Raw genomic sequence first — 72,089 nt, forward strand, 5'->3', positions numbered from 1 at the left:
CCCACAAACCTCAACTTTGTGCCAATGAGACTATGAATACTCCAGCTGAGAATACTTTCAGCTCAAGGCAACATTATTACACCACCCACTTCTTAATTCGTTTGTGTCAACTGTAGGCGTCTCGAGAATTTGGTGTTGCCACAGCACTAAAGTGGACTTTTCTGTCTTGTGAGTTTAAATGCCAACACACTTGTTCATATCCTACATGTGTGGCTCTGATTCGCCCACTAGTTATCTACGACTATGAATAATCCAGTCTGCTGACGACCAGCTTGACAGCTTCTCGTTTACAAGGTAAAAGACACGTTGATAGGCCGTTTTTCGAGAACAGCCTCGAGCGAGAGTCTAATGAAAGCTTTTGAAAAGTAAATTATAATTCTCACAAGGCTTTTGTTGTTTTTAACCGCTGCTATTTTGACATAGCATTACATTGACATGGATTTTATCCCCAAAGAGGATTATAATGGTTATCCATACAGACGTGCATTACACTTCACATTAAAATATTAATATCTCACATCCACGTAGCGTGTTATAGTTGAATTTCATAGAAAATAACTATCTCAACCAGACCAATCGGTTAATTCTTACACATATGTGTAGACTACGCGCATACTAGACTTCCCCCTCATTATAACAAAGGAACATAGAGAGAACATACACTGGTATGTAACCAACCAAGTCAAGAGAAAACTGGACTGCCAACTGCCTTCACTTTGATCTCTTCAGACGAGAAATAAATGAAGTCTTATTCCGATACACCTCCAAAAATAAACAGACAGCGAAACGGAGTGGTTCTTGCTACTGGAGTCTGTCATCTGCCATCTTGCGTCCCTCTTTAAAAATGAAAAAGAAAACGTCTCTGTTTGGCCCCCATCAAGCCTCTCTCGCTTTAGTGCTTAAAAGAAATTAAAAGTGGATTACAGACGTGCGTTTCTTCGCTGGTTCCGAATCCTATCGTGGCTGATCCCTGAGAACGTGCATCCATGGGTCGATCCTCAAAACGAGCCGATCTCACCATGGTATTATTTATGGTTTTTCCTCTTCTCTCGTCCAGGCTTTGATGAGGGTTGGAATGCAAGGACAGAAAAGAGAGTTTCAATACACACAGAGCTTCACACTCGCTCCTCCTCTCCCAACGACCACTCCGCCAATCACGTGACTGATCACTGCTTTGACATACAAAAAGGAGGTGCTTCGAGCCACTAGGCGGGGCTTTGTTTAAAAGGGCAACTACGTCGCGAAGATTATAGGGGAATATTGATTGAGCCCAGTGACTCGAATCTTTTGAACACATTCTCTAAAAAGAATCATCCACTTTCAGTATCAGTGTTTTTATGCAAGTTTTACCAGAAGTCGGCGACCAGCTGCGAGTGTCTTTTTGTGTATTATGATTTATGAAGCAAATTGTTCACAAGTCTTATCATTTATTACCAGCTCTAGACACGCAATGGTAATAATTTATTACCATTGAGTGTCTAGAGCAGGTGTGAGACTTCAAAGAAGAGAAAATGTGAGACGGTGCTTGGAAGTGAATGAGAACGAATAATTCAAAAGATTCGATTCAAAAACAATGATTCGTTCACGAACAAAAAACATCCCTGGCTAACTCTGTTCTGAGCTTGATGTGAAAATAGTTGTATATGTAACTCTGTTCTGAGTGTGATGTGAAAATAGTTTTATATGCAGGCTATTTGCCTACCAGTTATATGGCGGGCTGACAGTCATTGTCTGGGTTTATTTATCAGAAAACCTGCATGCCTATCAATAATTTTGCTGATATCATCAGTAGCCTACGGATTATTTTATTCTTGAATCTTGAGACCTTAATTATCACAGAAAATATTGATATTTTCGACCCATACCCAGCTTTACATTTCCATTATTGAATAGCTTTCATTGACTGGGTTTCCCTTTTAAGAGGATATTCGTCATAACCAAAAACATGATCAGTTCAGGGAATTATGTGATTGGGGGGGGGGGGGGGGGGGGGGGGGGGGGTTGTAACGGGGATTTCTTACTCGAGCTGTAATGACATGAACTTGTTAAATTCGCTGACATAATCCAGTCCTTCCCACATAGGAAACTACTCAGACATCCGACAGGTGACGTACACACAGTGAGCTACAGGAAGAAGAAAAAAGTCACATTCATAATCTCTGAGTCTAAAGTGTTTTTGTGGGGAGGACGACTTGCTACTACTGTAGCCTATAGTACATGTGATCAACATAATCACAATTTGCAATTAATGTTATATCTCACAGTCTTCTAGACAAAGGGACAGAAAGCTGAAATCTCTAGAGGCTTCTTTTTATGTAGTGTTCTCATGGGAACCAATTATACAAAAGTAATTTGAAACCTGCCCCTACCTAGTCATGAGGTGCCTCATTTTGGTGGATCGTTCAGACAATTATATAGTAATATATATACACCAGGTGTAGGCCTATGCACATTGGTTTTGCTATTATAATTTATAATGTATGTAAAATGTGTTAAATGGCTAAATCAGGGTAACAATGTATGAACTGAATCTTTTAAAAGGTTTGGTTGTAGGCCTGTACAAATGATTAAATTTTAGAGTTTAAATGTGTCTTGCTGAATCAGTAACCACTTAAAGACAAGAACATCACATAAAGACCTTGTTATAAAACATTTATTTGCAAGTAAAATTATTTGAACAGTGGGCAAAAGCACTAAAACCCATATCCTAATAACTCACGTTTCCTAAAATAAATAACCATAAAATACAACAAAAATATCAGATGTGCCTGCTGTGCACCAACCAGTAGTTGATAAACAGAAAATGTAACCAACTAAGGACTAAAATAGTAAGACGTGTCTTCTTGTTTACATTTTTTTTGTTTTGCAAAAATCATACAGTTAAAATTATGAAATGCAATTTCACAAACATTTCATCTTTACTAAAAGTTAAGAATATAAATTTGTCAATAAAAATGTAATTTGGAAAACCCTTGTACAAAACTATTTTGGTGACTTAAATTTTAACGTCAAATTGGCCAAGGAATGAATTGCTTCTCATCAGTCAAATTGACAACTCTGCTTGTAAAACACAAAAATAAAGTGAATTTGGACATTTGGTACAAAAATAAGTTAGTTATACATGCTAGTACAACACATTTACGTTCATGTGAACTATAATATACATACTTTTTCAGTAATGATAATCATCGATAGCAATGAGTAACTGAATGAATTTAAAAAAAAGTCATATAAAACAGATGTTACTAGCCACAAAACAACTTTAACAGCTGGCCGAATTACAAAGACAATGTATTTTTGTTTCAAAGTCCTAAAAGTAATAAAAACACCACAGATATCCATACAATTCCATATCATGTCTCCCTGGAATGCCGCTGAACACTTAGTGTAAACATGCCCCTTCTCAGAACACAGTGTTTTCTTTTTCTTTTACATATAGTTAAAACATACAGTCAAAGGAGATGTGATTAGATTTGGCTTGATTATCAACCCCAATAACTATACACTGAAACTTCAGAACAGATGGTTTGGGTGGCAGTACTGTTCAATATGGTCCCAAATCACTAGATTGTTCGAACTGTCCTTTTATATTTGGTCATATACTCAATATAAATACCTAATCGTTAGCAAACATAGCAAATTAAGGCAAGTTTCAATAAGATGGGACCTACATTCTCTCTCAAGTGTCTTTTGCAGTATTTGGCGTCACCATTCTCCATTCAGGGCCTGTTGGCTGAATGCCTGGACTTGGGGAATGTCCACGACTCATCTCTCCTTCCTCTTCCCCTCCCTATAGGAGTATTAGATAGCCTTGACATCAATGAGGTGGCTGTGTTGGGCACCTTGCCTCAGGGACTTGATGTTTTGTAGCCTTCGCCCATGCAGAGTGAAGCGAGACCACGCCAGCAGCTGCAGAAGGGCACAGGAAATGGGCACAAACACCAGCAGGTAAAAGCAACCCTGACGCAGTGGCACAGGGAAAGAAGGAGCTGCAATCGGTGCTTCTGCCACGGAGTTCCTCTCGAAGATGTCATATCCTGGAAAAAGATAGGGGAAATTATGAGACTTGAAGATACATTTCCAAAGTTTGAGTATTGTAATCTTAGAAATGTATTTTATTCAGGATGCATTAAATTGATCAAATCAGTAAAGACATTTACAATGTTACAAAAGATTTCAAATAAATTCTGTTCTTACAAAAAATTTTATCCGTGAAAAATTATTATCATGGTTTCCACAAAAAAATTAAGCAGCACAACTGATTTCAACATTGATAATAATAAGAAATTATATTAGAATGATTTCTAAAGGATCATCTAACACTGAAGACAGGAGTAATGATGCTGATAATTCAGCTTTATCATCACAGGAATAAATTACATTATAAAATATATTCAAAAATAAGTTATTTTGAATCGCAATAATGTTATTGTTATTTTTAATCAAATAAATGCAGCCTGGGTTAGTCACTTGGTTTAATATTTTGCCATTTAATTTAAAATGTACTGGGTCAAACAAGTGCAATGCATGAGAGAGATTCTTTGTTGTCGGCTCCAATTTATTAATTTGGACATAATCTTCCCGCTTAATTACTTGTTTTCCCAAATTTGTCATTCACTTTAGTTAAAAACATCAGCTAAATGATTCAATGTGAATTATTAAACGTGATTGTTGCTTGCAATGCAGGTTTATCACAGCACACACACACACACCTGTGTAGAGACACAGCAGCCAGGTACCAATGAGAGGGGCAAAGGTCTGACCAGGCTTGGTTACCAAGGCAACCATACCAAAAAGCAGGGCAGAAGCTGCTTGTTGCCGGTGGTTTAACACAAAGTCCTCATCCACTAGGTCTGTGATCACCAGGTTCAGAAGTTTACAAGTTCCCTCGGTGAAGACGCGATTACTACGGAGAGAAAAACAACGCGATTACTACGGTTCAAACAACACAATAAAATAATAAAAATAGATAAAAGACAATGCTGATGAAATATTATTTGAATCTGTTCTCAGAGGCTAATGTGCATCTTTTTATCAATTAATCAGTGTTAATCTTGTCAACTTAATAAATAGAGAAAATGGTTGTTATTTGTCAAGGATAAAGAATAGCAAAAAAAAAGAAAAGAAAGAGAAATGCACATTATCACAAATGACAATAGACAAATTCCATGTTTTTGGTCTTTCTGGAAATTCAGTTATGTGTTTTAATTCATACCTGCATAATAGAAAACAATGTGTAGTATTAAAGGGAATAAATCAGATTTTCTGGTTCAACCAAGAGGTGTACCCCAAGGCTCAATATTGGGGCTACTTCCTTTTTCCATTTATGTCAATAATTTACCTTTAATAAAAAGAAAAAACTGTAATGTTCAACTTTATGCTGATGACACCATTATAGATGTATGTAATTCTGACTATCTTTGTAATTCAATCATCTCTTCAGATGATTTTAATATTTTACAAGATTGGCTTTTGGATTAACGAGTGCTTAATAATAGACTTATATTATGATGTTTGGTTATAGACAGAAACTTAAATCCAAAATTTGTTCTTGTGTAGTATCATGTAAAGATGGTACTCCTTTGCATAAAGTTGATATTTTTAAATACCTTGGTATATGACCTGATTCTGAACTTTCCTTTAAATTACATATTAATCATATTTTACAATATATATTTCAAAATATTTTTCAAATTAGTATTTTAAATAGATCTCGAAATAGTTTTTCATATGGTGTTCATAAGAAACTTGTTTCTCAACTTGTATGTCCAATCATTGATTATTGTGATGATGTTTATCAAACTGCATCAAAATTAGATCTTATTCCACTTAATACAGTATAGACTTCACAGATTTGTTTTGGGATTATCTTTTTATACTCATCACTGTACAATGTATGATGCACTTCAGTGGCCATCTCTGCATTTAAGATATTCATTGGAATTTATAATCAAATGTATTTATTTTAAATATCCTAGTTATTTACAACAATATTTTGTACCTTTCTCTTTAAATTATTAAGTTAGACACACTGTCCAGACTTTTGTTCCTCATTTAAAAGATTTTTTTTTGGTGAATATTCAATCTATTAGATCATTTAGGATGTTTAAACAAACTTTGTTATCTCATTTTGCGTTGGACTGTACATGCTATCGTTATTTTTCAATTAGTGTTTGTGTTCTGCTGTTTGGTTTATTGTTTGTTTATGTATTGTTAATTTGTATTTTGTTTTGTTTTTGTTATGTAGTGAATGTGTTACGCTGTATGTTGGGACCCCCTCGAAAATCTCATGGGGGTTAATCCTAATAAATACATTTAAAATATAAAAGTAATTTCTAGGTCTATGCTCAAAAAGAGGGACAGTTAACAGGTTAAACAAAAACAATTAAACCCACACATTTAGGCCGTGTGTCCACCAAAGCGTTTTTAGCCAGCTGAAAACGCTAGGCGCTCTGCTGAAAACGCCGAGCTGCGGGCGCTTGAGAGCGTTTTGGCAGCGCAGTTTTTTTTTCAGTTGAGACGCATCTTTGCTATGATACAGAATATCCGTTGGTCCGTGTGGTATTAGTCCCGCCCCTTCTCCACTGTGATTGGACGGTTGGCTAAAAAGAGACAGTGATGAGCGCTGCGTTTTACCCAAAGTTGAACATTCTTCAACTCTCGGCGACCTGTAAAAAACGGCGAGCGCTCAGCACTTGAGCGTTAAATACTCGCTCAGCGCCTTGTTACGCTCCTGCCGTTCTAAAAACGCAGCGTTCCCATTGAAAACAATTGAAAAATAAAGCCAGCCGCGTGAAAAAACGCTTTGGTGGACACACGGCCTTAGAACCTTTGGAACTTCTAAAAAAAAGTAAGGGGTTGTGGGAAGCTCATTTCTCACCTAGCAATAAAGATGCAGAGCAAGTACACCTGGTCCGCCCCTGCTAGAAGCATGGCTACGCTGAGGCCCAGCTTTAAGAAGAAGAGCCAGCGGACAACCTGGTAGACACCCAGTCTTTGGCACAGCGTCAAGAAGTAGAGATTGTTTAGATGAGGTGCAATGTAAGAAAAGCCTGTGTCACAGGAAAATAGAGAATTAGTCAAATACAAATTTTACCACACACATGCACGCACGCACGCACGCACGCACGCACGCACGCACGCACACACGCACAACCTCATGATAGGTTCCCACAAGCAGGTCTACATACACTGTTGATGTGCTGTGGCCATGTGAATAATTTCTTTCTCTCTTACCCAGCAGGAAGGAACCGGTGGAGGCAGAGATACGGTCTGACAGGAGGTGCTCCAAAAACAGAGGAAAGAAATTGTTGTTGAAATGGCAGTGGAATACCTGCGGATGGTAGAGGAATATATATATATATAAAAATCGGTTCTCTAATTGGATGATTTTAGACAATACCACTTTAACTTTTAAGTTTTTACATTTACCTGTACAAGGTTCATAGAGACAAACCACATAAAGTTCTTGTGACATGACAGCTGCTTTAGATATTCTCCAAGAGTGACTGGCTTCCCAGGTGAGGTAAAAGGAGCTTGACCGACACTCAGTCTATAAGAACGTCAAGGAGGATGGGCAATCCAACGGGAGGAAACAAAAGAAAAAAGAGAAATTCATACAATAAAAAAATACATAAACAGATGACAAATTCTGATTGGATGAGCATGAGCGTCTATGTTAAAGTTGCAGTAAGCGATTTTTGAAAAACGCTGTTAAAAATGTGGATCGGACCAAGCACCAAAACACACGTGTAGCCAATCAGCAGTAAGGGGCGTATACACTCATGATGGGGGAGGAGAGAGAGCTCAGTGCACATGACAGACATTAGCAGTACGACTATAGAAAGAGAGATGGCAGAGAAAATACAAAAAAGTAAAAGGCCAGATGAATGTAACTTTAAAAAGAAGGGTTACAATCAGGCAAGTCCCACATGTAATATCAGAGAAGCTTTCCAGCGCTGGAGAGACCTAAGCGGGAAGGCCTGAAAACGGACGCCGAGGTTGCTTTATTGCTTCTCGATACATGAGTAATGTTGGTTTTGCTGTGTTTCACAGAATTAAGATATGCTGTCTTTGGCTTGAATATACTCGCATGTCATTTTCACTCTTTTGTTCATTTGCATTATTAATAAACCTGGAACGTTTAAACCACCTCCATCGCCCATTTCAAGCATCGGCTACCAAAGTGTGTCCGAAAAGTGAGATAGTATACTCCGAATATGTTTTTTCTTTTGGTTCCCCATTTAGTGATCGCTATAACCCCGTAATCTTGTCACATTTGTAATATATATTAGTTACCTGGAGTCATGGACAATCGTTTTATGTAGGGACCTGTTTATCATGAACACAGTGTTTGTTTTTTGGGGTGGAAGGGATGACTTTGCCATCATAGAGGAGCTAAATAACAATTAGACATTCAAACTGAATTATCATAGTAACAAAAATTGCTTTCACTTATTGATGACATACCCTCGGGCGCCAGGCACATCAGCAGATTCCGCCGTAGTCGTTGCCTGTGTGTGTTGCATGCATAGCTTGTTCATGAACGTGGGGGGTGGATGCATCAAAATAGGGATGCGATCCTTTTGGATTGGGGCGTGTTTGTTTTAATGATTTCAAATACCAGATATCGCTTACTGCACCTTTAAATAAATAAAACTCTCTACCCGCAACCATAAATAGCCTACAGCTAAGCTAATTGTCTATCTATAAACTTTGTTACAATGTTAGGCATTTCACAAGGCTGAAATTTATAGTCCAGCACCTCTAAGTTTTGATATTCTGTAAAATAACTCCTTTTATGTTTCATCAAAGAAAATGATTGGTTGAAAAAAATTGTGGTTGAGTAAATGATGCCAAAAATTATATTTTTAAAGACTCAAGTATTCCTTGAATAAAGAAGCTGGTAACAAATACTGCATGTTCATATCAATCGCTATCAACATCCCTTCCATGAGCGAGGCAGTTAACCCCAGGTTGCTCCACAGGGACCGGCTCTGCAATTAGTGTGTTGTAAATTGCCTCAGATGAAAAGTAACTGCTAAACAACAAGTAATATTTAGCACTGAAAAACAATAACTCTTACTCAGCAAGTGCTTGGCTCTCGTCCTTGCGTAGAAGGACTTCGTTCTGAAACCGGTGCTGCAGGAGACGTGAAACAATGTAAAAGCCTAGCATTGAGAGAGCGGCTAGAGTCACACAGAAGAGCCTGAAGTAGTAAAAGTCTTCCTTGTTCCAGAAGGAGTAAGATAGGAAAACGGACAGCGAGCCCATCGCACTGAACAAGGAACTGTGAAAGTTGAGGCGCGTGCGGTCATGTGCAGACACGGCCAGATCAGCCAGGAGGGCGTTGTGGTTGAGGTCGACCACCGTGAGGAAGCCATCGTAAAGGCACAGGCAGATGAGGAACTGCAGTCCAGGCCAGGTCCAGGACACCCAGAAGGCCAGGAAGGAGAGGGCAAAGAGAGGCCCGCTACGAGAGAGTGCCTGCAGACGCTTCAAAACCACCTCAGGGGATGTGATCTGGGACCCAGACCTGAGCAATCAAACACAGAGAGAGATTCATTAGATATGTACTCATCCTATCGAACTGTGGACTTCCAGTTCCAGTGAATAGTCTTACTGTGGAGAGCTCAGGAACGAGCGGTCACTCAGCCAGCCAAAGAGAGGGTCGTTCAGGCTATTCCATATCAGAAACACAGTCTATGGAAAAAGAAACAACAAAATGAACAAAACAAAAACATAACTGGTCTCATATTCAGTTTACAAATAAAGATTATATAAAGTATAAGTAACATATATAATATGTCAAAGGCTTCCGACAAATTAATTATTAAATGCTTTTTAGACAAATAATTAAAAAGTAATTAAAATAGGTTTTTTTTTTTTTTTTAAATAAGTCTCTTATGCTCACCAAGAATGCATTTTTTTTATCAAATACAGTAAAAACAGTAATATTTTGAAACATTATTAATTTTAAATAACATTGTTTTCTATTTTAATACACTTTAAAATGTAATTTATTTCTGTGATGGGAAAGCTGCATTTTCAGCATTATTACTCCAGTCTTCAGTGTCACATGATCCATCAGAAATCATTCTATTATGCTGATTTGGTACTAAAGAAACATTTCTTATAATTATCATCAAGGTTGAAAAAAGTTGTGCAGCTGCTTAATATTTTTGTGAAAAACATGATACATTATCTTCAGGATTTTTGATGAATAGAAAGTATTTATGTAAGGGATAAGCCATGGCTAGCTGTGCATTAAACGATTTTAATGCATGACGTGGAAGCAAAGAAGCACCCAATGTGAAGCGGAGTGCATTCAAATCTTTTAATGCACAGCTAGTCATGGATTATCCCGCTTATTCCATGGTCATTTGCCAGCATTGACAAGTTAAAGCTGTCATGTTTGCAGAGCAATATTTGACCGGAAGGATAGAAATGATGGTTATTTTCATTAATTATGGCTCGTTAGATCTAGCATTCTGCCCACTTTAAACCAGACAGAGATATAATAGTAGGGCAATAAGATTACATTTATTTGAATTAATGAATTATAGCATTTATTTGAATTATCAAGAGAGAAAGATGCATGAATTACCTGCATTTGTGCATCATCTCTCTCTACTAACAATGAAGCTGTGAGTTTAATTCCTTCAAAAACAGCAATGCTACTAGTTGCTGATAAATATAATGTAGGGATTCAGTAGCAAAAAAAAAAAAAATTCTCTCACTGACACCAAACCTTTGAACTGTTTTATAATTATTTAGACAACTATGTTATGCTTTTTTTTTTTTAATTCAAGAATCTTAAATAATTTACAGATACTATATAAAATAAACCTACCTCTCCCACCCAAAACGATAACTTGTCGATCTTGTAAACAGACACAAAGGTCTCCACGTAATACAGTAAGAAGACATTGTGGAGAATGGAGACGAACAGAGCCAGGGAGCCGTAGAGCACAGCGGTTGAGACGCCCTGGCAGAGGCCCCATACCCTCCTTCCCATCCTTTGCTTCTTCTCTCCCACGCAGCACTCTACACGTCCCACAGGCCGAGCAGGGTGGGGTCATCGCTCTATCCGCCCCTGCAAACAGACAGACACCAACACAAACCAACTAGTTCAAAACCATGCAGTCTATTATCCAGTAAAATATGAGGCTGGGTAATGTCTGTCGGCTGTTTTTAGTTTGGAAATTACCATTATTTGAATTAGATTCAGAGAGCGTAATTGGACAATGGCAAAGCCAATGAGAAAACTGAGCATCTGTACTACATTATCAAGTGGTTTTGGCTTCATTTGAATGATTCAGCACTTTGCTTGATATGAATCTGGAAAAACAAGCTAACACGAAACCTTCTTCTGAGCTAAATTATTGGGGGAAAGCTGAGAGAAAAACAGGACCAAAGATGGATCACAGCTTTAACAAAGTTAGTCATGGAAATTGTGGTTATTTTTGTATGAAATTATAAATGTATTTGTTTCAATACAAGTTCATTCTCAAATCCAAAAAGAATGGGAAAATACCACAGTGAAAAGATCTCTTGAAAAAGAGCTTCCGTTATGTTTCCATGGAGAGTGTTATGGGGAATTAGCTATGAAAGCAGCCAATTTTCCATAATAACAAAAACAGCCTGGACTTCTTCACAGAGTGCCGTGTGAGCAGTTCTTCAGTACTTTCCGGTCACACCTCCATATTGTGCCTGTAAAACGATTTCTAGCAGGAACAATGACGATAAATCCCAGTGTGAAGTGTAATTGCTCATGAACCTTAGATTTTAATGAGCTGGATGATCTCATCCCAGCTTCAAAGCTGACAATAACAAACACTGCTATTTAGTCCAGAGATTTCTCAGGGGTGAATGAGAGATGTAACCTGAGCACCATTAATGTAGGCTGAGGCCTGTGTTTTCTATCAAATATTGAACAGTTTCCAATAGTGAGGAGGAGTCATGGGAATTTCCTTACACACAGAATCCCTCATTGCTTTAAGCCAGACATCCGTGACAACCTTTTGCAAATAACCTTACTTTGGGACACATGGCATATCAAAAGGCAAATTAAATAGCTTTCTGGCTTCGTTCTGGTAGGCAGCACACCTGATGTTCACATACTGTGCAAACTCACACAAGTCCTGGAATTCTTTGAAAACCCCTGTTCTTATAGTTAAAGCAGCATAAAAAATAATGCCCCCCCAGCTCTTTGAGAGAACAATGAATTACAGTTCTGGGCGGTTAAACTACCCTAAACATGATTTCTCAGCAGTGAAGCAAAACGCACCTCACTGGATCGAATTGCACAGTGATTCTCATCTCATCTCTGAAGGACAGGTGGCTGCTTCCCAGCAGATACGATTCAGCAATCTTTGATCCAATAAGAGATCAAGTGCCATGGAGCAAAACACCAACATTTTGGCAGTGCTGTGTTACAGTGACAGGTTGCCCACCTGTGTCTGTTCTCCAGAGCAACAGGATGCGTGGGAACTATTCTCATTTACAGACAGAAGAATCTTTTATTTGACCGTAGCATTCACAGTTCACACTCTTTTTACACAAATGCTTTGACACACACATAAAACCAACAGTCAAACAGCTAGGCTACTTTTCACAGAACTCTCTTTCTTGTATTCAGACAGCACAAAGATGTTAATAAGACATCTTACAAAACCCTAAAAGTGATGTATAATTAGTATGGGCACAATAATTAATATGGAATGTAGGCAGAAAATCTTTATTAAAGTATAGTTAGTTAGACAATTTAAAGACGATTAAAGACAAACTTAAAATAGATATTGTTTAACAAATTAAAGACGTAACAATGACTAAATTCAGATGGCCCCATTCTACTCAATTATAGGTTGACAATACAAATATTTTGATACATGGATATACCGGTAAGCCTACTTATCAATTTATATATGAAGACTTCAGATGCAAAAGCCTCTAAGTGCCATCTGAACATTTATTAGAATTATCATATTTATCAAATTTGTATGTTTATGTTCAGTTATTTCACTTTAATGGCAATGAAAATGACATGTGAAATGACTGAACTTAAATATACGGGCTTGATAAAAATGCAATTGAAAAAAGAAAAATTCAGATGGCACTTAGAGGCTTTTGCATCTGAAGTCTTCATAATCACTTTTTTTGTATTTTTAATAGTAGCCTATGTGTTCTATAACCATATATGAATGCAACTCATAGTAACATTAATTAGCTCTTTTAAAAGAGACCACGATCACACTATCAGGTTCCTGACACCTGTAAGTAAATAATACATATCCATAAATATATCCAATATTAGTGACCAATTCAAAACACCGAAACACGGATACGTCAAAAGGGCAAATGAAAATGAAAGGGGGATGAAAATGCTGGAATGTTATGACAATGACTGCTTTAACTCGACGATTATGCTTTGATATTAGATTTAATATTTCTGAACATAATTGTTTAGAACACATTCCATAACCGAATGTTTTCGTCTTGATTGATACATTCTTACATTCTAATGGGTATAATGATACAGTGTTTCACTAGATTGGGCTAGCCGCTCACATTAGCGACTTCACTCATTGTAATTCTCCACGCTGAGTTGAGATTGTTTGAATTTTAGGAGCTGAAGGAAAATCACACATAGCCTACCTCGTCAAACTATGAGTTTGATCTGCGACGTCAAACTTTAAACCTAAAATAACCCTTTAAACTACTAATCCTGTTCTGAGTTAAGGTCGCTAGCAGGCTATCCGCTTTCATATCAAGCAATGCGACGAGTATAAAGTCACAGCCAGCAGACAGACACACTTAACCAGTCCAGTTATATCAGAGAGAACACAATAATATCAGTCGATCATATGATTTTAGATCGTTAGGCTGTTGGACACTTACCATGTGGAGTTGATGTCAAAACAGCAGTCACCTGATGATCAAAACAGACGTATAAACGTTTCTAGAGTTCACAGTTGTATCGAAACATGTCATGTGTTGGACGAGGAAGCCCGTGACGTCACGACAATCCCTCCTCCCCATCACTCCAGCTGCCATCTGTACACGTAGGCTACGTACACACAAACAGACAAGCACACACACATTTGGTAAATTTCACATTATTCTGACTAGCAGTAAAGTTTGTAACATAATTATGGAGGAAATGCATGATTGCAAAATTCCGACGCTCTAAAAGGCTGATACTGGCACGTTTTCTTCTAGTATGGACACGTGACGGCAACTAAAGCTGAGGTCTCAGGGAGCGAGGTCTATTTCAAACAAACCAAAATAAATGTAGATTATATATTGATGAATGACCATTCTCATAATATCCCTTCAAACAATAAGAATTCACTAGTCTTCAATCTGTATTGTAGAACAATGCGTATAGCTATATGCTCGACTATTTGTTTTTGTTATGGGAACCTTCTAACAATTATTTGAAAAGAAAAATGAAGATATCATGAAAAACAGATATCTTCCACAATTTAAATAAATATTTAAAATGTATTATATAGCAAACAGTTTAAACATTTCTGAAATGCCAATAGTGGAAATAATATTTACAAAAACATTGTTTTGGACAACAGCAATTGGAATTATTAATTAGGCCTACGACTTTTTGTTTAAAAATATAAACTTTTTGTTTAAAAACGTATATTGTGTTTATTTGTTTATATAACAGATATAGGCCGATTATAAATATGATTTTGGAATTTTATTTTGGCAGACAGAATTCACAAAAAAACTTTTAATTTCAGAGGGGTTTGAAACCAACATTCAGAAATCACTTCTAGAAAAAACAAGCATTTGTGTAAATGGAATTTTGATTCGTAACCTTATAGTTGCTGAAATACAGCTTTCTCACTTTCCATGTGACAACTAGCTCGTGTCCCCTACATGTTGTATTTTTAATACTAACCTCTAGGTGGCAACCAATACAAATGAATCGACTCTATCCGTGTCACAACGGTCGCACATTTAACCCTCCATCCCCCATAAATGCACAAATCCATTGCATTCTCAAAACACTGGAATAAATCTAAATTGCTGTAAATCTACCTATGCATTAGAGAAGTGACGCTGCGACACAAAGTAGAGGAGGCGTGGCCACTCATGAATATTACACAGAGAGGCGTGGCTTGGCTTCACCTGAGTCTTCTCTGAGGAACCGCATGTGCGTGCAACGCAGTACACAGTAGATCTCCAGAGCAGAGGCATCATTAGCAGCACAACGGGGAATCCTATGGAAACACAGGGTGACTGATGCTTACTTTTTCTGAAACAGCTGAGGTAATGTAACTACAGACTGTATGATTTTGCATGTGCTTTTTATTACATTTGTGCAGTTATTGGTATCTATCTTTGCGCATAATATGTTCCTCTAATGTATGCGGAGCCTGCTGGGAATCTCTACACGCAGGTGAAGGTGACTGAGAATGAGTGCCAGAAGTGTCCTTAAAAATACCGCAGTGGTGTGCATGATGTAGACCACACGCCGTAACAAACTAAAACACTTTTTTCATAATGATTTTAAAATCTATCTATCTATCTATCTATCTATCTATCTATCTATCTATCTATCTATCTATCTATCTATCTATCTATCTATCTATCTATCTATCTACTATGATACCTGATATGAGGTGCGACGTTTCTGAGTGATTTGTCTTGTCATATTTATCAGAGATGTCAGTTATTTTGGCAGATCTCCCTTTATTCTGAAAGTTGTATGTAAAATCAAAATTTGCTTCAATTTAGCATTTCAAGTCTATTCATAAATGTTAAATTAATTCTACCCTGCTCAAATAATATTAATTATTAATAAAACTTACCTACTAAATTGTTAGTATGCATTTGATCTGTGCAGTATTTATTTGGACCAGAGGTTGGAGTGTTTATGTCCTTCATTTTCCATGCTGGAATAAATGAACATTTTTAAAATTTGTTCAAATAATACAAGTAAAATTGCATCTCTGTGCCAGAGGAAGAAAGAGGAAGTCACTAATGAAATTTTAATCTTATTTAGTGAATTCAGTAAAACCAAACAACATTCCCCATTTTGATTGGTTTGTTCTCATGGGGAATGTCCTAACTCTTATGAGCTTTCACAGACCTCCTCTCCGTTCAGTTAATGGATGTTGGCACAAAACCTTCCTAAGCTGGTGCAAGACATTTCTTTGACAAGCAAGCCACGAAAACATCTTCAGAAACAGTGCCCTTGTCTTTTGATTTAATTAACTCATTAAGTAGACAAATAATGCACTCATTAATGTCATCAAAGTAACCATGTCTCTTAATCTTGTCTAGTGCATTCTTGAATAGTTCATTCTTTCCATTACGTCAAATCAAACATGTTATTTTGCATAACAGTATCTCAGCCTGAATGAGAACCTACTGCTTTTGCAGGGGGATTAGTGATAATGGAATGGATGTTTGAACTATTTTGACATGCATAATTATAAGTAACAATAAATTAGAAATTAAAACAAATGTAAGACATTTCGGCATGCAGTAATCAATATTTATGAGAGATATTGAAATTAGACTTGAAAATACTTCAAAATCTCACGACTCTCAGTGCAGTTAAACTAGATTAAGTGCAGATGGCGAATTAGTGAGAAACACCATAAAATCCTATTTGGGTGATTGGAGGTATTTCTTCACCATCTGTGGAAATGTCAGACTCGAAATATAGTATTTATATTGTTTGCCTGACAGATGGCTATATCAGAAATGATGATTCCTTATTTTATGACCTTCTATGGTTGATGCTTCTGTACTAACAGAATGTAGGCCCAGTTTCACACACACAGGGCTTATATTAAGCTAGGAATCTTAAAACCTTAGTTCATCTTAGACTAGCTTAAGCCTTGTCTGTGAAACCGGGGGATAGTGTGTACTAGATGCAGACAGGCGAATCAGGGTTGATTAGAAAACTGTAGCCAGTAATAGCCATGGGTTTAAGGGTTGACATTGCATAAATTATATTTTACTGAAATGCTTAATTATGCTAGATATTAAGTTTTGTGAAGGAGGGCCGTAGGGAGGCTTTGAGCTGTGTTTATGATCGCTACAATATAGTGCTTTACAATTTGCATAACAGTGGCTGTAAAATATGTATTTAGGCATATAAATGGCAAGTTTAGATTTTTGGGATGTGGTCATTGGACTACTTTTGGACTATTTTTGATTGGCCATTGGGCTAGTTTTGTTACGCATACCGGGCAATCCTGAGGCAAATGTACTTTTCCAGCATGTAATGTGTTTAGGGTGATGTCTCGCTTGTCCATGCTACCCTGAGCAAGGTGCTTATTGTAACAGGATAGGTGTTAACGCGTAATCGCGTATGTGTTGAATGTGTCGGAATAGAAGGAACCCACCAGCTTTCCAGCAAGGTACAATAAATTGGAGCAAAGCAAAGCCATTAATATGCACTTCAATGCGCTCTATACTGGCTGCATACATTGTATCTACTGTATATCCACTGTATCCATATCCATTTCCCTGCCACGTGATGGTGCTTCTAGATTTAAGCAATTCATCATGATATACAAAACTTTTTTGTGACTCGAAATGTTTTAAAATTAAGTTTACTCACTAGAAATTGAATCAAAAGCTACAAAATGTGCTTTTGAGGCAGTTCTCCAGAGCCAAAAATTGTGCATCCTCCACATCCAGAATCCCTGCCAGTAAAATATTTAAAAATTACTGCCTGGACACAGTGTGACCAAGAAAAAGATTTGTATTGTTTTTATTGTCGTTCCTTCAATAATAACCATATTGCCATCTGATATACATCATCTACTTGGGAAGTGAAGTAAATGGGTTTGTTGCTCTAAAGAGCATCGCATGCATCAGTTGCATGATGTTCTTTCAATCCATATTTGTAAGTATGCATTTAATCAGAATGTGTGTTCCCAGTTTTTTGCACATTTTTATGTGATTGCCTGAGACTTTTTCATATCTCTGTAGAGTTGGATAAAAGCATTTGATACAGTAGACGTACATTGCACTATGAAATGTTAAGTGGATGCATTTATGTATGATGTGTTTTCTCATCAACCCATCTGCTCTTTATATGTATAAATGAATGTATGTATGTATGAAAGGAAAAGACTTACTCATTTTTTTCTTGCCAATGCAGCAGGAAACCTTTGACAGAGCAAGGATGAGTTAGCAGCCCATGACTGCACTGCTGGAAGCGGGAGCCTGTTCTAGTGAATCAGCATCAATTACACAACATTATCTTCAGCAGAGTTGCTGGAAGGACCTGCCTGGATCTTAGCAGAACCTCAGTGCATCCTGTTGATCATGAAGCAGACCAAACCGCCGAACTTCATGCTGGTGGTGCTCGGATGCCTAATACCTGTCATTTGGGGTTTTCCATTTGGACCTGTCCTTGATATGGATGTCACCCCCAGGACAACTGTACATGTCAATGGTAAGGCTCTTGACATGTAATTCGGTATTGTGCATCATTCAGAACAGAATTGAGAATGCCTTTCAAAATGTTATTCAATTCCTGAGTTTGGATTGAGGCATTGCAATTCAGTAAATTCCTCTTCTTGTCCCTCCAAATTCCAACTCATGAATTGAAATGGAGCCAATTTGAATTTTGATCCGATTCAATTACCTTGATATCAGATTTTAGTGTTACACTGTGCACTTGGGGGTTTAATAGCTTATTTTCTTATTAAATAATATTTGTTTAAATATTACACATTATGATACATTTTACTTTAGTTTCCATAGTCAATAAAAGTAGCTGGTGTGTTTTACTTCATTCATGGGCTGTGCTGAATGTGTTTGACATTGTTTTGCCTGTAGTGCTGGAGGCAATGTCAGTTCTCTGGATATAATTAAACGGCCCTTCTCACTTGTCCTGGCCAGTTTATGAGATTCACACAGCAGATGCTGTGAGAATGTAAAGTGAGGTTAGGTCACACTAACTCCTGTGAGGTTAGTTATCATGTTGTGTGTGTACATACCCAATTGTGAATGTATCTCATTTGCAGTATACAATGGGGTCAGTAAGATTTTTTTTATTTTTTATAAATTAATATTTGTATTCCGCAAGGATGCATTAAATTGATCAAAAGAGAACTTAGTGGTACAAAAAATATACATTTTATACAAATGCTGTTCTTTTGAATTTTCTATTCATCAAAGAATCCTGACAAAAAAATGTTTCACGGTTTCCACAAAAATACTAGGCAGCACAACATTTCAACATTGATAATAAGAATAAATGTTTCTTGAGTGCCACATTATATTAGAATGATTTCTGAAGGATCATGTGACACTGAAGACTGGAGAGTAATGATGCTGAAAATTTCATCATAGGAATACGTTACATTGTAAATATATTTAAATAGATCGATTAATCGCGATTATATCGCATAAAAAATAAAAGTTTGTGTTTAAATAATATATGTATGGGTACTGTGTATAATTATTTTGTATATATAAATACACACACATGCATGTATATATTTAAGAAAAATTTGTTATTTATATATAAAATATTTATATTTATATAATATAAATTATGTATAAATATAGACATGCAAATAGTTCTTAAATATATATATGCATATGTGTGTATTTATATATACAAAATAATTATACACCGTACACATACATATATTATTTAAACACAAACTTTTATTTTGGATGTGATTACTCGCGATTAATCGTTGCTCATCCCTAAGTAAGATGTCACAATATCACTGTTTTTACTGTATTTTTGGTGGCAAGACTGCAAATTAATACATTTTTTCATAAACATTACAAAATTATTCCAGAACTAAACTAAAACTATAGTGAATCCTGGAGGCATAGTGGTCATTACATACCAAAGATGTGTGGTTTACCAAAGAGGTCAGTAACTAACTAAAATGGTCTGTGTGGAAGAACTAAGAGGCATAGACAAGTCATTGATCAGCGATTGTGAGCCAGGCCCCATCAGCGAAGGGCCTTAATCTGATGCTCCTAAATCTATCACAGATTGTTGTATTTTTGCTTAATGATAAATGTGTATTTATCACCACAGACTCACACCATTGTTTAAGCCAATTTAGCTATTTCTGGCCAGTCGGGGTGCTTGAACAAACAGATTGATGTTTTGATAGTGCTCACAGGGCCAGTGTTCACATTTTTAGGTGGAATCAATCAGCCTAGGAATGACTTCTAGTTCTGAATATAAAGCCATTTTAAAATGATGTACGTCACTTTTTTACTTCATTGCATGTAAGATAATTGACTGACTTGTAAAATGATTGAGCATGCATGTTATGACATTTCATATCTTTACCTACTCAGCTACTGTACGTCACTTTTTTACTTCATTGCATGGAATATAATTGACATACTTATAAAATGATTGAGCATGTTATGACATCTTTCATACATCTTTACCCACTCAGCTACTTAAACAGAAGTGTTGCTAAAGATTGCTGCTTCATAATAGCTTATACAATCCATTTGTGCTGATAATTTATGCTCAGACACTGCAGATCTCGTTCGTGTAATTTTGTCTCCATTATTGTATTTTTCTCCTTGCCCTGGTTGACTCTAGTCCTTGACCTATATTTGGGCTCTCTTGGGATGAGAAGGAGAGCTAGAGCATACAGAGAGAGAAGGGAGAGTAGACATAAATGTAGGAGCATTATTTCTCTGCTAAATCAAACTTGTGTTTCACGGTATGTCTATACAGGGAGAACGTTAACATTTGTAATTAAAAAGCACATTTTGAGGGTTTAACAAAAGGTGCTAACTTGCTTTAATGGTTTTTGCTGTAGTGGTTTTGTGGTTTCGAGTACATTGAGTGTTTTCTTTTTATCTTCAGGTCATTGAGTTCATGGTTGTCTGGTTTTTGTAGTGCTCAGCAGACCTGAAGTAATGCTGAAATGAAATATGTATACATATGTAATTCGTCTGGGGTAGCAGGACAAGGGGAAAAGTGCATCTGGGGTCTTTAGAGATAAAGTCTATCTCTGATTTTGTGTGTCTATTGCATGTCTAAAGACCTTGAGATGTTATAATTTTTATAGAAATCATTTTATGGAAATGCTATGCGTGTGTATAAATATATCCTTATCCGGCCATCACAAGAGACATGGAAAAAGTAATGGAAATTCGTTGGTCAAAAGGTGTGGGTAGTTTCTGCTGAACGTCTGATAAAAAGAATCACAGTATGAGAGTTATCGTGTAAGGTCAGGAAGCTTGTGGAAAAGAGCTATATCTGTATTTACTGTTCAGCAAGAAAGGTAACATTTCTTGAAAACACTGAGGATCACAGAAAAGTGATTTGAAATACACATTTAATGTTCACTTTTTGTTTTCGACATGCTATAAGAGTAATAGCTCTCCTCTGAGACCAATAAAAAGGGAGTCTTGATAATCCAAACCCACAGAATCCAGCCCTCTGATGGAGGGGGTTTTATCTGCGTGGGGGTTGCTGTTGTCTTGGTGACAGGATTTGAGCAGTGGCATCTACTTCCTTCTTTTAGTACAGAAATAATATCAATAATAAATGCAGATTTGTTTACATTGCATTATGCTACAAATTATATCTTACATTATGCAAAAATGGTTGGGTGTGTGTCTCAGATTAATTGGATTGTTCTAGTAGAGGATTGCTTGGGTTTGTTTCCCCCCACATATGCTTCCTCAGCATTGAGGCCATTTTTAAAACCAGTTTTGATTTCCTCTCCAACCAAAAACTAAATTTCCTTGCCTAGAAACAATATTTAAAACCCATCAAATTATTTTTGTATTTTAAATTGTCATAAAATAACACAGCTATTTTTATTGTTCCTATATTTTTTAGGTGAGTTCTGTTTATTTGCATGCTAACACCAAATGACAATGTCAAGTTATTTTTAAAACTCATCTCGAGAGTCGAGACCCCTGCATTCTGTTATTATTGTCTTATTTTTGTATGTCTGTTGCATCTCACTTGGTAGCTCCGCCCACTGTGAAAGCTCATTGGTCCAGAATTCCAGATTGCCTGTGATTGACAGCATTTTCACTTTCAGCACAGACAGTAATCATTGGGAACTTGGTTCATGTTTGGGAACTTGGTTCATGTTTGGGAACTTGGTTCATGTTTGGTTTGGACTCTGAACTCTCAGTGGTTGCCACATGGTTGATGATCAGTTCAATGCCAAGAACTGGAACCAATCAATGACGATTATTGATTTTTGGGAAAGATGTTTATCAAAAGGTTGCTGGAGCAGAACTGAAGTTAGGTCACTTTAAATTATTTGAAGTGAAAAAACGATTAAATGTCAAGTTACATTTAATCAATTTTGTATAGTTAACCGTAAAGTTTTTAAAAAATATATAAAACTCAAATTTGTTTTAATTAATGTCAATTTAACAGCCTGTGCAAAATTTCTCCGGGCTCATATTACATGGTTTTGGTACATAATACAATGCAGATCTCTATTAGTGTGAGTGTGTGCATTATTAAAGCAGTATTTTGTGGTTCTGTGAGATGTGCTGCTAATGGGATTGAATATATTTTGTAAACCTGGTGAAGCTTGACCGTGGCTATTTAATGTTGATCACGTCTGCAGCTGACTGTTCTCACCCGGCAGTGTCAGTATTTGTTTAGTCAGAGCTTGCCCCCTAGCAAACACGATTCCGATTGGACGCATGACCACCACAGCTGCCCGCCCAAGTTTGGGACCAGGGTTGGCGTGAGTCAACAGTCAAGTCACACACAAGAAAATGCTATGAAAATAGATTGGTTTGTAGCATGAGGTGAGAGCTACAATACTTACCTCTTGTAGTGTGTCCTTGGGCAATTTACACAGCCACCCACACACATATGTCATATATTCATACTTGCATAAAGCGGCGGCTCGTCTGTAAGGGCAGTTGAGACAGAGCCCCACCAAAGTATTCATCCAAGACAAAGACTGAATATATAAATCAATAATTGTAAATGTGTTCAGCATTCTGCAACAAATATTTTTTGGATTTTTTTATACAGTTTTTAGTCGTAAAGTGAGCTGGATGTATTAAAATGGAGCTGAATGGCTTTGGCAGGCAGCATGTATTATGATACTAAGCAGGGCAGAGGGTGCCTGAAGCCCTGAGCCCTCCCGAGCTCTACAGCTCCCCACAATTTCCCAATGTAAATCTGTGGTGAAAAATGGAACTGCAGCACGCTCTAATTCAGACTCATTCCAGTCCAGACCAAGACAATTTCAATCTTTCTATGTGGAGTATCTTATTAAATTAATGAAAGTATAAATTCATTAGTTTAAACGTTCTCATGTGAATACCCTATATTTAGTTCTGTTGTGTTGGTTTTATGTTTGTTATTATGACAATAGCATTTTTTTTTCTCACTGGAATTCCTCCACAACTTGAAATATTCTAAAACAACATTCGGAAGCAATAAATACTACATTAAGTCAATACTAAGAAAGCATTCTATGCGTGTGTCGTGTGTATTTAATGGGGTAGTTCACCCAAAATGACATTTCTGTTATCATTTACCCACCTTCAAGTTGTTCCAAACCTGAATGAATTTCTTTCTTCTGCTAAACACAAAAGAAGATATGTGTAACAAAACAGTTCATGGGCCCCATTGACTTCCGTAGTATGGAAATAAAAATACTATGGAAGTCAATGGGGTTTGGAACAAACAGGTTTGGAGCAATCTAAAGGGTGAATAAATGATGACAGAATTTTCATTTTTGGGTGAACTATCCCTTTAAAAACCTGTCAGTCAACGTTAGAGTGCCACCCTCAGGCTGAATAACACAGCCTCTGCCAAAAGTGTGTCTGCATGTGTTAGAGATTAGAATAAAAAAACATACAAAATGTTTATTATAAACTACTGCCCTACCTAAATTTACGGTCAGGAGCCGCTACTGCTCAAATATTCTCTAATATAAGAAGATCATGCTCTTAATTCATACAGACACACACACCCTGTGTGCACAATTTGCATATTACAGGCTTGGCACAAGGTTTGTAGGGTTGAAAAACTTGGTTCCAGTACTATAGGGAATTGTAAACCACACACACACACACACACACACACACACACACACACACACACACACACACACACACACACACACACACACACACACACACACACACACACTGCTAGAACACAACAGGAGGCCTTGGGCGCTGTGTTGACTCTTCTCATGGATTTGTTCCCTCAGTGAAGCAGTATGTTTTTATAGACTAGTGCGGTAGGGCAGTTAGTGCACGAATCTAGCAGCCAACGGGCTATTTTTCATTAGACCCATGATGCGATAATGTTGTTATTCCATAACAGTTCCAAAAGAAAGTGTTGATTAAAAATTGTGATCATTGAGTGTTTCAAATAATTTGATGAAAATTTATTTAATTGACGCACATGTCATGTTATTGTAATTTCTTTTGTTAAGCCTATGTGTGAACCCTCTTCCTGGTCCCCTGATTTTAAACAGAAATAAATGCAAATAGCCTAAAAATAATTATCATAAATGTATTGTTTATTTAAGTGTTGAGATTTACACTATACAGAAATGTATAGTTAAAGAAATGTCTTAGCACAAAATAATGACAGCAATAGCAAGCTGTTATTGTCATGGACACAATATAATATTTGCTGCAATGTCATTCCAATGATTTATTTTTAGCTTTAAACAGGGACTTTAGAACTTCTGGACATTTTTTATTATTAATTATAATAAAATACCATCATAAATGTAATATCAGATTAAATATGAAACCCACTATAATGATAATAAAAGAGTATACATTTAGCATACATGTGCATAACAAAAAATGGAAATGAACAAAACCAAGTAATAATACAAGAAAACATAATACAAATAATGCTAAAACATTTGCTAGTTAAAAGACAAAGACAATTTTTCTTCCTTACTATCTTTTGGTAATGTGCTCCATAACTTGTATTTAACAAATAATAAAATAATTACTACAAGGCCATTTTTACTACTATTCTATCTTGCATTGATATGAGAAAAAAAGAGATCATGACGTCAAACGAGAGACATGAAAGTAACAGCCTGTACTGGTTTAGCAGTCATTATTATACAAAATTATTTGACTACTCAGTGCCACAATTGACAATTGAGACAAACGTGTCAGATGCACATAGCATAAGTGCTTTCTGATAATTACCAGGCATGTACGTCTCAATTAATTCTCTGTTGGCCTTCACTTTTCCCATAAATCCTGATATGTTGTTATTAAAGACTAAAGAGCAATATTGGTATGGCTGCGGATGTGTGTGTATGAGTGTCTGTGTGCGTAAATGGTCCAAGGACACACAATGTGCTTTGAGCTCAAAGGCTTTTGTGTGATCTTTCAGTTTATCAGCTCGGCACTCATCACTGTTACAGTCACTATCTTTCTCTATCTACACAATGAGACACAAGGATTAGCTACACACACAGAATGTCGTCACTTTGCCTGAGATCTTAAATCGTGTTTACATAACTTAATATTTTCTTTCCTGTTATGAGTAATATTAGCCTCTGGCCCTCCCACGCGCACAGCAACCCGTAGGTCTGTTCCGACCTTTCTTTGATTGACAGTTTAGATCCTCATGGCCTTGACTTTTAGGGTTATACTGCCAATCATTCTCGCACTAGCTCAAACACTAGACCAGTATCGCTTGTTTTGCTCTGTTAACAGCTAATAGTTAAAGTACTACTGACACAACTTGTGTCAGTAGTACTTTATAACTATTAGCTGTTAACAACACAACTCATAATGTGTATCTCTAAGCATTGTCATATGATCAACCAGTCAGTAACTTAACTGATGTAACTCTCAGATGTACTTGTTTGATTTTCTAAAAAGAACCGGATCACAAGAGTCATTCGTTAGGAAAGCGGACTACACTTGTATGTTTTTAATTCACTAAAAATAATTGTTTCACAAGAGGCATTTGTTCTGGAATTGTATTATGCATTTAATTCACTAAAATGAACCAGCTCACAAGAGACACTTGTTTGGGAATTGGACTACACTGGTTGGACTGTATGCTTTTGATTCACCAAAAATAACCGACTCACAAGAGTCATTTATTCTGGAATCGGACTACACCGTTTGCTCTGTTTGCTTTTAGTTCTTTAAAAAGAACTGCTTCATAAGAGTCATTCTCTCAGGAATTGGGATAAACTGGTTGCTCTGTATGCTTTTGATTCACCAAAAAAAAACGTCTCACAAGAGTCAATCATTCTGTAATCAGACTACACAGGTAGCACTTTATGCTTTTGAATCACTAAAAAAGAATCACTCGCTTGGTAATCAGACCACACTGGTTGTGCTGTTTGCTTTAAATTCACAAAAACAAACGGCTTCATAAGAGTCATTCGCTCAGGAATTGGGATAAACTTTGCTTTGTATGCTTTTCATAAACCAAAAAAATAATTAAGAGACTCATAAGAGGCATTCATTTGGGAATCGGACTACACTGGTTGCTCGGCATGCTTTTGGTTCACCAAAAAGAACAGAGTCATTTGTTCTATAACCGGAATACAGTGGTCAAACTTTCTGTTTTGTGTTGAAAATGCACTAGTGGTGTATTATAGTCTGTGCTTCATCCGCATCGGCAAAACAATGCAGGTGTGAGAACCATAAACGGAAATAGCTCTCAGTTTCCAACACTAATGAGGCTAAGATGTTCTAAATGTTTTAGTGTGTGTGATTGCTTACTGACTTGATTGGATGGACCAATTCATGATTTCTTCCACAGCGTTTAACACTTTTAAACTACAATTTAATAAAAAAAATATAATTATTTTTTTACTTGTCTCAAAAATATGATGGGGTACAAATCGCTTTCAAATTCTGATTCCAGATCCTTTATAGTCCATGCTTGGATGCGGGATATACTGTATATTGTTGCTGATGTAGACTTTAGCACCGTGTATGGGGGGGGCTGGGTGTTTTGAGTGGTAGGGGAAGGGCATTTGAGGGGTACGATGGTTGATATGTGGCCTAATACTGCCAAGTCTCATCAGTATAGCCCACCCGTCTCTCTGTATGGGGCATGAAATCCCAGCATGCAGTGTTGTAGACGGGCAAAACAAATCCTTTTCTCTTCAGAATGTGCTTGGGTTTACTTTATAGCCTTAATTTGAAGAAGCAGAACACCCAAATAAGTCAATGGTGTTTTAATATTTTATAGGGACACTTAATCATTGTAAATAAAAACAGAAAGTGCTTAATCCACTACTCTTTTACAACACCAATTTGCTTTCTCTTTCCCTCACTCTTTTTATTGTGCCAACATTTCTTTTTTACAGTGAAGTTAGATCTTAGATTAATGTGACTAGGCATGTGACGGTATGACATTTTCATGTTGCGACAATTGCTGAAGCTTTTATCACGCTATATGGTATTATATCATGAAATTGAAATAAGTTGCCAAAAAGTGTTGTCATACTATATCAGGTTTAATAACTTTTTTTCTTATAATGCATAAAGTAAACAAATGTTTTAAACAGTTTAAAGCACAAAAGAATTATAGGTAACACTTAACAATAAGGTCTCATCAGTTAACGTTAGTTAATATCCATTAAATAATACAGTTATAGCTTCTGATTTTAATAAGGTGTTTTTAAATGTTTAAATTAACTAAAATTAATAAATGCTTTAAAAGTATTTTTCATTGTCAGTTTATGTTAAAGGGATAGGCTAGTTCACCCAAAAATATCTCGGTAGTAGGAAAAAAAAAATACTATGGTAGTCAATGGGGCCCGAGATCTGCTTGGTTACAAATATTCTCCCAAAAATCTTCCTTTGTGTACAGAAGAACTAAGATATTTATACAGGTTTGGAACAACTTGAGGGGGGAGTAAATGATAACAGAATTTTCATTTTTGGGTGAACTAGCTTTTTCAAACTTCATTAAAACTGGAACTAACGACGCGTTCGAACCAGACTGGGTATAGCTATGTAAAATATGTGAAAAATAATGTGTTTTTTGAACAATCAAGCATATTCAAGTATACACCCAAAATACAAAATCAAGACTTTGTAAAAGGGCATAATAAGACCCCTTTAAATACTGTTCAGAAATAGAAAGTAGCACAGCTGGTTTGTTTATTGGGGTTTATGGGTTTATCTGCTGTTGCATTTTCATTCATCGTCTTTTTCACTCGTTCCTTTCTTCTCATCCGTATTGAGCTTCTTTACACCAGAGTGTATACTGCGTACAGTATACTGCGTACACTACAGCATACTGCGGAGTTGAGCATTTTAACTAGTTGATGGGAAAAAATATTCTTAAAATGCATTGGAAACAATCTGAATAATTCATAATGAATAATTATTCACTGTGTTTTGAAGTGCCCACGATAACAATATCGTGCATGTTTATTATTATTATTAGTGATATATCGCATTACTGTGTACTACCGGCACATGTCTAAATGTGAAATAGTTTTGCCACATTAATGCAAATCATGACATATTCTCTTGCTCCTCTTCTTCTCTCACCCACAAAGATTTGTTTCATTATTCTATTTTCATGGTCATTTTTTCTTTGTTGCCTTTCAGTTTATTCATAGTTTATGTTGAGAATTCAACTCTCCATCCATTAATTTCAGTTAAAAAGTTTTCTCTAAAGAGTCTCTATGCTGTTGACACAATTTAGTCATGTTTGTCCCTGTTTTTCTAACTGGGTCTCTCTCTCTGTGTTTGCAGGGCTGCTGGGTTGTAATCATTTCCATGGAGCTGCAGTGAACTACAGCTCTCTGTTACTGGAGGATGGGCCTGGGTTGCTGTATGTTGGGGCCAGAGAGGCCATTTACAAACTGGACACCGCCAACATCTCTGACACCAATATCTCTTTTTCGGTGAGTTCTGTCTCCGTCACATTAAGTTGTGCTCCATGTTTCATGCACCTGGGGTCCTGATAGTTGTTGTCCATATCTGTATAACAGCTGGAATGGGCAGCATCTGCTGAACAGAAGAGGCAGTGCCTGAGCAAAGGAAAGAACAATCAGGTATTGCCATTCTTGATGTGTAGAATATCCTCCCATAGCTCAACTCAAGTTATGTGCTGATTCCCAGGGAACACACACAGGTAAAATGTAATGTTTGAGTTTCTTCCAAATGTATACAGTATAAAAATATATACTTTTTTTGTGATATACAGATATAAGCGTGTCGGAAACCACGCATCACATGTTCAAAAGTTGAGTGTTAATCCTTGTGTGCAGACAAAACTAAACAAGATGCACATTGATTTTCATGACAAAGTCCAAATTAATGGTGGTTCGGATGTAAAGAAGCGGGTGGCATTGATATAATAAAAAAATGCTGTTTAAGAATGTAAGCTGGAATGTAAGAGTTTTGCCCACAAAATATTTTTTATTGTAGTATTTCATTGACATTATAGTATTATTGAAATACAATTATTTCATTAATATTTTAAATTAGTTTTTATTTGTATACGTCTGCCTATGGTACTGCATAATGTACCTGTATTCTTAGAAAATTGTTTGTTTTTACAATAATTTCTTGCTTGTTCCGTCAAAGACTGAATGCTACAATCACGTGCGATTCCTGGACAGATACAACGACACTCACCTGTACACCTGCGGGACGCATGCCTTCAGACCACGCTGTGCTTACATAGTGAGATGTTTACTGCTCTCATTCTGTCCGTCATATTGCAAAGGAATTATTATTGTAAATGTTTTATGTTCTGTTATAAGACAGCAAATCTCCCTGTTTTTGACAGGACGTGGCACGCTTCACCTTTGTGCGTTTTGAGGAGGGAAAGGAGAAATGTCCTTATGACCCTACAAAGAGCTACACTGGATTTATAATAGGTACATCATTTGGATTCATAACCTTATTTCATAACGTTGCATGTTTCTTCTTCTGTTGTTTCTTTCAGTTGACTATAATTTGCCTTTACAGATGGTGAGATGTACTCTGCATCTCAGTATGAGTTTCGTGACATCCCTGATATACGACGCAACTTTCCTTTCCCAAATTTGCGGACAGACGATTCTCCAACAAGATGGCTGCTGGGTTAGTTGAAATTTTTTTTTACATGGAGATTTTCTTACCCTGTGTAATTTTAGATCGGGCTATTTTCGCTTTGGGTATGGGCATTTAGGGTTTAGTGACTAGGATTAGGTTTCGGGGTTGGGAAGGTCTTTTAAATTAGTTTCCGCTTAGGGTTTATTGGGTAGAATTAGGGTTTAGTGAGAAACTAATTGAAATTTATTGTATTATTTAACGAAAATCCTGACCTTTACCGCTGGTCTTCTGTGCACGACTACCCAACTTCCGCGTTCGTGAGACTCCATTAGCACTGCAGTTTACTCCGTATCACCCAGAACAAGCACACAAGTTATGAAAAATAAAGACTAATAAAAATGCGACATCAAATAAAGCGCCTATAAATCCCAAAATATCATTAGTGTATTTTCTTTGGGTCAAATATCTCCAGACCGGATCTCCGGTTGTAAGATGACAGTCAGGGTGACATTTGACAGAGGTCAAATACAATGGATAAATTCCCCTCAGAGAAGAAAGTACATGGATTGTACTTGCCCTATAATGGAAAAAGAAACTCACTGTATCATCTGCCAGAATCAAAAAGTCTTATTGCTTAGAGAGAAAGCATCACCAATAATTCAATATTTTTAGGCAAATATTTTCTATTAAATAAAAAAAGTTAGAAATATGATTAAAAGGAACAGTAGATCCCAAAAGATTCACTATTTTTTAATCAATAAAGACTGTACTTTGAAACTTCTCACTGAAACAATAAGATCTGTAAGGCTCATAATTGGTCCATTGTGGTGTGGGCAGCAGCTAATGCTGATGTTTTTTCTCGTAGAGTCGGATTTTGTCGGCTCAGCTTTACTCCGAGAGAGCATCAACAGCTCCATCGGGGATGATGACAAACTCTACTTCTTCTTCACGGAGAGGAACACAGAACCGACGGCTTACTCCAGCCAGACCAAAGTGGCCAGGGTGGCCCGTGTGTGTAAAGTAAGAGCTGGGTTCGGGATTTATCTTGAGTTGAGCTTAACTGTTGATCTGTGTGTTCAAATCTGGTTTTAAAACTTACATTAACAAAACATTTTCACTCCCATGTACAGACTTCTAAGTACAGTCCATGACAGCGCCAGCCTGACCTCATCTCTCCACACGTTTCTGGAGGTTCTATGGCTTTGCTACTGTTGCCGGGCAGATAAAGCCCCACTACCCAAACTATCTCTCTCACTCGCTTGCTTTCTCCCACACATGCTCTCCCACCTGCATTATTCTCATCTCATTTAGCATCTTCATTGAGCTTGGATAAACCGCCCAACAGTTTCCCCTCACTGTTATATCTTCATTTATTTCACGCCTGCATTCACTCTGCAGCTAACACCTCACAGCTCTGGGAAGCAGGTCAGGTCCCTTACTGTTTGACTTACTGAGTTAGGAGGGAAAGAAGCTCCAGTCCAAAGTAGGCCACACTACACACACACACACACACACACACACACACACACACGCTCATACGCACGATTAAACATGTACTTGTACACATACATGTTTATACACTACTGTTCAAAAGTTTGAGGTCGGAAATATTTTTTAAATATTTTTGAAAGTCTCTTATGCTCACCAAACTGCATTCATTTGATCACAAATACAGTAAAAAATAATAATATGAATATTGTGAAATATTATTACAATTCAAAATAACTGTTTTCTATTTACTAGTGTAATTTATTTCTGTGATGCAAAGCTGAATTTTAAGCATCATTCCTCCTGTCTTCAGTGTCACATGATCCTTCAGGAATCATTCTAATTTGCTGATTTGCTGCTCAAGAAACATTTCTTATTATTATCGACGTTGAAAACAGTTGTGCTGTTTAACATTTTTGTGGAAACCGTGATACATTTTTTCAGGATTCTTTGATGAATAGAAAGTTCAAAAGAACAGCATTTACTTAAAATAAAAATATTTTGTAACATTATACATGTCTTTACTGTCACTTTTACTGTTACTGAATAAAAGTATAATTTTTGTTTTTAAGTCTTACTGACCCCAAACTTTTAAACGGTATTTTATAAGAATATTCAAGATAACTTATTCAAAATGTTTTAGTAACTAGTTCCACAGTCTTTAAGTTAAGCAATATTCACGTTCTTACTCTAAACTTTAAATAGATGGGTTACTTTGAATAGATGCCTTACTTAAGACTTTAAAAAGATTGGGTTAAATACACAATAAGATGGATGTTGTTCAAAATTAGTCAAATTTGTCTTCTAAGTGTAGACAACTCTACTTATTAAACTATAAAAAAATCTTGTTGCGTTCAGTGGGTGAGAAATAATTTTAATTAAGCAGGGTCTAAGTTTACCAAGGGGACCACTAATCACCCTAACAGTGATTTTGCACAAAACAACAATACATGTTCATCAAAAGCACTAATTACTACTGCAACCTCTATTAATACTAAGTAGTGTCACCATGCTTTGAAAAAAAATACCACATTAAAATGTTAATTCACAAGGGATTATGGATGTTTCATCAGCCACAACCCACAGTAGCAGATACATGAAGTTTAAAGTGCTTAACCAGAGAAAATTAATATTTGCTGAAATACATGTCCACAATAGCACTTATGCATAAGATACCCTATAGTAAACGTTGCGTTACAGTGATTATACATCATAAATGCATTCCATATTAATTAAGAAAATATTTCCCTCCAAATTAACAAGCCATGCCTTTCTGTGATAATGGCAATAACGAGCAGGGGAACTATTCTGCTATTGGTGATCAAACTGAGCATGCTCAGGCGCCTTCATAAGCAAACTTAACGTTGTACATTTCTTTCTATTGTTTCTCTACATTTCAACTACAATTTAGTTTGTATACCAAATTGGAAGTTGAATTTTTTCTAGAGGGAGTGTACACAACTCCATTAGATGTAAAAAGAATAAAAGTCAAACATTTCAAAACCATGACTGTATTACTGTTTATTTGGATCTTAGGGGAAAAGGCTATTTTCAGTGACACAAATATCTGATACTTGTATCATGTATCATGCGACAGCATTGCTGATAGCTTTTATTATGGAGAAACCATACAAAAGTATACATTTTCTTTTCCTCTATGCCATTTATTTGAGCCATCTCAGTTCTGGTCTTTCTTCTTCTTGAATGAATGTGAACTGACACCACAATTAGCCTGAAGATCCTCGTGTTACTACTAGAGCCTGATGTAGCCTGTTTCTGAGCAGAATGCTGTTAGCACATTCAGGACAGCTTTTTGTACCTACAACTGTGTCATTTCAAACTAAATGTTTAATTCAGGAGTTTAACATTGCAGATCTTGGTGCATTTGACTGTGAACTACTCTCAAGGGTATTTGTGAATAATACAAAAAGCCATGGGCTAGGTTGGTAGAAATCTAGAAAAGATTATGAAAATACAATTTTCCCATTTCAATGTACCTCTGATTTGACATTTGCAGTGTGATGCAGAGCTACATAATCATCATTTGTCATTTAAACTCAATTGTCACATCCAATTAGATTGTAAGATGGGGTGATATTATGTTTGTTATTTGTTAATATTTTTACAGCTACTTTAGTGACTCATGCCCCTGAGGAAACTGTCTTCAAAGAACTACAGACTACTCATAATACATATGTATATTGTGTCATTCCTACTGCTCTGTTGAGTTAATAAAAATGAGCAATACGTTTGTGTCATTTATGATTTTCATATCAGTTGTTTTTTGTTTCTCGTTCACAGGGGGACATTGGAGGGCAGAGGACTCTTCAGAGGAAGTGGACGTCCTTTCTCAAGGCCAGGCTGGTGTGCGCCATCCCTGATTATGAGCTTCAATTCAACGTCCTGCGCAGCGTTTTTGTCGTTGAGGGAAGCAACGTACACGACAGCGTCTTCTATGGCATTTTTGGACTTGAGTGGTGAGAAAATTCACTTAGACAGAATGTAAGATTTGAAGTAGCAAACTAAAAAAAAAAAAAAAAAGGATGTAGAATTGTAAAACGCAAGGAAATACAATTTAAAATAAATTGTTCACATGCAATTTTATATAAGATAGATAGATGGGTGACAAATTCTACTCAATTGTATGCATTTCGTAGTTTCAACTTGTTTTTCATCCGTAACTTTGGCACCACATTGATTTTATATCAAATGTAAGACTGCAGTTAAACATAAGCCTTCAGTTTTAAAGGGTTGAAATGTTTTAGTCTGTGTGAGGAGTGCTGCAGTCTCATTAAATGTGATTTGAACAGAAGCAGCATTAATCTTCTAGCATGTGACCCTGTTATCTTCATTCTCAGAGTTTTTTTGACTTAAGGATTTTAGCAAGAGAGCCCATCTCTAAATATTCCCATGTGCTTTCCTCGCTATAGCAAGGATATTCACAATAGGACACAGGGCACTGGGCCAGTATTTCAATTGGCAGAATCGAAAGAGAGAGAGAGAGAGTGTATGCAGACAGAGACATGCTATATTAAATTGTCCTTTAAATGTCCACAGACTAGTTGGGGACAAAATTCTCCCATCACACCCATTTCCAGGTAGTAAACAGGACAGAGCAGTGAGTGGCAACCCTTTATCGTCCTAAAAGGATTAATAACATCAGTATTTCATTTTGAGGCTTTCTAGTATTATGTCCCACAGGTGGACAAAATCGCAACGGGTTTGTTTCTGTCCTTCTGCCTTTCTCCATAAAGCTGCAGGTTCAAGTCATTTGTAATTTTAGACAACACTGCTAGAAAAATGACAGGGCAATTCCTTCTTCATCTTTTACACACAAACAACTTAGTAAATAATTCACAAAATTTGCCCAACATCATTTAGAATGGGTCTTTCACCAATGTTTGCAATGATGGTGTCACTGGTAATCCACAAATCCTTCAAAGATTATAAATGCTGTGGAAAATATATTTACATTAAAATTACATGCTGTGATCAGTAAATTATTACACAAATCTGATGTATAAAATGTTAGAAAGAATATTGAAAATATATTTTTTTCTTACTATAATTTCCTTATTCGGGGATAATATAAGCACTTTAATAAATATATAAGCTTCACTTGGTTTTAACTCTTCGGAATGCCTTGCCCCATAGACTTGCATTATAAGTGTATGACTGTAAATATGATTTTTATAAATGAGGCACAAATCAAAATGATTGTCTCTGGTAATTTACATTTATACATTCAGCAGATGCTTTTAGTTTTATCCAAAGTGACTTACAAATGAGGAATACAATAAGTGATTCTTAAGCAGTAAGATGAGCAGTTGACCGATTCGCATTAAACCAAAATTACTTCAATCTCTCCCTCTTTCTTACTCTTTCTCATTGCCAGGAGAAATGTTAAGATGTCTGCAGTGTGTCAGTATTCACTCAGAGATGTCCAGACAGCTTTTGATGGGCCTTACATGGAACTACAGGACTCCAAATGGAGGGAGTACACTGGGAAAGTTCCGGATCCGAGGCCTGGCTCGGTGAGATGCACTAAATCAAAATAGTCCCATAAACTGCCCCCTTCTAGTATACTAGTTATACTAAATCAGTAGGACAGCTCTTTGGGTATATTGGAACACTTGTATCACTCTTATGTGAAATGTTATATAACAGTGCCCTTCTTTCGCTTTAGTGTATAACTGATCAGCATCGTGCCCTGCTCCTAAATTCCTCCCGGGATCTCCCCGACAACACACTGAATTTTGCTCGGAGACACCCTTTAATGTCTAAACAAATCCAGCCAGTGGGAGGACATCCTCTGTTGCTCCAGAGGAGCGCGGACTACACCAAGATCGCTGTACAACAGGTTGTGGGTTTGGATGGACTCATCTATGACATGCTCTTTATTGGAACAGGTGCCTAAGGGTTGATTTTTTATTATTATTGTTTTATTGTTGTGATATCAAGATTAAAAACGTTATTTTGATTTTGATATTAAGATTATCAAAGTTTGAGGTTGGTAAGATTTTTTTAATGTTTTTGAAAGGAGTCTCTTATGTTCACCGATGCATTTATGAAATGTATATATTTTTTTGTCTTTGCTGTCATGCTTGCTGAATAAAAACATTATTTATTTATTAAAACTAAATCTTACTGACCCCAAAACTCTGAAGGGTAGTGTATATTTGATTGACAGTTGTTTTGTGTGCTTCTTTCCAGATGAGGGCTGGATGCACAGGGCTGTAAAGATCAGAGACCGTGTGCATATCATTGAGGAGCTTCAGTTGTTCGAGGAGAAACAGCCAATCAATAACATGGTGATATCACAAAAACAGGTAGCCCGTTATACACCTAGCAACTGTTAAAAACCAGCATTAAATCCAAGCGTACAATACAAACACTTGTGTATCCCCCCAAAATCTCAGGATGTGCACTTTTGTTCAACAGAACAGTATCTATGTGAGCGCCCCCTCTGGACTGGTGCAAGTACCCCTGTCATCCTGTGAGCGCTACACATCCTGTTATGATTGTGTGTTTGCACGAGATCCACTCTGTGGTTGGGATGGAAGAACATGTGCTGAGATAACATCTTACGCTAACAGGTAAAGGCAGACATCTTGTGTTTTCAATAACACAATGTATTTTGCATTATTTTTATAAAAATATTTTTCTTTGTGAAAATGGATTTCGCTGTTATTGTGTTGCATATGTATGATAAACATTGCAGGTCATCCATCTCTTAATAAAAATTTTATTTGAGTCACATATGAGGAATATTTAGAAATAAGCAACTCTGGGTGTCTCAGATAAACCTCTGATGGTAAATTTTCCTCTAACGTAAAAGTTTTTAGAAGACGTGCATCAGCGAGGGTCAGATTATTGTTCTTACAATGTGATTTAAACCATGTAATGTTACAGTTCCTAATAAGTTACCAGCCAACTGGGGAGGAACTTGTTTTCTTTTCTGGCTAAAACCAATTTTAACTCCCATTTGGCTCTTGGGAAGTGTTCATTTTTGGACCCAGTGTCCAAAACACATTTACAGTATGTTCTGCATGCTTCGATTAATGGCTTTAATAAGTGCAACTGTGAATATGTTTTTTTTGTAGATCCAGTCTCGTCCAGGACGTCCAGATGGGAAGCAGAGGCTGTACTAATATTACAAATGATGGTGTGTTTGCATGGGAATTATTTCTGAGCAGCCTAGTCAGGTGACATTTAAGAATAGAGTAATAATGTATCTTACGTTTTGCCAGGTTTCGTCATGCACCGGACACGTGCAGTGATGGCCGGGGATGATGTGCTGTTACAGTGTGATATTCGTTCTAACCTGGCCACCCCTTACTGGACGCTGAACGGTCAGCAGCTGCAGGGTTACGGCGTAGAATTTGGCTACCGCACGGGCAACGACGGCCTCCTCATCATCGGCGCTCAGAACCAGCAAAGTGGACACTACCGCTGTTACGCAGTGGAGAACGGCGTCTGGGTTCCCGTTCGCAGTTACGTGGTTAGAGTGCAACCCGTTCTGCCTCCTGCATCACATCTCTCAGGAAGCCCGACAGCTCTACCTGAAAGTTTCTTCACCACCAAAACTGTGCCAACTCCGAGTCCTTCCAGTGGTCCTGTTGAGCAGATCCTGTCACCCCCACCGGCCCAGTTGCCTTCTGGGCCGGAGTTCCAGACCTACAGGCACATGGAGGCCATGTATATCTCTCTGGTGGCTGTACTCGGCGGACTTTGTCTGGTACTAACGGTGGTCCTGCTGTACGTTAGCTTCTGTGCACACAACTCTCCCAATGCCAGGAAGTACTCCCAGCAAGCTCTGTCTATAACCTCGGCAAGCGAAAGAAAGAGGAGCTCGCACTTTGAGCTCAAAACCATCTCCAGCCACTGCAATGGCCGAATGGAGGGGCGTAGCAGAGCAACGTCAAGAGACGGAGAGTTTCTACAGATCATTCAAATGGACATCCAGACCACGCCGAGTGAGGAGCCTCCGCCCGCGCCACCACTTCCTATGCCACCGCCCCTGCCCGCCTCGGAATACGCCAACGGACTGTCGGCCACGTTGCCCAGTGTGCTGAGAAAGATGAACGGGAACAGCTATGTGCTCTTGGGGCAATCGGACTCAGAAATGACGTCTCCACTTTACCACTCCTTCACCGAGGAGCTCAACAGGATTCTAGAAAAGAGGAAACACACACAGTTGGACATCCAACCAGATGAGAGCTCGGTGTAGCATGATCTCACACCATTACTATATCGCCTCTTGTGGTGTGGAGGCTTACATTTTGTATAAGACTTAAGAGAACTGCGTTGTGAAGGTCTTCATAGTATCTCCGATATACAACTTCAACTTATTTGGCTTGGCGCCTTTGTGAATCCTCTCATGATTTATTTGAAAATTTGTTAGTGAAAATATTTCTGAGTTTGGTCAACTTTACTTTTGGCCAATATTTACTTCTGTCAACTGTAGCTAAAGACTCCTAGACTGTGAACTTTGGAGTGTAAAAAACACAAAATGAGCTTCAATCAAGAACACGCAAGACTGAGTTTAGTTAAGTTTCATTTTAAAGGAGAATTAAGAGACTTCAAAACACTGTCCAAAGACTTTCTCAGCAAAGCAATGCATATTTGTACATAATCAACGTGGTATTATTGCTTAAATGCAGACGTTTACAGATTTTTGTTTTGTTTTTGCCTAATTGCACCTGATGTAAATAATAATCATTTTAATATCAAAGAACTAATAGTCACAGCATTTTCAAAACTACTTTGCTCAATCATTGAAAATTCAGAAGGAGTTTGGGTTTTGAGACTATTGGCAACAATTCATGGGTGTGAGGGCACATGTTCTTGAGCTTTGGACTTTTTAACAACACAATTTCACACTAGATTGCAGTCAGACTGCAGGAGCAGCGAGTGTTAGCACATGCATCATTGACATCTGCAGATACAGAGGTGGTCATTTTCAGATCCACTCAGCTGTAGAACTCAACGCCTCTTTCATGGATGAGTTGTGCTTTTCTTTGGCAGTGTGTCAGATGGAGTGAATGGATTTCAGAATGGAAGAATTACTGTCTGATACGTGATTTCCCTGTCAAATGCTGTCCAGCTTTGAGAGCATATGCTTTTTAACGTTTAAATGAAGCAAGAGATGCCTACACAAGAAATGCCAGGACCTTTAAAGTGTATTGGAAGATAATGAGTTTGCATTAAGTTCATTTACTGCATTAATCTTGATCAAATGTGCCTGGTTAATTCTGTGCTTTAAACTCCAGACATAAATGTTTTTCTCTTTGGGCTGTCAATTTAATGATGTAATTTAGAATAATTAATTGAAAAAAATCTGATACATTATCATTCAAAAGTTTGGTCTCAGTCATTTTTGAAAGAAGTCTCTTAGGCTCATCAAGGCTGCATTTATTTGATACAGTAAATACAGTAAAAACAGGATACAATTTAAAATAAACATATTTTAATTTATTCCTGTGATGGCTAATCAGAATTTTTATCCGCGTCATTCCTCCAAGTCTTGGCATGATCCTTCAGAAATCATTCTAATATGATCTGCTGCTCAGGAAACACTTATTATTATACATTTTGAAAATAGTTGTATTGCCTACTATTTTTGCGGGAACCATGATACATTTTTTCAGGATTCTTTGATGAATAGAAAATTCAAAAGAACAGCATCGATTTGAAATATGATTTTTTCTAACAACGTTAAAAGTAATTTCGATCAATTTAACGAGTCCTTGCTGAATAAAAGTATTAGTTTCTCTTATAAAAGTATAAACAACTCTTACTGACCCCAAACCTTTAAACAGTTGTTAATATTAATGAAAATTTTAGCAATTAATTATGCCACCTGACCAAACATTAAAAAAAAAACTATAATGACTATAATGACTGAACTATTTCATTTGGGAGCAACTGTAAGTAATTGAGATTCATTTGATTCAGTTTATCATAATTCATTTAATTAAATTTAAATTGACAGGCCTAAAATCCATAAAGCTGTGTATTTTATGTCTGCCGTGTGTATTGTGACCCTGGTTTTGAGCTGGTTTGTAAACAGTGTTACACCGAGATGTTGAGTCAGCTCTTGTCATCTCTCCCTAGTGGCTTTCCCAGCTCGTGCTGCTCGTTTGTCTGTTGCTGACAGGAACAGCGCTGCTTTACAAGGACTCCATCAAGATGCAGAGAGAGCAGTGGTGTCTTGTCTTAAGACAGCAGAAAGCGGAGGAAGAGACTCATGATGTGCTTGTTTTGGCCAGAAGTCATGATGCTAACATGAGTGCCGTCACACTGACTCAATGTGCTTCAGCTTGTCTCTTGTTCACCATCTCTCACTTTCCCTTCTCATTTAGATGTTATGTTGTATCCCCAAACTTCAACCACTTGTCTGATCTACGTAACATTTTTTAATCAGTCTTCGTTTAATCTAATTTCTGTTGCTTGTATGAGTGTCAGTATGTTGATACATCAAAAATGCATTTCACTGATATAAATACATTATACAAGTGAATATAAAACAAATTTTATTGGGTGTCTGGTAGTGCTGTCTAATCGATTAATCGCATCCAACAAAAGTTTTAGTTTATAATATAGGTATCTATAGGTATCACACTTTATGTGTGTGTACACGCATCCATACATCCATATATGTATGCATACATATATCTAAATATGTGTGTGTATATATATATACACATACACAAACATTATATAAACAAATTATTTTATGTTATATGCGATTAATCGATTTGACAGCACTAGTTTCTGGGTAAAACAGGGTATTTACACTATTGTTCAAAGGTCATTAATTTATTTTTTTTAAAGAAATTAATACTTTTATTCAGCATAGAGTCCAAGGACGAATCCTTAAATATGTCACAGTCTCCACAAAAAAATATTAAGCAGTACATGTTTCTTGAGCATCAAATCAGCATATTATAATGATTTCTGAAGGATCATGTGACACTGAAGACTGGTAATGATGCTGAAAATTCAGCTTTGACTTCACAGGAATAAATTACATTTTAGAATATATTCATATAGACAACCGTTATTTTAAATTGTAATAACTATTTTTACTGTATTTTTGATCAAATAAATGCAACTTTTGTGAGCACAATATGCATAAAAGCATTAGGGACATGACATCAGATGAAAAGGTGAAGTTATATTTTAGTAAGAGATTACGAAGATAAACTTTTTTTCTTTGGAATAGCGTGCACTGATGAATTGTTCACAGTATTAACATGTATTTAAGTGCTGTATGCCTATGGTGTACTTCTAGTCATAAACTGTGATTCATCATAATTTAAATATTAGAGGTTTGCTGTCATTGTGTTTGTGAATATCCACTGCCTTCCCTATAATCGCACAAAACCTTTTGCACTTAATATTTTCCCAAAGTTTTTGCTGTGCTTACATGTCAGTCACGGTGTGTATTCGGGTACATATTGTTTCAATATTTTAGAGCTTATTCTTACAAAACGATATCTTATGTTTACATCCTATTAAAGCATTTATTATCATTGTTACTGCTTCTGTATCTTGTGCGACCCAAAGGTTGAAGATCATTCTGCATGCAAGAAAGAAACCTCTGACCAAGTGTCACATTAGGAGATTTTAACCAGATCCCCCAGATTTGTATCAGGCATGTTGGTATGTCCCCAATGTATCGGTTACTTAGCAACACAGCTCTTAATTTAGAACTTTCTTTAATCCACATAATAGGTCAAGCTAGTTTTCACTGGGGAGAAAAGATGTGATCAGAGCACTAGTCTCATCTGGTTGTAATAAATGGGACATAATAAATATACTTCTCTCTTGTGAACTGAATCATTAAAACATGGCTTGCATTGATTAGATGCCCAGCCTCAGGCTATCTTTCTATAGGTTACTACCCAGCAACCAGTTCGTCTCTGTTGTTCTACCTTGCTGTTCAAGCGGCAGGAAAAAAAAACAACTAAGCCTAAAGAAGTCATATTGTGTTCTTAATGTCTTCCGTAGTGTTCACATTTTGTTAACAGAGTTTACCGTGCTGTTTTAAAAAAAAAAGCCAGAATTTAATACTGATTACAGCCAACATATTCTAATGTTCCCACCCCCAACATGATCAACGTCTGTGGCATACTGCGTTTATTGCTTTTTTGCCAGTAATACGTGGGAGTGAGAAAAGCTTTTCTCCCATGCGCTCAAGCTCTGTGTCGCTGTCACTGTACCAGAGGTTCAATTTTTTGTTTCTGAATTCAGGCAAACATTAGTGATGAAAGCCAAAATATGAAATGTCATGGATGTATATTTACTATTTTTGGAGCCATTAGACAGGAATGTGTTGGTAGAAAGACAGGCTACATTTCTAGTTTAAACATTATTTGTTCTTCAGATATTCCTTTTTCCAATTATCACTATAAACTAGTTATTAACATGCATATTATTAGGAAATTGGTTGCAGCATAAAACACATAATAATGCCTTATTCTGCATGAACATATTCTACATTCCTTAATCCTACTCATTATCTAACTTAACTTAATTATATTTGGTCAAAAAATATGGTCACACTTTAGATTAGGCTTTCACTATTAACTATGATTTTAGCCTCAAACTCCTAATTACTGCTTATTAATAGTTGGTAAGGTAGCTGTTACTAGGAGTTTGAGGCTAAAATCATAGTTAATAGTGAGAGCTGGACCCTAATCTAAAGTGTGACCATATTTGTTTAATGATACGAGTAAAAATATAATAAATATGTAATATAGTGCATATATTTAGCAAAATGCTCCTCTCTTGAGTTCATTTTCCTAACACGCTATATAATCATTGGCTTTACGAAAGCTGTTTTATTGACGTATTTCTGCTTTTGAAATTAAACAATTACATGAGACATAATACATTTCATTAAGATGTACTGAATCTTTTAACATACTTTCTGATGTTCATTTGGTGCTATAGCTAGTAATAAACAGGAAGACAGATCGGTCCAGTCTGTTTTGCCACGCTAAGCTTAGAAATAAACATGTCGAACATGCACTATAAACACAATATTTTAAAAGTAGGCTTTTATTAAGCTTATAAAGGAGTGGACAAATTACTCACCCTCTACTTTTAAGCATTTTAGGTGAAAATAAATTCCCAATGGAAACAGTTGGATGGGCATAATATAATTTAATTGTTATATAAACTTTATCAAGCCACAAATAATCTGTCGTAATTCATCAAACAGAAAAGTATAATTTTAACAGTCTAGTAACAGTCCACTGCTTAAAACATCTAAATGATCACAGTACTGTTGAATTTGTTTTGAATTTGAATTTTAGTTTTTAATCAGGGAATAAATACAAAGCAAATTGCTTATTTTTTCTGTTGGCCCACTGGCTCGATGCTGGGGGGTCGATTTGTAAAGGGGTGCCACTGGCCCTGGATACTGGGACTGTCTGTGTGGAAGGGTTTTCGAATGCGGATGATGTCCAGTCCTGACTGATCGGACATCTTGGTTATAAGTTCGGCAATCTGCTGTGATGTTTTGTTGGTGACCATCTCCTCCTTCACATTACCGTTCACTGCATAGATCAAATCAAAACAGTGAGCACACTGGTATTTAATATATATTTGACAATTTCCAATTGTATAAACATTTAGTCATTACTGCAGGAAACAACAATATGGTGTACCTGTAAGCCAGTAGAGCAGATTAAAACATTTTGATAAAATATCAGGAAAGGTCAGACTTACAATATTCAGCTACTATTTTAGGAATCCTGCAGGACTGAGGGGAGATGTAAATCACAGTTCCTGGGTTATTTTTGGCAAAGTCCACCACTCCTTCCTCAATGAAATCTCTGGAGGAATATATATCATTAGAATTAAATGATTTACAATAAGCGACCCAAATAATGCACAATGTCAAAGGATCTCACTGAAACGTGCTACTCCAATTAAATTACACCACAAATATATGCAACATGAACTGTATTACATATATACAAATATACATACACATTTAACATAAGCCCTAGACAATTTATTTTTTATTTCTTGAAAATTATGACTTTATATAATAAATATATTATGTTATATTTTCTCGGATACACAAACAAAACAATAAAATACAAATAATCAGTTATTCACTCTCCATACAAAGTGATCATTCTATGGGTAGTTTATGTACAATGTTATTATACATGATCAGCACAGTTGATGTAAACCCACCTGACTCCTAAAGAGCCCTGTCCTTTCTTTGAGAAGACCAGAGAGATTCGCTTTAGCTGGCAAACATAGCGGCCCACTCCATTGTGAAGAACGCTCTGTAAAAAACGACTCGGTGTTCCTCGAGCAGTCATGTCCACCTCTTCAGAGATGCAACATTCAGTTCAACGTACTATCTGATTGTTGTCAGAATTGGTTAGAATAATATCACGCACGTTGGATTATTAGATTTAGAGGACAGACGTCAGAAGACATGTGTAATGTCTGGTACGTTACAAATTGTTGTCCGGGTGGAAATAGAAGCTGCGCATTGTAAGTGATTAAAATACAGTTTTGTAACAAACAGAAAGTTCCCTATAACTTTATTACAGGGAATTTCATCATGGCAGCTTACTTATTTTCTAAATATATGTTTATTACGATATAAAGCTACACAGTCGACTTCGCTTTGTCTTAACACACTACGGCAAGAGTTTCATGTTTCACACGGAAGTATTTTGGAGTTCGGACCTCATGTTCAGTGGGGGACATGCATACACATGATGCAGTTTGGCGCGCTTCCTACAGTTCAGTAAGTTTATGTCAAATATTTACGGTATATGTGTTTCTTACACATATTTCCCGCCAAAGTTTCTCTTCACTAGCTTCATTACTTTTATAGATACTCGTACATAATAAATGGTTGAGTAATTACGTTAGGGGTCATGCATACAACCTACTGTATACAGTTATTTTTTATACAGTGACGCTTTATAATAACTTTAATTAATTAATCCTCGCAATAAAGATATGTTAATAAATACAAATTAATTAATTAATCCGTTGCTTGCATTAGAATAGTTCATGTGCATTCATATATGAAAATATATTAATTAGAGTTCCATGATATTTGCTACTACTAATGACCTGTTATAAATGAATGGATTAATGATTGTTAATGTGTTATGATTGATATGTTATTGCTGTTATGCAGTATATATTCGTGATCTCATCTAAATATATGAATATACTGAAATTCACAGTTTAAATATTGAAATTATTTTATCACAATATATCACAGGAAAGTGTTTTTTTCTTGTTCTGTTTCAGCCTTTTTTTTTTTTTTACAACATTCAACATTTTTTAAACTGCATATTGTAATTGAGTGAATTGTCTATAATCAATGCAGGTCTGATGTTCTGAATTAACAGCAAATGTGGAGGAGCAGGTTTCTCAAGGGGGCAGGGTGTCTCTGGCAGGGGATGGGCCGTAGTCCCTGTAAGCCCTCTCATCTTTCTCTCTGGAGATATCTATCTTTTTGCCAGCCCTGCCTCAATCCAGTCCAGCAGCACTCTTTTAGGGGGCCAAACTTGTATTGTTTTGAAAACCGATTAAGACCCGCTGTTGCCTTATATTTCTGCAGAACGTTAAGAAAAGATGCAAAGTCTATAATCGATTTCCCTGTCCAGCCCCTCACAGTGACTGATATCAAACAGTATCTTCGTTCTAAAGATATCCCTTTCCATGATGGCTACAGCTGCTTACATGCTCCTAGTATTTTTCTGGTACCAGCCCCTGAGGGATCTGGAAGAGAAAACTACTCGCTGTTTATCGATAAAACCACCGGACAGTTTATGTGTAAAGAGACTTTAGTGGAGGGGAGCTGGGAGGACCTCCAGGATTGCATTGAGGTGATGTTGAATGAGGGTCAGACGTCCATTAGCCCTAATGTGCTGCTGGGGTTTCCTGAGAGCTTGGAGGAGCAAGAAGAAATAGAGATGGAGATGAAGGAGGTGCAACGAATATGGAGCAGCTCCGTGCCATTTTCCGACCTCCTGGAAGAGGAAGTGCAGCTTGTTAAAGTCATGTTTCAGATCGGTAAACTCACCAATGCCACACTGAAGAAATTTGGGGTCAGGTTCTTCAAACCCACTAAGAGTCTGGTGTTTCCCTGGTTTAGTGGACGTGACTCGGGCCTCCGGGGTGTTAAATTGCTTTCTGCTGCCGTGAAAGATGATGGACGGGTGGTCTACACTGAAGCCACAGTACCAAAAGTCTCCAGCTACCACAACCTCTTCGGTCTGCCTTTAATAGGACGGAAAGACGGTGAGGTTGTGCTCACGGGACGTGAGGTGGACAGCATGGCAGTGAGTCAGGCTACTGGTCTTCCGTCTTTGGCCTTGCCGCGGGGTGTAAGCTCTTTGCCCCCGATCCTCCTGCCTTATCTGGAGCAATTCAAGAAAGTCACACTGTGGCTTGGGGGAGATATGCGCTCCTGGGAAGCCTCAAAAATATTCTCCAGGAAACTTGGACTGAAACGCAGCTCTCTGATCCGGCCAGGGGAGTTTCAGCCATGCCCCAGTGAGGCTTTGGCCCAGGGCAGGAACTTGGTGCGAATTATCAAGGCTTCCATCCCTGCTGCCCACAAGTCCATATTGTCCTTCAAACAGCTACGGGAGGATGTGTACGGGGAACTGGCCAATGTGGAGCAGGTGGCTGGGATACAGTGGTCTCGATTCCTTGAGCTTAATCGAATCCTTAAAGGTCATCGCAAAGGGGAGCTGACGGTTTTTACAGGTACAGTCAACACAGGATTGCTATGTTTTGCTTAATTGCACTCTAACCTTTTTTCTTCAAAGGTTTTTTATTATTTATTAAATGTAAAATACAAATATTTATAATTATATAAATGTGTATGATATAAATAAAAGTAAACAAATAAAGTATAAATATGTGCATAAATCATTGTCACTAAACAATAAATATTATATTATTCTTGTATATTTGTATATGTAGGTCCCACAGGCAGTGGAAAGACCACCTTCATCAGCGAGTGTGCCCTAGATCTGTGCATGCAGGGTGTCAACACATTATGGGGCAGCTTTGAAATCAACAATGTGCGCCTGGCCAAAATTATGCTGACCCAGTTTGCCAAGCAAAGGCTGGAGGAGAACCTGGACCAATATGACATGTGGGCTGATAAGTTTGAGGATCTTCCTCTCTACTTTATGACCTTCCATGGACAGCAGAACATCAAGTAAATCATTGCCACTCTTTTGTTAAAATGTAACATAGTTTGATTGTTAATAGGTATTGTATTGCAAGTCATGATTTGTAATGTAGGCTCTAGATATATTTGTATATTTTCCTTTTGCAGAGGACCATCATCTTCTCATGATATTTAAATATGAAATTCCATTTTTGTACCTGTCAGGACTGTTTTGGAAACCATGCAGCATGCCGTTTACCTGTACGACATCAGTCATGTGATCATTGACAACCTGCAGTTTATGATGGGCCAAGAGAACCTGTCTCTGGACAAGTGAGGCAACAATTTTAATATGCTATTTATTCAGAGTTCCCATGGAAAAAAATGGAAATATAGAGGAATTTCAAAATTGTGATTACAATGCTTGGAAAAATCATGGAAATTAAATAGTCATGGGAATTCTATAGTGCTCATTGCTCTGTTATCAAGTGAGTTTTTTTCTTTCTGAGTCAGACTTCTATAAAATATATATATTTTAAATCCTTACCAATTACCGGTAATCAAATAATAATAAAAAAATTCAGAAAATGTATTCATAATTAATATATTGATTACTAATGATAATGTATTTTTACAAATGTTTTTTCTCAGATTTGCAGTACAAGATCACATAATTGGAGCATTCAGGAAGTTTGCCACAATCAGCTGCTGTCACGTGACTTTAATTATCCACCCTCGGAAAGAAGAGGATGATAAAGACCTGCAGACAGCATCCATCTTTGGCACAGCCAAGGTTGGTAGATAAAGGCCACCTCTGCATGTTTATTCCTCTGCAACTTCAGTTGAGCTGTAAACTTCGTATCCAGATATTAGATAGATAATTTCTTTATTGTCTTTGTACAATTTACATCCAACAGTATTTTACATGCTTAGTTTCCATGTAAAATAATATTTTATGTAGTTAGCTCACTTAAAGGGAAAGTTCACCCAAAAATGAAAATTAGCCCATGATTTACTCACCCTCAAGTCATCCTAGGTGTATATGACATTCTTCTTTCACAACTATACCTTTAAGAACTTGTTTGGCATTAACCTATACTACTACTACTACAGTATAATAAGATCGAACAGGTCTAATGTATAGTTTTCCTCATATCAGGCCAGTCAGGAGGCAGATAACGTGCTCATCCTTCAGGAGAAGAAGTTGGTGACGTGTCCTGGTCGAAGGTCCCTTCAGGTGGCCAAGAACCGCTTTGATGGGGACGTGGGGATCTTTCCCTTAGAATTTAATAAAGCCTCACTTACCTTCTCTGCTCCTGTGAAAGGAAAGCAGAAAATTCGTAAGGTGATGGTGGACAAGAATAACAGCACAGAGGAAATAGAGGAGATTGAACTCAAAGAAACAAGTGAGAAACCTGTCAAGTCTGCAAAAGTCAAGACCTCAAAGACAGTTAAGGGCTCAGCAGCAGGAAAGGGTTCCACAGATGGAGAACGAAAAAATCAGTAGCTCAGAGAATTCATTGTTTGCATGAATTCAAATTAAATGTGTAATACATGAAAATGTAATGTTATGATGTTAACACACTTCATTGTTTGTTTATAGAGGTGGTTCTGGATGGACAGTTAGTATTTTTAGACCCTCTTAAATATTATGCAATGTTTTATACGTACAATGATGTTTTATATGCACCAAAAAGAAACAAATTATTTTTGTTTAAACATTGTTATTTGATGGGTTAAAGAACCAAAAAAACACTTAAAATATGATACAAAACCTGTAAAGCTGCATTTGTAGGGATCGAGCCATACATTTCATTAATGTAAATCCATTTTATGTAATGTGAAACATATAAAGTGATCCATTTCTTTTTCATTGTCACTATTACTGTAAGAGAAAAATGTCACAAATAAGCTATTTAAAGGAGGCTGTGAAAATTGTTATTAAAGTGTTTTGTAGACAGTTCTGACAGTTGAATCTTTATATATATCTCGTGGTGGTTTCAAATAAGCACACAAAATAAAATAAGCATTTTTTAAGCCACTACAACAACACCTCTCAAAATGGGAGTGGGGGAACGGATTCCGACAGCTGTTTATTTTACAGGGGGAACAGAATCCGATGGCCAAAAAACTGCCGTCGAAATCCGTTCCCCCTGTATTTTTTACACAAGGAGGATCTTCTAATATCTATCAAAGTGCTTTATTTCCAAGATTGCCACAGCCTAGTGGTCCACGCACTGACATTTAGAGCCAAAGATTTTTAGGTGACCCAAGTTCAAGTCCCAGCTCGCTGGCTTTTTTTTATCCAATCGAAAATATATTTCTTTAAACTGGTGCCAGGTAAGCTCCATCCCCACACAAAATAAAATAAGATTTTTTTAAGCCACTAAAACACCTCATAATGGGAGTGGGGGAACGGATTCCGACAGCTGTTTATTTTACAGGGGGAACAGAATCCGACGGCCAAAAAACAGCCGTCGAAATCCGTTCCCCCTGTATTTTTTACACAAGGAGGATCTTCTAATATCTATCAAAGTGCTTTGAAATCCAAGGTTGCCACAGCCTAGTGGTCCAGACATTAAGAGCTGAAGATTTTTAGGTGACCCAAGTTCAAGTCCCGGCTCGCTGGCTTTTTTTTATCCAATATTTTCCTTTCACAATAAAAGGTAAAAAAATCGAAAATATATTTCTTTAAACTGGTGCAAGGTAAGCTCGATCCCCACACAAAAAAAATAAGATTTTTTTAAGCCACTACATCGCCTCTCATAATGGGAGTGGGGGAACGGATTCCGACAGCTGTTTATTTTACAGGGGGAACAGAATCCGACGGCCAAAAAACAGCCGTCGAAATCCGTTCCCCCTGTATTTTTTACACAAGGAGGATCTTCTAATATCTATCAAAGTGCTTTGAATTCTAAGGTTGTCACAGCCTAGTGGTCCAGGCACTGACATTTAGAGCAAAAGGTTTTTAGGTGACCCAAGTTCAAGTCCCAGCTCGCTGGCTTTTTTTATCCAATATTTTCCTTTCACAATAAAAGGTAAAAACTCGAAAATATATTTCTTTAAACTGGTGCCAGGTAAGCTCCATCCCCACACAAAATAAAATAAGATTTTTTTAAGCCACTAAATCACCTCATAATGGGAGTGGGGGAACGGATTCCGACAGCTGTTTATTTTACAGAGGGAACAGAATCCGACGGCCAAAAAACAGCCGTCGAAATCCGTTCCCCCTGTATTTTTTACACAAGGAGGATCTTCTAATATCTATCAAAGTGTTTTGAATTCCAAGGTTGCCACAGCCTAGTGGTCCAGACATTAAGAGCTGAAGATTTTTAGGAGACACAAGTTAAAATCCCGGCTCGCTGGCTTTTTTTAAATCCAATATTTTCCTTTCACAATAAAAGGTAAACACTCGAAAATATATTTCTTGAAACTGGTGCCAGGTAAGCTCCATCCCCACACAAAATAAAATAAGATTTTTTTAAGCCACTACAACGCCTCTCATAAAGGGAGTGGGGGAACGGATTCCGACAGCTATTTTTTTTTTACAGGGGGAACAGAATCCGACGGCCAAAAAACAGCCGTCGAAATCCGTTCCCCCTGCATTTTTTACACAAGGAGGATCTTCTAATATCTATCAAAGTGCTTTATTTCCAAGATTGCCACAGCCTAGTGGTCCAGGCACTGACATTTAGAGCCAAAGATTTTTAGGTGACCCGTGTTCAAGTCCCAGCTCGCTGGCTTTTTTTTATCCAATCGAAAATATATTTCTTTAAACTGGTGCCAGGTAAGCTCCATCCCCACACAAAATAAAATAAGATTTTTTTAAGCCACTAAAACACCTCATAATGGGAGTGGGGGAACGGATTCCGACAGCTGTTTATTTTACAGGGGGAACAGAATCCGACGGCCAAAAAACAGCCGTCGAAATCCGTTCCCCCTGTATTTTTTACACAAGGAGGATCTTCTAATATCTATCAAAGTGCTTTGAATTCCAAGGTTGCCACAGCCTAGTGGTCCAGACATTAAGAGCTGAAGATTTTTAGGAGACACAAGTTCAAATCCCGGCTCGCTGGCTTTTTTTAAATCCAATATTTTCCTTTCACAATAAAAGGTAAAAACTCGAAAATATATTTCTTGAAACTGGTGCCAGGTAAGCTCCATCCCCACACAAAATAAAATAAGATTTTTTTAAGCCAATACATCGCCTCTCATAATGGGAGTGGGGGAACGGATTCCGACAGCTGTTTATTTTACAGGGGGAACAGAATCCGACGGCCAAAAAAAAGCTGTCGAAATCCGTTCCCCCTGTATTTTTTACACAAGGAGGATCTTCTAATATCTATCAAAGTTCTTTAAATTCCAAGGTTGCCACAGCCTAGTGGTCCAGGCACTGACATTTAGAGGTAAAGATTTTTAGGAGACACAAGTTCAAATCCCGGCTCGCTGACTTTTTTTTAATACAATATTTTTAAAGAGCTGTCCTGTAGCTCAAACAGTAGAGCATTGGTGCTTGCAATGCTAAGGTCATAGGTTCGATTCCAAGGGAAAGCAGAAACTGGAAAGAATACAAAATGTGTACCATGAAATTCAATCTACGTTGCTCTGGATAAAAAATCTGCCAAATGCTTCAATGTAAACGATGACAGTTAACCTCTATCCTCAAACTAAACACTATCAACCTTTATTCAAGCCACTACATCAACACCTCTAATAATGGGAACGTATTCCGACATATGTTTTTTTTGCCGTCGGATTCTTTTCCCCCTGTATTTCTTACACAAGGAGGATCTTCTAATATCTATCAAAGTGCTTTGAATTCCAAGGTTGCCACAGCCTAGTGGTCCAGACATTAAGAGCTGAAGATTTTTAGGAGACACAAGTTCAAATCCCGGCTCGCTGGCTTTTTTTTATCCAATATTTTCCTTTCACAATAAAAGGTAAAAAAAAATCGAAAATATATTTCTTTAAACTGGTGCCAGGTAAGCTCCATCCCCACACAAAATAAAATAAGATTTTTTTAAGCCACTACATCGCCTCTCATAATGGGAGTGGGGGAACGGATTCAGACAGCTGTTTATTTTACAGGGGGAACAGAATCCGACGGCCAAAAAACAGCCGTCGAAATCCGTTCCCCCTGTATTTTTTACACAAGGAGGATCTTCTAAGATCTATCAAAGTGCTTTGAATTCCAAGGTTGCCACAGCCTAGTGGTCCAGACATTAAGAGCTGAAGATTTTTAGGAGACACAAGTTCAAATCCCGGCTCGCTGGCTTTTTTTTATCCAATATTTTCCTTTCACAATAAAAGGTAAAAAAAATCGAAAATATATTTCTTTAAACTGGTGCCAGGTAAGCTCCATCCCCACACAAAATAAAATAAGATTTTTTTAAGCCACTACATCGCCTCTCATAATGGGAGTGGGGGAACGGATTCAGACAGCTGTTTATTTTACAGGGAGAACAGAATCCGACGGCCAAAAAACAGCCGTCGAAATCCGTTCCCCCTGTATTTTTTACACAAGGAGGATCTTCTAATATCTATCAAGTGCTTTAAATTCCAAGGTTGCCACAGCCTAGTGGTCCAGACATTAAGAGCTGAAGATTTTTAGGAGACACAAGTTCAAAACCCGGCTCGCTGGCTTTTTTTTAATCCAATATTTTCCTTTCACAATAAAAGGTAAAAACTCGAAAATATATTTCTTGAAACTGGTGCCAGGTAAGCTCCATCCCCACACAAAATAAAATAAGATTTTTTTAAGCCACTACATCGCCTCTCATAATGGGAGTGGGGGAACGGATTCAGACAGCTGTTTATTTTACAGGGGGAACAGAATCCGACGGCCAAAAAACAGCCGTTGAAATCCGTTCCCCCTGTATTTTTTTTACACAAGGAGGATCTTCTAATATCTATCAAAGTGCTTTGAATTCCAAGGTTGCCACAGCTTAGTGGTCCAGGCACTGACATTTAGAGGTAAAGATTTTTAGGTGACCCAAGTTCAAGTCCCGGCTCGCTGGCTTTTATTTATCCAATATTTTCCTTTCACAATAAAAGGTAAAAAAATCGAAAATATTTTTTCTTTAAACTGGTGCAAGGTAAGCTCCATCCCCACACAAAATAAAATAAGATTTTTTTAAGCCACTACAACGCCTCTCATAATGGGAGTGGGGGAACGGATTCCGACAGCTATTTTTTTTTACAGGGGGAACAGAATCCGACGGCCAAAAAACAGCCATCGAAATCCGTTCCCTCTGTATTTTTTACACAAGGAGGATCTTCTAATATCTATCAAAGTGCTTTGAATTCCAAGGTTGCCACAGCCTAGTGGTCCAGACATTAAGAGCTGAAGATTTTTAGACACACAAGTTCAAATCCCGGCTCGCTGGCTTTTTTTAAATCCAATATTTTCCTTTCACAATAAAAGGTAAAAACTCGAAAATATATTTCTTGAAACTGGTGCCAGGTAAGCTCCATACCCACACAAAATAAAATAAGATTTTTTTAAGCCACTACATCGCCTCTCATAATGGGAGTGGGGGAACGGATTCAGACAGCTGTTTATTTTACAGGGGGAACAGAATCCGACGGCCAAAAAACAGCCGTCGAAATCCGTTCCCCCTGTATTTCTTACACAAGGAGGATCTTCTAATATCTATCAAAGTGCTTTATTTTCAAGGTTGCCACAGCCTAGTGGTCCAGGCACTGACATTTAGAGCCAAAGATTTTTAGGAGACACAAGTTCAAATCCCGGCTCGCTGGCTTTTTTTGAATCCAATATTTTCCTTTCACAATAAAAGGTAAAAAATCGAAAATATTTTTCTTTAAACTGGTGCAAGGTAAGCTCCATCCCCACACAAAATAAAATAAGTTTTTTTTAAGCCACTACAACGCCTCTCATAATGGGAGTGGGGGAACGGATTCCGACAGCTATTTTTTTTTACAGGGGGAACAGAATCCGACGGCCAAAAAACAGCCATCGAAATCCGTTCCCTCTGTATTTTTTACACAAGGAGGATCTTCTAATATCTATCAAAGTGCTTTGAAATCCAAGGTTGCCACAGCCTAGTGGTCCAGACATTAAGAGCTGAAGATTTTTAGGAGACACAAGTTCAAATCCCGGCTCGCTGGCTTTTTTTTAATCCAATATTTTCCTTTCACAATAAAAGGTAAAAACTCGAAAATATATTTCTTGAAACTGGTTCCAGGTAAGCTCCATCCCCACACAAAATAAAATAAGATTTTTTTAAGCCACTACAACGCCTCTCATAAAGGGAGTGGGGGAACGGATTCCGACAGCTATTTTTTTTTTTTACAGGGGGAACAGAATCCGACGGCCAAAAAACAGCCGTCGAAATCCGTTCCCCCTGCATTTTTAACACAAGGAGGATCTTCTAATATCTATCAAAGTGCTTTATTTCAAAGATTGCCACAGCCTAGTGGTCCAGGCACTGACATTTAGAGCCAAAGATTTTTAGGTGACCCAAGTTCAAGTCCCAGCTCGCTGGCTTTTTTTTATCCAATCGAAAACATATTTCTTTAAACTGGTGCCAGGTAAGCTCCATCCCCACACAAAATAAAATAAGATTTTTTTAAGCCACTAAAACACCTCATAATGGGAGTGGGGGAACGGATTCCGACAGCTGTTTATTTTACAGGGGGAACAGAATCCGACGGCCAAAAAAACAGCCGTCGAAATCCGTTCCCCCTGTATTTTTTACACAAGGAGGATCTTCTAATATCTATCAAAGTGCTTTGAATTCCAAGGTTGCCACAGCCTAGTGATCCAGGCACTGACATTTAGAGGTAAAGATTTTTAGGTGACCCAAGTTCAAGTCCCAGCTCGCTGGCTTTTTTTTATCCAATATTTTCCTTTCACAATAAAAGGTAAAAACTCGAAAATATATTTCTTTAAACTGGTGCCAGGTAAGCTCCATCCCCACACAAAATAAAATAAGATTTTTTTAAGCCACTAAAACACCTCATAATGGGAGTGGGGGAACGGATTCCGACAGCTGTTTATTTTACAGGGGGAACAGAATCCGACGGCCAAAAAACAGCCGTCGAAATCCGTTCCCCCTGTATTTTTTACACAAGGAGGATCTTCTAATATCAATCAAAGTGCTTTGAATTCCAAGGTTGCCACAGCCTAGTGGTCCAGACATTAAGAGCTGAAGATTTTTAGGAGACACAAGTTCAAATCCCGGCTCGCTGGCTTTTTTTAAATCCAATATTTTCCTTTCACAATAAAAGGTAAAAACTCGAAAATATATTTCTTGAAACTGGTGCCAGGTAAGCTCCATCCCCACACAAAATAAAATAAGATTTTTTTAAGCCACTACATCGCCTCTCATAATGGGAGTGGGGGAACGGATTCAGACAGCTGTTTATTTTACAGGGGGAACAGAATCCGACGGCCAAAAAACAGCCGTCGAAATCCGTTCCCCCTGTATTTTTTACACAAGGAGGATCTTCTAATATCTATCAAAGTGCTTTGAAATCCAAGGTTGCCACAGCCTAGTGGTCCAGACATTAAGAGCTGAATATTTTTAGGTGACCCAAGTTCAAGTCCCGTCTCGCTGGCTTTTTTTTATCCAATATTTTCCTTTCACAATAAAAGGTAAAAAAATCGAAAATATATTTCTTTAAACTGGTGCAAGGTAAGCTCCATCCCCACACAAAATAAAATACGATTTTTTTAAGCCACTACAACGCCTCTCATAATGGGAGTGGGGGAACGGATTCCGACAGCTGTTTATTTTACAGGGGGAACAGAATCCGACGGCCAAAAAACAGCCGTCGAAATCCGTTCCCCCTGTATTTTTTACACAAGGAGGATCTTCTAATATCTATCAAAGTGCTTTGAATTCCAAGGTTGCCACAGCCTAGTGATCCAGGCACTGACATTTAGAGGTAAAGATTTTTAGGTGACCCAAGTTCAAGTCCCAGCTCGCTGGCTTTTTTTTATCCAATATTTTCCTTTCACAATAAAAGGTAAAAACTCGAAAATATATTTCTTTAAACTGGTGCCAGGTAAGCTCCATCCCCACACAAAATAAAATAAGATTTTTTTAAGCCACTAAAACACCTCATAATGGGAGTGGGGGAACGGATTCCGACAGCTGTTTATTTTACAGGGGGAACAGAATCCGACGGCCAAAAAACAGCCGTCGAAATCCGTTCCCCCTGTATTTTTTACACAAGGAGGATCTTCTAATATCTATCAAAGTGCTTTGAAATCCAAGGTTGCCACAGCCTAGTGGTCCAGACATTAAGAGCTGAATATTTTTAGGTGACCCAAGTTCAAGTCCCGTCTCGCTGGCTTTTTTTTATCCAATATTTTCCTTTCACAATAAAAGGTAAAAAAATCGAAAATATATTTCTTTAAACTGGTGCAAGGTAAGCTCCATCCCCACACAAAATAAAATACGATTTTTTTAAGCCACTACAACGCCTCTCATAATGGGAGTGGGGGAACGGATTCCGACAGCTGTTTATTTTACAGGGGGAACAGAATCCGACGGCCAAAAAACAGCCGTCGAAATCCGTTCCCCCTGTATTTTTTACACAAGGAGGATCTTCTAATATCTATCAAAGTGCTTTGAATTCCAAGGTTGCCACAGCCTAGTGATCCAGGCACTGACATTTAGAGGTAAAGATTTTTAGGTGACCCAAGTTCAAGTCCCAGCTCGCTGGCTTTTTTTTATCCAATATTTTCCTTTCACAATAAAAGGTAAAAACTCGAAAATATATTTCTTTAAACTGGTGCCAGGTAAGCTCCATCCCCACACAAAATAAAATAAGATTTTTTTAAGCCACTAAAACACCTCATAATGGGAGTGGGGGAACGGATTCCGACAGCTGTTTATTTTACAGGGGGAACAGAATCCGACGGCCAAAAAACAGCCGTCGAAATCCGTTCCCCCTGTATTTTTTACACAAGGAGGATCTTCTAATATCTATCAAAGTGCTTTGAATTCCAAGGTTGCCACAGCCTAGTGGTCCAGACATTAAGAGCTAAAGATTTTTAGGAGACACAAGTTCAAATCCCGGCTCGCTGGCTTTTTTTAAATCCAATATTTTCCTTTCACAATAAAAGGTAAAAACTCGAAAATATATTTCTTGAAACTGGTGCCAGGTAAGCTCCATCCCCACACAAAATAAAATAAGATTTTTTTAAGCCACTACATCGCCTCTCATAATGGGAGTGGGGGAACGGATTCAGACAGCTGTTTATTTTACAGGGGGAACAGAATCCGACGGCTAAAAAACAGCCGTCGAAATCCGTTCCCCCTGTATTTTTTACACAAGGAGGATCTTCTAATATCTATCAAAGTGCTTTTAAATCCAAGGTTGCCACAGCCTAGTGGTCCAGACATTAAGAGCTGAATATTTTTAGGTGACCCAAGTTCAAGTCCCGGCTCGCTGGCTTTTTTTTATCCAATATTTTCCTTTCACAATAAAAGGTAAAAAAATCGAAAATATATTTCTTTAAACTGGTGCAAGGTAAGCTCCATCCCCACACAAAATAAAATAAGATTTTTTTAAGCCACTACAACGCCTCTCATAATGGGAGTGGGGGAACGGATTCCGACAGCTGTTTATTTTACAGGGGGAACAGAATCCGACGGCCAAAAAACAACCGTCGAAATCCGTTCCCCCTGTATTTTTTACACAAGGAGGATCTTCTAATATCTATCAAAGTGCTTTGAATTCCAAGGTTGCCACAGCCTAGTGGTCCAGGCACTGACATTTAGAGGTAAAGATTTTTAGAGACACAAGTTCAAATCCCGGCTCGCTGACTTTTTTTTAATCCAATATTTTCCTTTCACAATAAAAGGTAAAAACTCGAAAATATATTTCCTTAAACTGATGCACTTATTTTGAGAGCTGTCCTGTAGCTCAAACAGTAGAGCATTGGTGCTTGCAATGCTAAGGTCATAGGTTCGATTCCAAGGGAAAGCAGAAACTGGAAAGAATACAAAATGTGTACCATGAAATTCAATCTACGTTGCTCTGGATCAAAAATCTGCCAAATGCTTCAATGTAAACGATGACAATTAACCTCTATCCTCAAACTAAACACTATCAACCTTTATTCAAGCCACTACATCAACACCTCTAATAATGGGAACGTATTCCGACATATGTTTTTTTGCCGTCGGATCCTTTTCCCCCTGTATTTCTTACACAAGGAGGATCTTCTAATATCTATCAAAGTGCTTTAAATTCCAAGGTTGCCACAGCCTAGTGGTCCAGACATTAAGAGCTGAAGATTTTTAGGAGACACAAGTTCAAATCCCGGCTCGCTGGCTTTTTTTTAATCCAATATTTTCCTTTCACAATAAAAGGTAAAAACTCGAAAATATATTTCTTGAAACTGGTTCCAGGTAAGCTCCATCCCCACACAAAATAAAATAAGATTTTTTTAAGCCACTACAACGCCTCTCATAAAGGGAGTGGGGGAACGGATTCCGACAGCTATTTTTTTTTTTTACAGGGGGAACAGAATCCGACGGCCAAAAAACAGCCGTCGAAATCCGTTCCCCCTGCATTTTTTACACAAGGAGGATCTTCTAATATCTATCAAAGTGCTTTGAATTCCAAGGTTGCCACAGCCTAGTGGTCCAGGCACTGACATTTAGAGGTAAAGATTTTTAGGTGACCCAAGTTCAAGTCCCGGCTCGCTGGCTTTTATTTATCCAATATTTTCCTTTCACAATAAAAGGTAAAAAAATCGAAAATATTTTTTCTTTAAACTGGTGCAAGGTAAGCTCCATCCCCACACAAAATAAAATAAGATTTTTTTAAGCCACTAAAACACCTCATAATGGGAGTGGGGGAACGGATTCCGACAGCTATTTTATTTTACAGGGGGAACAGAATCCGACGGCCAAAAAACAGCCATCGAAATCCGTTCCCTCTGTATTTTTTACACAAGGAGGATCTTCTAATATCTATCAAAGTGCTTTGAATTCCAAGGTTGCCACAGCCTAGTGGTCCAGGCACTGACATTTAGAGGTAGAGATTTTTAGGTGACCCAAGTTCAAGTCCCGGCTCGCTGGCTTTTTTTTATCCAATATTTTCCTTTCACAATAAAAGGTAAAAAAATCGAAAATATATTTCTTTAAACTGGTGCAAGGTAAGCTCCATCCCCACACAAAATAAAATAAGATTTTTTTAAGCCACTACAACGCCTCTCATAATGGGAGTGGGGGAACGGATTCCGACAGCTATTTATTTTACAGGGGGAACAGAATCCGACGGCCAAAAAACAGCCGTCGAAATCCGTTCCCCCTGTATTTCTTACACAAGGAGGATCTTCTAATATCTATCAAAGTGCTTTATTTTCAAAGTTGCCACAGCCTAGTGGTCCAGGCACTGACATTTAGAGCCAAAGATTTTTAGGAGACACAAGTTCAAATCCCGGCTCGCTGGCTTTTTTTGAATCCAATATTTTCCTTTCACAATAAAAGGTAAAAAATCGAAAATATTTTTCTTTAAACTGGTGCAAGTTAAGCTCCATCCCCACACAAAATAAAATAAGATTTTTTTAAGCCACTACAACGCCTCTCATAATGGGAGTGGGGGAACGGATTCCGACAGCTATTTTTTTTTACAGGGGGAACAGAATCCGACGGCCAAAAAACAGCCGTCGAAATCCGTTCCCCCTGCATTTTTTACACAAGGAGGATCTTCTAATATCTATCAAAGTGCTTTATTTCAAAGATTGCCACAGCCTAGTGGTCCAGGCACTGACATTTACAGCCAAAGATTTTAAGGTGACCCAAGTTCAAGTCCCAGCTCGCTGGCTTTTTTTTATCCAATCGAAAATATATTTCTTTAAACTGGTGCCAGGTAAGCTCCATCCCCACACAAAATAAAATAAGATTTTTTTTAAGCCACTAAAACACCTCATAATGGGAGTGGGGGAACGGATTCCGACAGCTGTTTATTTTACAGGGGGAACAGAATCCGACGGCCAAAAAAACAGCCGTCGAAATCCGTTCCCCCTGTATTTTTTACACAAGGAGGATCTTCTAATATCTATCAAAGTGATTTGAATTCCAAGGTTGCCACAGCCTAGTGGTCCAGACATTAAGAGCTGAACATTTTTAGGAGACACAAGTTCAAATCCCGGCTCGCTGGCTTTTTTTAAATCCAATATTTTCCTTTCACAATAAAAGGTAGAAACTCGAAAATATATTTCTTGAAACTGGTGCCAGGTAAGCTCCATCCCCACACAAAATAAAATAAGATTTTTTTAAGCCACTACATCGCCTCTCATAATGGGAGTGGGGGAACGGATTCCGACAGCTGTTTATTTTACAGGGGGAACAGAATCCGACGGCCAAAAAACAGCCGTCGAAATCCGTTCCCCCTGTATTTTTTACACAAGGAGGATCTTCTAATATCTATCAAAGTGCTTTGAATTCCAAGGTTGCCACAGCCTAGTGATCCAGGCACTGACATTTAGAGGTAAAGATTTTTAGGTGACCCAAGTTCAAGTCCCAGCTAGCTGGCTTTTTTTATCCAATATTTTCCTTTCACAATAAAAGGTAAAAACTCGAAAATATATTTCTTTAAACTGGTGCCAGGTAAGCTCCATCCCCACACAAAATAAAATAAGATTTTTTTAAGCCACTAAAACACCTCATAATGGGAGTGGGGGAACGGATTCCGACAGCTGTTTATTTTACAGGGGGAACAGAATCCGACGGCCAAAAAACAGCCGTCGAAATCCGTTCCCCCTGTATTTTTTACACAAGGAGGATCTTCTAATATCTATCAAAGTGCTTTGAATTCCAAGGTTGCCACAGCCTAGTGGTCCAGACATTAAGAGCTGAAGATTTTTAGGAGACACAAGTTCAAATCCCGGCTCGCTGGCTTTTTTTTAATCCAATATTTTCCTTTCACAATAAAAGGTAAAAACTCGAAAATATATTTCTTGAAACTGGTTCCAGGTAAGCTCCATCCCCACACAAAATAAAATAAGATTTTTTTAAGCCACTACAACGCCTCTCATAAAGGGAGTGGGGGAACGGATTCCGACAGCTATTTTTTTTTTTACAGGGGGAGCAGAATCCGACGGCCAAAAAACAGCCGTCGAAATCCGTTCCCCCTGCATTTTTTACACAAGGAGGATCTTCTAATATCTATCAAAGTGCTTTTTTTCAAAGATTGCCACAGCCTAGTGGTCCAGGCACTGACATTTAGAGCCAAAGATTTTTAGGTGACCCAAGTTCAAGTCCCAGCTCGCTGGCTTTTTTTTATCCAATCGAAAATATATTTCTTTAAACTGGTGCCAGGTAAGCTCCATCCCCACACAAAATAAAATAAGATTTTTTTAAGCCACTAAAACACCTCATAATGGGAGTGGGGGAACGGATTCCGACAGCTGTTTATTTTACAGGGGGAACAGAATCCGACGGCCAAAAAAACAGCCGTCGAAATCCGTTCCCCCTGTATTTTTTACACAAGGAGGATCTTCTAATATCTATCAAAGTGATTTGAATTCCAAGGTTGCCACAGCCTAGTGGTCCAGACATTAAGAGCTGAACATTTTTAGGAGACACAAGTTCAAATCCCGGCTCGCTGGCTTTTTTTAAATCCAATATTTTCCTTTCACAATAAAAGGTAAAAACTCGAAACTATATTTCTTGAAACTGGTGCCAGGTAAGCTCCATCCCCACACAAAATAAAATAAGATTTTTTTAAGCCACTACATCGCCTCTCATAATGGGAGTGGGGGAACGGATTCCGACAGCTGTTTATTTTACAGGGGGAACAGAATCCGACGGCCAAAAAACAGCCGTCGAAATCCGTTCCCCCTGTATTTTTTACACAAGGAGGATCTTCTAATATCTATCAAAGTGCTTTGAATTCCAAGGTTGCCACAGCCTAGTGATCCAGGCACTGACATTTAGAGGTAAAGATTTTTAGGTGACCCAAGTTCAAGTCCCGGCTCGCTGGCTTTTTTTTATCCAATATTTTCCTTTCACAATAAAAGGTAAAAACTCGAAAATATATTTCTTTAAACTGGTGCCAGGTAAGCTCCATCCCCACACAAAATAAAATAAGATTTTTTTAAGCCACTAAAACACCTCATAATGGGAGTGGGGGAACGGATTCCGACAGCTGTTTATTTTACAGGGGGAACAGAATCCGACGGCCAAAAAACAGCCGTCGAAATCCGTTCCCCCTGTATTTTTTACACAAGGAGGATCTTCTAATATCTATCAAAGTGCTTTGAATTCCAAGGTTGCCACAGCCTAGTGGTCCAGGCACTGACATTTAGAGGTAGAGATTTTTAGGTGACCCAAGTTCAAGTCCCGGCTCGCTGGCTTTTTTTTATCCAATATTTTCCTTTCACAATAAAAGGTAAAAAAATCGAAAATATATTTCTTTAAACTGGTGCAAGGTAAGCTCCATCCCCACACAAAATAAAATAAGATTTTTTAAGCCACTACAACGCCTCTCATAATGGGAGTGGGGGAACGGATTCCGACAGCTATTTTTTTTTACAGGGGGAACAGAATCCGACGGCCAAAAAACAGCCGTCGAAATCCGTTCCCCCTGTATTTTTTACACAAGGAGGATCTTCTAATATCTATCAAAGTGCTTTGAATTCCAAGGTTGCCACAGCCTAGTGGTCCAGATATTAAGAGCTGAAGATTTTTAGACACACAAGTTCAAATCCCGGCTCGCTGGCTTTTTTTAAATCCAATATTTTCCTTTCACAATAAAAGGTAAAAACTCGAAAATATATTTCTTGAAACTGGTGCCAGGTAAGCTCCATACCCACACAAAATAAAATAAGATTTTTTTAAGCCACTACAACGCCTCTCATAAAGGGAGTGGGGGAACGGATTCCGACAGCTATTTTTTTTTTTACAGGGGGAACAGAATCCGACGGCCAAAAATCACAAGGAGGATCTTCTAATATCTATCAAAGTGCTTTGAATACCAAGGTTGCCACAGCCTAGTGGTCCAGGTACTGACATTTAGAGGTAAAGATTTTTAGGTGACCCAAGTTCAAGTCCCGGCTCGCTGGCTTTTATTTATCCAATATTTTCCTTTCACAATAAAAGGTAAAAAAATCGAAAATATTTTTTCTTTAAACTGGTGCAAGGTAAGCTCCATCCCCACACAAAATAAAATAAGATTTTTTTAAGCCACTACAACGCCTCTCATAATGGGAGTGGGGGAACGGATTCCGACAGCTATTTTTTTTTACAGGGGGAACAGAATCCGACGGCCAAAAAACAGCCATCGAAATCCGTTCCCTCTGTATTTTTTACACAAGGAGGATCTTCTAATATCTATCAAAGTGCTTTGAATTCCAAGGTTGCCACAGCCTAGTGGTCCAGACATTAAGAGCTGAAGATTTTTAGACACACAAGTTCAAATCCCGGCTCGCTGGCTTTTTTAAAATCCAATATTTTCCTTTCACAATAAAAGGTAAAAACTCGAAAATATATTTCTTGAAACTGGTGCCAGGTAAGCTCCATACCCACACAAAATAAAATAAGATTTTTTTAAGCCACTACATCGCCTCTCATAATGGGAGTGGGGGAACGGATTCAGACAGCTGTTTATTTTACAGGGGGAACAGAATCCGACGGCCAAAAAACAGCCGTCGAAATCCGTTCCCCCTGTATTTCTTACACAAGGAGGATCTTCTAATATCTATCAAAGTGCTTTATTTTCAAGGTTGCCACAGCCTAGTGGTCCAGGCACTGACATTTAGAGCCAAAGATTTTTAGGAGACACAAGTTCAAATCCCGGCTCGCTGGCTTTTTTTGAATCCAATATTTTCCTTTCACAATATAAGGTAAAAAATCGAAAATATTTTTCTTTAAACTGGTGCAAGGTAAGCTCCATCCCCACACAAAATAAAATAAGATTTTTTTAAGCCACTACAACGCCTCTCATAATGGGAGTGGGGGAACGGATTCCGACAGCTATTTTTTTTTTACAGGGGGAACAGAATCCGACGGCCAAAAAACAGCCGTCGAAATCCGTTCCCCCTGTATTTTTTACACAAGGAGGATCTTCTAATATCTATCAAAGTGCTTTGAATTCCAAGGTTGCCACAGCCTAGTGGTCCAGACATTAAGAGCTGAAGATTTTTAGGAGACACAAGTTCAAATCCCGGCTCGCTGGCTTTTTTTAAATCCAATATTTTCCTTTCACAATAAAAGGTAAAAACTCGAAAATATATTTCTTGAAACTGGTGCCAGGTAAGCTCCATCCCCACACAAAATAAAATAAGATTTTTTTAAGCCACTACATCGCCTCTCATAATGGGAGTGGGGGAACGGATTCAGACAGCTGTTTATTTTACAGGGGGAACAGAATCCGACGGCCAAAAAACAGCCGTCGAAATCCGTTCCCCCTGTATTTTTTACACAAGGAGGATCTTCTAATATCTATCAAAGTGCTTTGAAATCCAAGGTTGCCACAGCCTAGTGGTCCAGACATTAAGAGCTGAATATTTTTAGGTGACCCAAGTTCAAGTCCCGGCTCGCTGGCTTTTTTTTATCCAATATTTTCCTTTCACAATAAAAGGTAAAAAATCGAAAATATATTTCTTTAAACTGGTGCCAGGTAAGCTCCATCCCCACACAAAATAAAATAAGATTTTTTTAAGCCACTAAAACACCTCATAATGGGAGTGGGGGAACGGATTCCGACAGCTGTTTATTTTACAGGGGGAACAGAATCCGACGGCCAAAAAACAGCCGTCGAAATCCGTTCCCCCTGTATTTTTTACACAAGGAGGATCTTCTAATATCTATCAAAGTGCTTTGAATTCCAAGGTTGCCACAGCCTAGTGGTCCAGGCACTGACATTTAGAGGTAGAGATTTTTAGGTGACCCAAGTTCAAGTCCCGGCTCGCTGGCTTTTTTTTATCCAATATTTTCCTTTCACAATAAAAGGTAAAAAAATCGAAAATATATTTCTTTAAACTGGTGCAAGGTAAGCTCCATCCCCACACAAAATAAAATAAGATTTTTTTAAGCCACTACAACGCCTCTCATAATGGGAGTGGGGGAACGGATTCCGACAGCTATTTTTTTTTACAGGGGGAACAGAATCCGACGGCCAAAAAACAGCCGTCGAAATCCGTTCCCCCTGTATTTTTTACACAAGGAGGATCTTCTAATATCTATCAAAGTGCTTTGAATTCCAAGGTTGCCACAGCCTAGTGGTCCAGATATTAAGAGCTGAAGATTTTTAGACACACAAGTTCAAATCCCGGCTCGCTGGCTTTTTTTAAATCCAATATTTTCCTTTCACAATAAAAGGTAAAAACTCGAAAATATATTTCTTGAAACTGGTGCCAGGTAAGCTCCATACCCACACAAAATAAAATAAGATTTTTTTAAGCCACTACAACGCCTCTCATAAAGGGAGTGGGGGAACGGATTCCGACAGCTATTTTTTTTTTTACAGGGGGAACAGAATCCGACGGCCAAAAATCACAAGGAGGATCTTCTAATATCTATCAAAGTGCTTTGAATACCAAGGTTGCCACAGCCTAGTGGTCCAGGTACTGACATTTAGAGGTAAAGATTTTTAGGTGACCCAAGTTCAAGTCCCGGCTCGCTGGCTTTTATTTATCCAATATTTTCCTTTCACAATAAAAGGTAAAAAAATCGAAAATATTTTTTCTTTAAACTGGTGCAAGGTAAGCTCCATCCCCACACAAAATAAAATAAGATTTTTTTAAGCCACTACAACGCCTCTCATAATGGGAGTGGGGGAACGGATTCCGACAGCTATTTTTTTTTACAGGGGGAACAGAATCCGACGGCCAAAAAACAGCCATCGAAATCCGTTCCCTCTGTATTTTTTACACAAGGAGGATCTTCTAATATCTATCAAAGTGCTTTGAATTCCAAGGTTGCCACAGCCTAGTGGTCCAGACATTAAGAGCTGAAGATTTTTAGACACACAAGTTCAAATCCCGGCTCGCTGGCTTTTTTTAAATCCAATATTTTCCTTTCACAATAAAAGGTAAAAACTCGAAAATATATTTCTTGAAACTGGTGCCAGGTAAGCTCCATACCCAAACAAAATAAAATAAGATTTTTTTAAGCCACTACATCGCCTCTCATAATGGGAGTGGGGGAACGGATTCAGACAGCTGTTTATTTTACAGGGGGAACAGAATCCGACGGCCAAAAAACAGCCGTCGAAATCCGTTCCCCCTGTATTTCTTACACAAGGAGGATCTTCTAATATCTATCAAAGTGCTTTATTTTCAAGGTTGCCACAGCCTAGTGGTCCAGGCACTGACATTTAGAGCCAAAGATTTTTAGGAGACACAAGTTCAAATCCCGGCTCGCTGGCTTTTTTTGAATCCAATATTTTCCTTTCACAATATAAGGTAAAAAATCGAAAATATTTTTCTTTAAACTGGTGCAAGGTAAGCTCCATCCCCACACAAAATAAAATAAGATTTTTTTAAGCCACTACAACGCCTCTCATAATGGGAGTGGGGGAACGGATTCCGACAGCTATTTTTTTTTACAGGGGGAACAGAATCCGACGGCCAAAAAACAGCCATCGAAATCCGTTCCCTCTGTATTTTTTACACAAGGAGGATCTTCTAATATCTATCAAAGTGCTTTGAAATCCAAGGTTGCCACAGCCTAGTGGTCCAGACATTAAGAGCTGAAGATTTTTAGGAGACACAAGTTCAAATCCCGGCTCGCTGGCTTTTTTTTAATCCAATATTTTCCTTTCACAATAAAAGGTAAAAACTCGAAAATATATTTCTTGAAACTGGTTCCAGGTAAGCTCCATCCCCACACAAAATAAAATAAGATTTTTTTAAGCCACTACAACGCCTCTCATAAAGGGAGTGGGGGAACGGATTCCGACAGCTATTTTTTTTTTTACAGGGGGAACAGAATCCGACGGCCAAAAAACAGCCGTCGAAATCCGTTCCCCCTGCATTTTTTACACAAGGAGGATCTTCTAATATCTATCAAAGTGCTTTATTTCAAAGATTGCCACAGCCTAGTGGTCCAGGCACTGACATTTAGAGCCAAAGATTTTTAGGTGACCCAAGTTCAAGTCCCAGCTCGCTGGCTTTTTTTTATCCAATCGAAAATATATTTCTTTAAACTGGTGCCAGGTAAGCTCCATCCCCACACAAAATAAAATAAGATTTTTTTAAGCCACTAAAACACCTCATAATGGGAGTGGGGGAACGGATTCCGACAGCTGTTTATTTTACAGGGGGAACAGAATCCGACGGCCAAAAAAACAGCCGTCGAAATCCGTTCCCCCTGTATTTTTTACACAAGGAGGATCTTCTAATATCTATCAAAGTGCTTTGAATTCCAAGGTTGCCACAGCCTAGTGGTCCAGGCACTGACATTTAGAGGTAGAGATTTTTAGGTGACCTAAGTTCAAGTCCCGGCTCGCTGGCTTTTTTTTATCCAATATTTTCCTTTCACAATAAAAGGTAAAAAAATCGAAAATATATTTCTTTAAACTGGTGCAAGGTAAGCTCCATCCCCACACAAAATAAAATAAGATTTTTTTAAGCCACTACAACGCCTCTCATAATGGGAGTGGGGGAACGGATTCCGACAGCTATTTTTTTTTTACAGGGGGAACAGAATCCGACGGCCAAAAAACAGCCGTCGAAATCCGTTCCCCCTGTATTTTTTACACAAGGAGGATCTTCTAATATCTATCAAAGTGCTTTGAATTCCAAGGTTGCCACAGCCTAGTGGTCCAGACATTAAGAGCTGAAGATTTTTAGGAGACACAAGTTCAAATCCCGGCTCGCTGGCTTTTTTTAAATCCAATATTTTCCTTTCACAATAAAAGGTAAAAACTCGAAAATATATTTCTTGAAACTGGTGCCAGGTAAGCTCCATCCCCACACAAAATAAAATAAGATTTTTTTAAGCCACTACATCGCCTCTCATAATGGGAGTGGGGGAACGGATTCAGACAGCTGTTTATTTTACAGGGGGAACAGAATCCGACGGCCAAAAAACAGCCGTCGAAATCCGTTCCCCCTGTATTTTTTACACAAGGAGGATCTTCTAATATCTATCAAAGTGCTTTGAAATCCAAGGTTGCCACAGCCTAGTGGTCCAGACATTAAGAGCTGAATATTTTTAGGTGACCCAAGTTCAAGTCCCGGCTCGCTGGCTTTTTTTTATCCAATATTTTCCTTTCACAATAAAAGGTAAAAAAATCGAAAATATATTTCTTTAAACTGGTGCAAGGTAAGCTCCATCCCCACACAAAATAAAATAAGATTTTTTTAAGCCACTACAACGCCTCTCATAATGGGAGTGGGGGAACGGATTCCGACAGCTGTTTATTTTACAGGGGGAACAGAATCCGACGGCCAAAAAACAACCGTCGAAATCCGTTCCCCCTGTATTTTTTACACAAGGAGGATCTTCTAATATCTATCAAAGTGCTTTGAATTCCAAGGTTGCCACAGCCTAGTGGTCCAGGCACTGACATTTAGAGGTAAAGATTTTTAGAGACACAAGTTCAAATCCCGGCTCGCTGACTTTTTTTTAATCCAATATTTTCCTTTCACAATAAAAGGTAAAAACTCGAAAATATATTTCCTTAAACTGGTGCAAGGTAAGCTCCATCCCCACACAAAATAAAATAAGATTTTTTTAAGCCACTACAACGCCTCTCATAATGGGAGTGGGGGAACGGATTCCGACAGCTATTTTTTTTTACAGGGGGAACAGAATCCGACGTTCAAAAAACAGCCTCGAAATCCGTTCCCCCTGTATTTTTTACACAAGGAGGATCTTCTAATATCTATCAAAGTGCTTTGAATTCCAAGGTTGCCACAGCCTAGTGGTCCAGATATTAAGAGCTGAAGATTTTTAGACACACAAGTTCAAATCCCGGCTCGCTGGCTTTTTTTAAATCCAATATTTTCCTTTCACAATAAAAGGTAAAAACTCGAAAATATATTTCTTGAAACTGGTGCCAGGTAAGCTCCATACCCACACAAAATAAAATAAGATTTTTTTAAGCCACTACAACGCCTCTCATAAAGGGAGTGGGGGAACGGATTCCGACAGCTATTTTTTTTTTTACAGGGGGAACAGAATCCGACGGCCAAAAATCACAAGGAGGATCTTCTAATATCTATCAAAGTGCTTTGAATTCCAAGGTTGCCACAGCCTAGTGGTCCAGGTACTGACATTTAGAGGTAAAGATTTTTAGGTGACCCAAGTTCAAGTCCCGGCTCGCTGGCTTTTATTTATCCAATATTTTCCTTTCACAATAAAAGGTAAAAAAATCGAAAATATTTTTTCTTTAAACTGGTGCAAGGTAAGCTCCATCCCCACACAAAATAAAATAAGATTTTTTTAAGCCACTACAACGCCTCTCATAATGGGAGTGGGGGAACGGATTCCGACAGCTATTTTTTTTTACAGGGGGAACAGAATCCGACGGCCAAAAAACAGCCATCGAAATCCGTTCCCTCTGTATTTTTTACACAAGGAGGATCTTCTAATATCTATCAAAGTGCTTTGAATTCCAAGGTTGCCACAGCCTAGTGGTCCAGACATTAAGAGCTGAAGATTTTTAGACACACAAGTTCAAATCCCGGCTCGCTGGCTTTTTTTAAATCCAATATTTTCCTTTCACAATAAAAGGTAAAAACTCGAAAATATATTTCTTGAAACTGGTGCCAGGTAAGCTCCATACCCACACAAAATAAAATAAGATTTTTTTAAGCCACTACATCGCCTCTCATAATGGGAGTGGGGGAACGGATTCAGACAGCTGTTTATTTTACAGGGGGAACAGAATCCGACGGCCAAAAAACAGCCGTCGAAATCCGTTCCCCCTGTATTTCTTACACAAGGAGGATCTTCTAATATCTATCAAAGTGCTTTATTTTCAAGGTTGCCACAGCCTAGTGGTCCAGGCACTGACATTTAGAGCCAAAGATTTTTAGGAGACACAAGTTCAAATCCCGGCTCGCTGGCTTTTTTTGAATCCAATATTTTCCTTTCACAATAAAAGGTAAAAAATCGAAAATATTTTTCTTTAAACTGGTGCAAGGTAAGCTCCATCCCCACACAAAATAAAATAAGATTTTTTTAAGCCACTACAACGCCTCTCATAATGGGAGTGGGGGAACGGATTCCGACAGCTATTTTTTTTTACAGGGGGAACAGAATCCGACGGCCAAAAAACAGCCATCGAAATCCGTTCCCTCTGTATTTTTTACACAAGGAGGATCTTCTAATATCTATCAAAGTGCTTTGAATTCCAAGGTTGCCACAGCCTAGTGGTCCAGACTAGCCTGGGAAAACCCAGACCCTCTCAGTTGTAACTGAGTAAGGGTCTGGCAAAGCTCCATAGACAATTCATTTCCACAGGGGCGTCACCAACGGACGTCGGATAGATCTAAAACCAATCAGAGCGATGAATGACATGACGTATGCAGAGCGACGGAGAAACATCTCGAGACTCTCAGCAATTCTCTGTTTGTGTTAACGAAAATGACCATTTTAAATCGCTTGAAACAGACGCGATAGCTGATTCGAACGAGTGATGTTGTGATGTTCCACGGCGGCATCCATCTCTGTAATGTACAAAATCTGCGTCACCGTCTCTGCTCTGTCGTCATCGTGTAAAACGTTTCTGATTGGTGCCGCGATTTCGGCGGATTGGAAATGGGTTTCAATGGGCTCTTTGCCAGACCCACTTGCAGAGCAAATCTAAATTTGCCGGAAGTGGTCTGGGTTTTCCCAGGCTAGGTCCAGACATTAAGAGCTGAAGATTTTTAGGAGACACAAGTTCAAATCCCGGCTCGCTGGCTTTTTTTTAAATCCAATATTTTCCTTTCACAATAAAAGGTAAAAACTCGAAAATATATTTCTTGAAACTGGTGCCAGGTAAGCTCCATCCCCACACAAAATAAAATAAGATTTTTTTAAGCCACTACAACGCCTCTCATAATGGGAGTGGGGGAACGGATTCCGACAGCTATTTTTTTTTACAGGGGGAACAGAATCCGACGGCCAAAAAACAGCCGTCGAAATCCGTTCCCCCTGTATTTTTTACACAAGGAGGATCTTCTAATATCTATCAAAGTGCTTTGAATTCCAAGGTTGCCACAGCCTAGTGGTCCAGACATTAAGAGCTGAAGATTTTTAGGAGACACAAGTTCAAATCCCGGCTCGCTGGCTTTTTTTTATCCAATATTTTCCTTTCACAATAAAAGGTAAAAACTCGAAAATATATTTCTTTAAACTGGTGCCAGGTAAGCTCCATCCCCACACAAAATAAAATAAGATTTTTTTAAGCCACTAAAACACCTCATAATGGGAGTGGGGGAACAGATTCCGACAGCTGTTTATTTTACAGGGGGAACAGAATCCGACGGCCAAAAAACAGCCGTCGAAATCCGTTCCCCCTGTATTTTTTACACAAGGAGGATCTTCTAATATCTATCAAAGTGCTTTGAATTCCAAGGTTGCCACAGCCTAGTGGTCCAGGCACTGACATTTAGAGGTAGAGATTTTTAGGTGACCCAAGTTCAAGTCCCGGCTCGCTGGCTTTTTTTTAATCCAATATTTTCCTTTCACAATAAAAGGTAAAAAAATCGAAAATAAATTTCTTTAAACTGGTGCAAGGTAAGCTCCATCCCCACACAAAATAAAATAAGATTTTTTTAAGCCACTACAACGCCTCTCATAATGGGAGTGGGGGAACGGATTCCGACAGCTATTTTTTTTTACAGGGGGAACAGAATCCGACGGCCAAAAAACAGCCGTCGAAATCCGTTCCCCCTGTATTTTTTACACAAGGAGGATCTTCTAATATCTATCAAAGTGCTTTGAATTCCAAGGTTGCCACAGCCTAGTGGTCCAGACATTAAGAGCTGAAGATTTTTAGGAGA

At 37.9% G+C, this 72,089-nt stretch overlaps 5 protein-coding genes across 5 annotated transcripts in view; 2 read left to right on the top strand and 3 right to left on the bottom strand.

Annotated features, from left to right (window-relative positions):
- trim8b (tripartite motif containing 8b) overlaps positions 1–1,196 on the bottom strand; it is a 9,883-nt gene extending 8,687 nt beyond the window's left edge. The window contains exon 1 of the mRNA XM_079594570.1: positions 1–1,196. This exon is cut by the window's left edge and continues 663 nt beyond it. The gene's annotated coding sequence lies outside the window, so the exon portion shown is untranslated.
- Positions 1,197–2,627: 1,431 nt separating this feature from the next.
- mfsd13a (major facilitator superfamily domain containing 13A) lies at positions 2,628–14,046 on the bottom strand. Its single transcript, XM_079594574.1, has 9 exons — positions 13,900–14,046; positions 10,853–11,095; positions 9,623–9,702; positions 9,086–9,535; positions 7,432–7,552; positions 7,237–7,333; positions 6,881–7,052; positions 4,713–4,906; positions 2,628–4,037 (listed from the first exon to the last, which is right to left on the bottom strand). Exons 2-9 carry the CDS (start codon positions 11,015–11,017, stop codon positions 3,802–3,804), a joined length of 1,515 nt encoding a protein of 504 aa, XP_079450700.1. The 5' UTR covers positions 11,018–11,095; positions 13,900–14,046; the 3' UTR covers positions 2,628–3,801.
- On the top strand, positions 13,981–41,121 carry sema4gb (sema domain, immunoglobulin domain (Ig), transmembrane domain (TM) and short cytoplasmic domain, (semaphorin) 4Gb). The gene is made up of 16 exons (XM_079594569.1): positions 13,981–14,063; positions 15,072–15,291; positions 18,146–18,442; positions 28,702–28,853; positions 28,941–29,003; positions 29,539–29,637; positions 29,744–29,834; positions 29,926–30,039; positions 30,857–31,011; positions 33,781–33,956; positions 35,375–35,513; positions 35,666–35,888; positions 36,193–36,308; positions 36,421–36,575; positions 37,083–37,144; positions 37,230–41,121. Exons 3-16 carry the CDS (start codon positions 18,313–18,315, stop codon positions 38,207–38,209), a joined length of 2,655 nt encoding a protein of 884 aa, XP_079450695.1. The 5' UTR covers positions 13,981–14,063; positions 15,072–15,291; positions 18,146–18,312; the 3' UTR covers positions 38,210–41,121.
- A 1,628-nt stretch (positions 41,122–42,749) lies between these two features.
- mrpl43 (mitochondrial ribosomal protein L43) lies at positions 42,750–44,509 on the bottom strand. The gene is made up of 3 exons (XM_079594929.1): positions 44,197–44,509; positions 43,720–43,826; positions 42,750–43,547 (listed from the first exon to the last, which is right to left on the bottom strand). Exons 1-3 carry the CDS (start codon positions 44,325–44,327, stop codon positions 43,339–43,341), a joined length of 447 nt encoding a protein of 148 aa, XP_079451055.1. The 5' UTR covers positions 44,328–44,509; the 3' UTR covers positions 42,750–43,338.
- A 131-nt stretch (positions 44,510–44,640) lies between these two features.
- On the top strand, positions 44,641–49,124 carry twnk (twinkle mtDNA helicase). The gene is made up of 6 exons (XM_079594928.1): positions 44,641–44,764; positions 45,362–46,749; positions 46,969–47,209; positions 47,387–47,494; positions 47,813–47,954; positions 48,321–49,124. Exons 2-6 carry the CDS (start codon positions 45,387–45,389, stop codon positions 48,666–48,668), a joined length of 2,202 nt encoding a protein of 733 aa, XP_079451054.1. The 5' UTR covers positions 44,641–44,764; positions 45,362–45,386; the 3' UTR covers positions 48,669–49,124.
- The last annotated feature ends 22,965 nt before the right edge of the window (positions 49,125–72,089 follow it).

The sequence above is a fragment of the Phoxinus phoxinus genome (genome assembly GCF_949152265.1).
Source record: "Phoxinus phoxinus genome assembly, chromosome: 21".
NCBI lineage: Eukaryota > Metazoa > Chordata > Actinopteri > Cypriniformes > Leuciscidae > Phoxinus > Phoxinus phoxinus.

What these genes read in the sequence shown, in the direction of transcription:
- mfsd13a (XM_079594574.1), bottom strand. Translation starts at nt 11,017, where the DNA reads ATGGGAAGGAGGGTATGGGGCCTCTGCCAGGGCGTCTCAACCGCTGTG. An exon ending in TCGTTCCTGAGCTCTCCACA is followed by an intron (nt 9,536 to 9,622) that starts GTAAGACTATTC and finishes TTGATTGCTCAG; the next exon opens with GTCTGGGTCCCAGATCACAT. An exon ending in GAGAGCCAAGCACTTGCTGA is followed by an intron (nt 7,553 to 9,085) that starts GTAAGAGTTATT and finishes ACGTTCTTATAG; the next exon opens with ACTGAGTGTCGGTCAAGCTC.
- sema4gb (XM_079594569.1), top strand. Translation starts at nt 18,313, where the DNA reads ATGAAGCAGACCAAACCGCCGAACTTCATGCTGGTGGTGCTCGGATGC. An exon ending in GGGTGGCCCGTGTGTGTAAA is followed by an intron (nt 31,012 to 33,780) that starts GTAAGAGCTGGG and finishes TCTCGTTCACAG; the next exon opens with GGGGACATTGGAGGGCAGAG. An exon ending in TGGTGATATCACAAAAACAG is followed by an intron (nt 36,309 to 36,420) that starts GTAGCCCGTTAT and finishes TTTGTTCAACAG; the next exon opens with AACAGTATCTATGTGAGCGC.
- mrpl43 (XM_079594929.1), bottom strand. Translation starts at nt 44,327, where the DNA reads ATGACTGCTCGAGGAACACCGAGTCGTTTTTTACAGAGCGTTCTTCAC. An exon ending in CAGGGCTCTTTAGGAGTCAG is followed by an intron (nt 43,827 to 44,196) that starts GTGGGTTTACAT and finishes ATATTCCTCCAG; the next exon opens with AGATTTCATTGAGGAAGGAG. An exon ending in TAAAATAGTAGCTGAATATT is followed by an intron (nt 43,548 to 43,719) that starts GTAAGTCTGACC and finishes TGATCTATGCAG; the next exon opens with TGAACGGTAATGTGAAGGAG.
- twnk (XM_079594928.1), top strand. Translation starts at nt 45,387, where the DNA reads ATGTGGAGGAGCAGGTTTCTCAAGGGGGCAGGGTGTCTCTGGCAGGGG. An exon ending in CATGGACAGCAGAACATCAA is followed by an intron (nt 47,210 to 47,386) that starts GTAAATCATTGC and finishes TGTACCTGTCAG; the next exon opens with GACTGTTTTGGAAACCATGC. An exon ending in CCATCTTTGGCACAGCCAAG is followed by an intron (nt 47,955 to 48,320) that starts GTTGGTAGATAA and finishes TCCTCATATCAG; the next exon opens with GCCAGTCAGGAGGCAGATAA.